This window comes from Salvelinus alpinus, chromosome 18 (assembly GCF_045679555.1).
Source record: "Salvelinus alpinus chromosome 18, SLU_Salpinus.1, whole genome shotgun sequence".
Classification (NCBI taxonomy): Eukaryota; Metazoa; Chordata; class Actinopteri; order Salmoniformes; family Salmonidae; genus Salvelinus; species Salvelinus alpinus.
The window spans coordinates 53,250,972-53,323,060 of NC_092103.1; the positions used below are offsets into that span (position 1 = coordinate 53,250,972).

The 72,089-nt window shown below is 42.1% G+C and overlaps 4 protein-coding genes across 6 annotated transcripts in view; 1 reads left to right on the plus strand and 3 right to left on the minus strand.

The window, feature by feature from the left end:
• Positions 1 to 5,138: 5,138 nt before the first annotated feature.
• Positions 5,139 to 6,346, minus strand: LOC139544679 (uncharacterized). Its single transcript, XM_071351976.1, has 4 exons — positions 6,252 to 6,346; positions 5,927 to 6,144; positions 5,628 to 5,801; positions 5,139 to 5,515 (listed from the first exon to the last, which is right to left on the minus strand). The coding sequence occupies exons 2-4, from the start codon at positions 6,138 to 6,140 to the stop codon at positions 5,277 to 5,279; spliced, it is 627 nt and encodes a 208-aa protein (XP_071208077.1). The 5' UTR covers positions 6,141 to 6,144; positions 6,252 to 6,346; the 3' UTR covers positions 5,139 to 5,276.
• Positions 6,347 to 25,983: 19,637 nt separating this feature from the next.
• Positions 25,984 to 27,366, plus strand: LOC139544459 (claudin-23-like). The gene has a single exon (XM_071351572.1). It carries the CDS (start codon positions 26,088 to 26,090, stop codon positions 26,886 to 26,888), a length of 801 nt encoding a protein of 266 aa, XP_071207673.1. The 5' UTR covers positions 25,984 to 26,087; the 3' UTR covers positions 26,889 to 27,366.
• Positions 27,367 to 30,715: 3,349 nt separating this feature from the next.
• On the minus strand, positions 30,716 to 38,423 carry LOC139544461 (fibropellin-1-like). 2 transcript variants are annotated; one of them, XM_071351577.1, is made up of 5 exons: positions 38,239 to 38,423; positions 35,686 to 35,789; positions 33,975 to 34,295; positions 33,794 to 33,858; positions 30,716 to 33,576 (listed from the first exon to the last, which is right to left on the minus strand). In XM_071351577.1, exons 3-4 carry the CDS (start codon positions 34,259 to 34,261, stop codon positions 33,810 to 33,812), a joined length of 336 nt encoding a protein of 111 aa, XP_071207678.1. In that variant the 5' UTR covers positions 34,262 to 34,295; positions 35,686 to 35,789; positions 38,239 to 38,423; the 3' UTR covers positions 30,716 to 33,576; positions 33,794 to 33,809. The 2 variants fall into 2 exon arrangements, with proteins under 2 accessions (XP_071207678.1, XP_071207677.1); XM_071351576.1 differs by having other exon boundaries at positions 35,686 to 35,792.
• A 10,329-nt stretch (positions 38,424 to 48,752) lies between these two features.
• Positions 48,753 to 72,089, minus strand: part of LOC139544460 (low-density lipoprotein receptor-related protein 1) — a 65,314-nt gene continuing 41,977 nt past the window's right edge. The window contains exons 29-36 of one of the 2 annotated variants that reach the window (XM_071351575.1): positions 65,058 to 65,291; positions 64,379 to 64,928; positions 64,023 to 64,145; positions 60,654 to 60,761; positions 60,051 to 60,293; positions 51,676 to 52,015; positions 49,007 to 49,121; positions 48,753 to 48,846 (exon numbers count right to left, since the gene is read on the minus strand). In XM_071351575.1, the coding sequence (XP_071207676.1) occupies positions 48,805 to 48,846; positions 49,007 to 49,121; positions 51,676 to 52,015; positions 60,051 to 60,293; positions 60,654 to 60,761; positions 64,023 to 64,145; positions 64,379 to 64,928; positions 65,058 to 65,291 (1,755 nt within the window). In that variant the 3' untranslated portion in view covers positions 48,753 to 48,804. Of the gene's footprint in view, positions 48,847 to 49,006; positions 49,125 to 51,675; positions 52,016 to 60,050; positions 60,294 to 60,653; positions 60,762 to 64,022; positions 64,146 to 64,378; positions 64,929 to 65,057; positions 65,292 to 72,089 lie in introns of both variants that reach the window. The other variant, XM_071351574.1, reaches the window with a different exon arrangement.

Consider the following 72,089-nt stretch of genomic DNA (forward strand, 5'->3'; position numbering starts at 1 on the left):
GGTATTCCTTAAAGAGGTGGGGTTTCAGGTGTCTCCGGAAGGTGGTGATTGACTCCGCTGACCTGGCGTCGTGAGGGAGTTTGTTCCACCATTGGGGTGCCAGAGCATTTAGGCATGCCTTTATAAAAAATCTACATTTTCTTCCACTTTGACATTAGAGTACACCATTTTGAGTTGCTTGTTGACCAAAAAAGATAAATGAAATCAATTTCAATCCAACATTGTAACACAATAAAATGTGGCGAATTCCAAGGGGTATGAATACGTTTGCAAGGTGCTTTATGTAGTTGAAATATTATATTTGAGAGGAGAAGGCACTTGACCAACGTCAGATTAGGTTTAACCAAAAAAATCATAAAACCCTTTTCAAAGGATTAGGTGCAACCCTTGCTCACAATTACATATTGAATGATTTATTATCCATTTCTGCTTAAAAACATGACATTCCTTATGTTTTCTTTCTTGTCTTACAGTGGCAAGAAATGGGACGATGACTGGATCAAGGCCGAGGACCGCGTTTCTCCAGTGTAACCTACTTTATGCACAAATGTATTCCTCACTCTCCCTTCACATGTATCACTGTCAATCATAAATGGTTGGCCAAATTCACCATGATTTACCATTGAAACATTCATGGAGCGTCACCATGCCAACCATTTGATCTCAATCAGTCTCATGAGAACATGCATTTAGATATTCTTCATATGAAGTGAGCTACAAACGTATTGCAACAGTGACACTTTTTTTGTTTTGGATCTGTACTCCAGAACTTTGTATTTGAAATTATACAATGACTATGAGGTTAAAGTGCAGACTATCAGCTTTAATTTGAGTGTATTTTCATCCATATCTGGTGAACCGTTTAGAAATTATATATATTATAATACAAAGGACTACAGGCTTGGCTATATATTATAATACATAGGCCTATAGACTAGGCTATATATTATAATACATAGGACTATAGGCTAGGCTATATATTATAACACATAGGACTATAGGCTAGGCTATATATTATAATACATAGGACTACAGGCTAGGCTATATATTATAATACATAGGACTACAGGCTTGGCTATATATTATAATACATAGGACTATAGGCTAGGCTATATATTATAACACATAGGACTATAGGCTAGGCTATATATTATAATACATAGGACTACAGGCTAGGCTATATATTATAATACATAGGACTATAGGCTAGGCTATATATTATAACACATAGGACTATAGGCTAGGCTATATATTATAATACATAGGACTACAGGCTAGGCTATATATTATAATACATAGGACTATAGGCTAGGCTATATATTATAATACATAGGACTATAGGCTAGGCTATATATTATAATACATAGGACTATAGGCTAGGCTATATATTATAATACATAGGACTATAGGCTAGGCTATATATTATAATACATAGGACTATAGGCTAGGCTATATATTATAACACATAGGACTATAGGCTAGGCTATATATTATAACACATAGGACTATAGGCTAGGCTATATATTATAATACATAGGACTATAGGCTAGGCTATATATTATAACACATAGGACTATAGGCTAGGCTATATATTATAATACATAGGACTATAGGCTAGGCTATATATTATAATACATAGGACTATAGGCTAGGCTATATATTATTACACATAGGACTATAGGCTAGGCTATATATTATAACACATAGGACTATAGGCTAGGCTATATATTATAATGCATAGGACTATAGGCTAGGCTATATATTATAATACATAGGACTATAGGCTAGGCTATATATTATAACACATAGGACTATAGGCTAGGCTATATATTATAATACATAGGCCTACGTGTAAATCAACATAGATTACATATATAAAGATAATATACAGTATATATAATGCTATTACATATATTACTTTACCTGCATTAAATATGTTGGATATAGGCCTACGCCCTAGTCATATTGGCATGCAGCATGTTCAGCGCATAGAGGCAGACCGTCTATCTGCTCGGTGTCTAGGCTAGTTGTCCACGGAAAATATTTAATGAAGGTGAAAGCCAAATAATTTCACAACTGCTTTTTTTGAATAGGCAGTGAGAATTAATTTTCATCATTGTTGCTTATCAGGAATATGATGTGCCGAGGACCATGGCAATAGAGGTGCGGTTATGCGGCCTTGTGGGTCATGGGTATAGGGGTTGAAAGGCCACATATAGACTGTTAAATGTCTATATGCGGCCATGTGGGTCATGGGTATAGGGGTTGAAAGGCCACGTATAGACTGTTGAATGTCTATATGCGGCCATGTGGGTCATGGGTATAGAGGTTGAAAGGCCACATATAGACTGTTGAATGTCTATTTCTGAACTTCTAGAAGCGTCAATATCGATGTAACAATGTTTATATAAGCATTTCTATACATACACTTGTTTTCTGCCATGAACCTTTATACACCCCTAGGAAACCTTGGGAAGAGTTCAACTCTCGTCATAGAGTCCCCCCCACATTTTTTTACATTGTTTTTGTAGTTTAGATTTATGGCTTGGCACAAATAATCCTATGCATGAATTAAACATAATTATGCAATCCCATACCCCTGGTGGCCATGGGGTGCTCAGTAGCGCCACCAACAGTTGACTTCTCCACAAAACTTTGATGATTTTTTTAATCAACAATAGATTAACATATCTGAACGTTATTTGACATGAAGGTTTAGTAAGGGGTCCTTATTAAATCAAAAATTATCACACATGTCAAACTTAAATAGTTATGACGAAAAACACATTTCAGAAAGTGCACTACTAGACATTGAATTGGCATGTGCTGATGAAGTACAGCGTTATGTATGTCCTAATGAATGTACAGATCATTCTACACATCAATTAGAATGATATTGGCGAAGATATTTATAAAAAACAAACCGGTTAGGGTTATAAAAAAAAACTACAAAATGGCGCCACATTTGTAGTTCAAACATTTCCGGTTTCTGTAACATAATTTCTGTTACATCAATTATTTAATAGAATCCGACCATGTTTACGACATTAAAATAAAATTAACATTGCGCAAGAATAATTTATGAATAGTTTAAAAATGTAATCAGAAAATTTACAAAACATGGTCTCTTACGTCACGGGCATTGCGACGCACATTACAAAAACAAACTCTGACCGAACGACCAAACCGAAGACGTGGCCAAACGCTGTGACAACACAGATATAAATACGTGCATGTTCACAATTCTCCCAGTATGTCAGACTTGCCTGCATAACTTTCATTTTTTTCATCTAATTTCAATGATAATACGGTGTTGATAATAGTAGCGTTAAGAGTACGTCACTTGCAACCGGCCTGTTCGGGATGGGACAACCCCTATTCAATAGGAACATTTCCAAGTTTGCAGCTTAACAGACAAGGGCTATGCATTATTGTTCCCCAAATATGTCATGAGTCATAATTGGGTCGGCATAATAAAATACAATAATCACTTCAATCATTCTGTGTCCATACTTTTGATGATTCATTGCGAGTGCCTGTAGATTCTAGGCAAAATTTTTCAACTAACCGGTTTCATCTGCAGCTGATGGGAGTCAGTTCTTGTACTGAAGTACAAGTAAAGCAGCCCTCTGGAAAACTCCTTGAGAGTAAAGACGTAACTGGTCAAAGTACTCACTACTAGTTAAGCATTTGTACATCTCATACATAAGGAATCGTTGACTTAAAAACCCATGACTAATGTAGCTCCATCAGGATGCAAACGATTACTTGAAGACAAGGATAACCCTTTTTAGTTTTTTTATTAACTAAACTAATAAGCACAGCACAGTTTAACAATGTTTAAATCGGAAATCACCAGGTGAAACAATAAATCGTTCTCCCCGCCAATGGTTCTGTAAAAAGCAGAGGGATGGGGCTGGAGAAATGTAACCATAGAGGGATGGGGCTGGAGAAATGTAACCATAGAGGGATGGGGCTGGAGAAATGTAACCATAGAGGGATGGGGCTGGAGAAATGTAACCATAGAGGGATGGGGCTGGAGAAATGGAACCATAGAGGGATGGGGCTGGAGAAATGGAACCATAGAGGGATGGGGCTGGAGAAATGTAACCATAGAGGGATGGGGCTGGAGAAATGGAACCATAGAGGGATGGGGCTGGAGAAATGTAACCATAGAGGGATGGGGCTGGAGAAATGGAACCATAGAGGGATGGGGCTGGAGAAATGTAACCATAGAGGGATGGGGCTGGAGAAATGTAACCATAGAGGGATGGGGCTGGAGAAATGGAACCATAGAGGGATGGGGCTGGAGAAATGGAACCATAGAGGGATGGGGCTGGAGAAATGGAACCATAGAGGGATGGGGCTGGAGAAATGGAACCATAGAGGGATGGGGCTGGAGAAATGTAACCATAGAGGGATGGGGCTGGTGAAATGGAACCATAGAGGGATGGGGCTGGAGAAATGGAACCATAGAGGGATGGGGCTGGAGAAATGGAACCATAGAGGGATGGGGCTGGAGAAATGGAACCATAGAGGGATGGGGCTGGAGAAATGGAACCATAGTTTAAACCATGTTGAGGCTATAGTCCAGTGGTGTCAATCTCATTCCATGGAGAGCCTAGTGTCTGCTGGTTTTTGTTTTTTCCCTTTCAATTAAGACCTAGACAACCAGGTGAGGGGAGTTCCTTACTGAGACCTAGACAACCAGGTGAGGGCAGTTCCTTACTGAGACCTAGACAACCAGGTGAGGAGAGTTCCTTACTGAGACCTGGACATCCAGGTGAGGGGAGTTCCTTACTAATTAATGACCTTAATTCATCAATTATGGGAGGAGCGAAAACCCGCAGACACTCAGCTCACCCGTGGAATGAGTTTGACACATGCTAGTGTGTGTTTACAGTTACTTTGTTTACAAACATTCGAGTAGAAAATAGTATTTATTTTGGGATCTGATGGGGTACGGCAGGTGAACTATATTTATGAGGCATTTATAAATGATATTCTTCAAGCATCCAAAAGTGGATGTAGCAACTGCAGCTTGGCCATTTAAAAGGGGTGCATCGGACCTGGTCATGTAACCGGGCAAAAGCAGTAATAGCGCACTTCTCAAATCTGTGCCACATGATCACATTGTCAACAAGGAAGAAACGAAAGTTTATTTTCCATAAAATGTTCAAACTATTTTTCCTTAGGAAGGCAGATAAAGCACATATGCAAAACAAATGGAATCACTTTTCACCCAGTGCAAACTGCACCCACCCAAGCGAACACCTTCAGTCTGTGATAGATTCCTTGTCATCAGAGCTGTAGTGGATGCTGTCATAGATGTCATCTAGGTCCTCTTCCAGGAGGTCATCTATGAAGTAATTTTCTAGGAGGGAGGTGTCTTGGCCCATAGCTTTGCTGTATATCAGTTTGACAGAGTCCTGGTCTCTTCTGAGGCTGCTGACTCTCCTCTGAAGCATGGAGAAGAGACCTCTGCTCCCAGCTTCCGACTGATTCAATTGCCAGCCTAACACCAACAATCGTAATGTGTAGGGTAAATACAATGATGAATTCCTTAAATACAATAGCAATTACAGGGTGCCAACATCAATTGTACATATTAATTAAAGTTCCCCTACTTTGCCTGCTTAGGTCAAGTGCCACATGTGAAGCAAGGTCTTGTACATTCTCATATTCCCTCTTTAGGCTTTCCCAGTGGTGCTTGACTTCCTTTAGGACAATTAACTCTTCCTCCTTCAGCTGTCTCAGGAGCATCACCCGGTCAAAGGCTATTTTCTTTGTGAGTAGGTCAGCTGTAAATTCATAAGAATGCAATGTGGATTTGTAACTTTGGCAGTGCTGTCTGTGTTTGTGCAACTGAACAAACACAGATAGCAAAACAGAAACATAGTTATTGTGACACAAATATACTACTTACTTTGTCCATGCAGCTCCCAAGGCCAGGCAGCTCCCAAGGCCAGGCAGCTCCCAAGGCCAGGCAGCTCCCAAGGCCAGGCATGAAGGTCTGCGGAAAGGATCTCATCTGCAGATGGTATTGCTGAATCTGGTACAAGGGTGTTGTACTCCTCTGTGGCAGCTGTCAATTTGGCCTTTTCTTCCAATATCTTTCTGCTCAGAGTCTTTTCTTGCATCCATCTGTCATCACAACAAAAGGAGAATGGAATTATTTGTTACATTTCATGGCTTTGAAATGAGAGAGAAATGAAGTGAGTGCAATTCAATATTCATGAAATGTAACAAACCTGTCTGGCGGTAGAGGTCCTATTTCCTTTGTTTGATGCTAAGAAACAGGACTTCAATTGTTCTCTGTAGTACCTGGAGACCATCCATGTTCTCATTTGTTTCCTCTGAAATACAATAAATCTATAAATTAACGTATCTCCAACGGTGAGTAGTTGCACTCACTTCCTGGAGGAATATAGGGCCTGTGAAGGTATCTGTAACAAATTATTTGTTATGTGGGGAGTGAGTGAGCCCCAACCTGGATAACCAGGGAATGTTCTGTCTGCCTCCTACCCTTCCACCTGTCCGGCTTGATTGCACCTGCGGTGGAATACACCCTCTAAGGGTTAGCTCTCAGGGTCATTGGAGTACGCAAGCCTCTCCACCACATCAAGGTGACAGTCCAGGAGAGTTACAATTAGGATTATTTATTTTTTGTATTCATTTATCTGTATTAGCCCATTGCTGAACTTCAGTTGTCCGGTCTCATCGCCTACACCCAAATCACTCTTAAACTTTGAGAGTCTGGGTCTCCTCCTGGATTTTTGCTGTTTTCTGAGAATTATGACAAAAACAAAACAGAATCTTTTTTTATTTTTTATAAATGAAATGCATAGATATAATACTTCTAAAATAAATGTATTGTTCCACACAATACACTTTCAAGTATCTTCTGGACAATACTCTGTGCAGGTTGTTCTTCTTCCTTCTGTTCCACCCCATGGCCTGGATGGTTAGCATGTCTGTTCTTCTTCCTTCTGTTCCACCCCATGGCCTGGATGGTTAGCATGTCTGTTCTTCTTCCTTCTGTTCCACCCCGCGGCCTGGATGGTTAGCATGTCTGTTCTTCTTCCTTCTGTTCCACCCCATGGCCTGGATGGTTAGCATGTCTGTTCTTCTTCCTTCTGTTCCACCCCGCGGCCTGGATGGTTAGCATGTCTGTTCTTCTTCCTTCTGTTCCACCCCATGGCCTGGATGGTTAGCATGTCTGTTCTTCTTCCTTCTGTTCCCCCCCATGGCCTGGATGGTTAGCATGTCTGTTCTTCTTCCTTCTGTTCCACCCCGCGGCCTGGATGGTTAGCATGTCTGTTCTTCTTCCTTCTGTTCCCCCACATGGCCTGGATGGTTAGCATGTCTGTTCTTCTTCCTTCTGTTCCACCCCGCGGCCTGGATGGTTAGCATGTCTGTTCTTCTTCCTTCTGTTCCACCCCATGGCCTGGATGGTTAGCATGTCTGTTCTTCTTCCTTCTGTTCCACCCCATGGCCTGGATGGTTAGCATGTCTGTTCTTCTTCCTTCTGTTCCCCCCCGCGGCCTGGATGGTTAGCATGTCTGTTCTTCTTCCTTCTGTTCCACCCCATGGCCTGGATGGTTAGCATGTCTGTTCCCCCCCCGCGGCCTGGATGGTTAGCATGTCTGTTCTTCTTCCTTCTGTTCCACCCCGCGGCCTGGATGGTTAGCATGTCTGTTCCACCCCGCGGCCTGGATGGTTAGCATGTCTGTTCCCCCCCGCGGCCTGGATGGTTAGCATGTCTGTTCCACCCCGCGGCCTGGATGGTTAGCATGTCTGTTCCCCCCCGCGGCCTGGATGGTTAGCATGTCTGTTCCACCCCGCGGCCTGGATGGTTAGCATGTCTGTTCTTCCTTCTGTTCCTCCCCATGGCCTGGATGGTTAGCATGTCTGTTCTTCTTCCTTCTGTTCCACCCCATGGCCTGGATGGTTAGCAAGTCTGTTCTTCTTCCTTCTGTTCCACCCCATGGCCTGGATGGTTAGCATGTCTGTTCCCCCCCCCGCGGCCTGGATGGTTAGCATGTCTGTTCCCCCCCGTTGCTTGGATGGTTAGCATGTCTGTTCTTCTTCCTTCTGTTCCCCCCCGCGGCCTGGATGGTTAGCATGTCTGTTCTTCCTTCTGTTCCCCCCCGCAGCCTGGATGGTTAGCATGTCTGTTCTTCCTTCTGTTCCCCCCCGCGGCCTGGATGGTTAGCATGTCTGTTCTTCTTCCTTCTGTTCCACCCCATGGCCTGGATGGTTAGCATGTCTGTTCTTCTTCCTTCTGTTCCACCCCGCGGCCTGGATGGTTAGCATGTCTGTTCCACCCCGCGGCCTGGATGGTTAGCATGTCTGTTCTTCTTCCTTCTGTTCCACCCCGCGGCCTGGATGGTTAGCATGTCTATTCTTCTTCCTTCTGTTCCCCCCCCCCCCGGCGGCCTGGATGGTTAACATGTCTGGTCCCCCCCGCGGCCTGGATGGTTAGCATGTCTGGTCCCCCCCGCGGCCTGGATGGTTAGCATGTCTGTTCCCCCCCCGCGGCCTGGATGGTTAGCATGTCTGGTCCCCCCCGCGGCCTGGATGGTTAGCATGTCTGTTCTTCTTCCTTCTGTTCCACCCCATGGCCTGGATGGTTAGCATGTCTGTTCCCCCCCCCCGCGGCCTGGATGGTTAGCATGTCTGTTCCCCGCCGCGGCCTGGATGGTTAGCATGTCTGTTCTTCTTCCTTCTGTTCCCCCCCGCGGCCTGGATGGTTAGCATGTCTGTTCTTCTTCCTTCTGTTCCCCCCCGCGACCTGGATGGTTAGCATGTCTGTTCCCCCCCGCGGCCTGGATGGTTAGCATGTCTGTTCCCCCCCCGCGGCCTGGATGGTTAGCATGTCTGTTCCCCCCCCCCGCGGCCTGGATGGTTAGCATGTCTGTTCCCCCCCGCGACCTGGATGGTTAGCATGTCTGTTCCCCCCCGCGGCCTGGATGGTTAGCATTTGTTCCCCCCCGCGGCCTGGATGGTTAGCATGTCTGTTCCCCCCCCCCCGCGACCTGGATGGTTAGCATGTCTGTTCCCCCCGCGGCCTGGATGGTTAGCATGTCTGTTCCCCCCCGCGGCCTGGATGGTTAGCATGTCTGTTCCCCCCCGCGGCCTGGATGGTTAGCATGTCTGTTCCCCCCCGCGGCCTGGATGGTTAGCATGTCTGTTCCCCCCCGCGGCCTGGATGGTTAGCATGTCTGTTCCCCCCCGCGGCCTGGATGGTTAGCATGTCTGTTCCCCCCCGCGGCCTGGATGGTTAGCATGTCTGTTCCCCCCCCCCGCGGCCTGGATGGTTAGCATGTCTGTTCCCCCCCGCGGCCTGGATGGTTAGCATTTGTTCCCCCCCGCGGCCTGGATGGTTAGCATGTCTGTCCCCCCCCCGCGGCCTGGATGGTTAGCATGTCTGTTTCCCCCCCGCGGCCTGGATGGTTAGCATTTCTGTTCCCCCCCGCGGCCTGGATGGTTAGCATGTCTGTTCCCCCCCCCGCGGCCTGGATGGTTAGCATTTCTGTTCCCCCCCGCGGCCTGGATGGTTAGCATGTCTGTTCCACCCCGCGGCCTGGATGGTTAGCATGTCTGTTCTTCTTCCTTCTGTTCCACCCTGCGGCCTGGATGGTTAGCATGTCTGTTCCCCCCCCCCGCGGCCTGGATGGTTAGCATGTCTGTTCCCCCCCTCGCGGCCTGGATGGTTAGCATGTCTGTTCTTGCTAGAAAAGCCAAATAAAACTCCTTATTCCAGATAAGTATTTAACATAACTGAATAGAACAACCTTAAACAAATTGTTTACCTCCTTTGGACATTTGCTTGGAACAGATTGAAGCTGTTCCCTTGTTCCACTACCTCCCCCAGAGTTGTGCCAGCTCCTTCCTGATTCCTCCCCACTTAATCTTAATTTAAAAAAATATTGACTTAATATTGCAATTATGTGAATAACAAACATCTAAATGGGAAGCCTTGTAATGGACTGAAGCTGGAAATTCTCTTTGAACAGTTTAATAAAGAAAAACTTACCTCGCATTTCAAACGATGTGCCTATGCATGCATGACGGAAAGAAGTGGCTTCATGTCTAGAAGAGTGGCGAGCTCTAGACAATGAAGGGCAACTTTGGACAATGAAGGGCAGAATGTTCAGATCACATCCGTACACATGAATTGTATGTTCCTGCTGCCAGACAATTCCTTCTGCAAGAACAGTGTTGTACGCAAATATCTCTCCACGCATCATGTTGAGGCTCCTTAGAAGTATTCCGTGGCGGCAGACGGCAACTTCGAGTCCCTCTTCATCAAGTTTGTCGTTTGTTTTCCTTGACGACTCTTTAGCTGCTGTCAACTGGGATGCTCCACCCCTTTTCTATAACCCTAGACAAGGGAGTAGAAGAGTATAGGTAGAACAAATGTTTTGGGGGGGAAGTGTTAACGGGACAGTGGTTAGGTTTTTAAAATCTAGCTGAGGGCGCTGAGCTACCCCCTGTGTTCACTACAATGAAGATCAGAAGGTGGAGATTGACTGTCAAAAAGAAGCACTTGTAAAGTGTGTTGCATTTCTGAACAGAGGGAAGTGGTGTAACGACCCTGGAATTGAAGAGAGGATTACCATCTCTCCAAAATTATATGTTTTTATTGGAATATTGTATAACGTGTCTGCCTTTGAGTCAAATGGCCCGAGGCCAGTCCTATTTCACGGATTAGAAGATACACAGGAAACGTACATGATTAGTCTTTGTATGGACATAGTTCTAAGTCAGATATCTTTGCAGATAAATACACCAAAGAATCCTTTGTCATCAGTCCTTGAAGGGATAGGTGAAATACATTAAATATATGACATAGCAATCAACCTCGGTAACTGGATTGTGAGACACTTGACAAGGTTGATAATTCATTTCATTACAAACTCAAAACATTTAAGCTAAAAATGACCTCAACTGCATTTGAAAACGTTCACACTGGACAATGAAAAGGCAAACCTTGTCTGGATTGTTTAAATGATATAGAGTACGGTGTTATTTGATAAATTATGAATAGTTTAACATACCTTTTTTGAATCGATACAGCTTCTTGTTCCCGTCCACTGACACTGCAGGCATGCTGGGTGTACAGGCTGGGCAGTCAATGTATATCACAGACCTGATCAATTTCAGAGCGGCAGTACGTCCACTCAAAGAAGCTTTTTTTGAAAAGTGTCCCCACAGATCATTCCGTTCTGGTAAGGGAAAAATACATATAGAAAATATGAAATAACTTACAACAATAGTATAAACAAAACATACTATAATTCACTATGGCTGACTGGATATTAGTTAAAGCAGGGCCAGTACATAGTGTTGACAGCAAAGCAGGTGAAAGCCAATGCAAAAGTAGGACGAGTACTTATGTTGTAAAGAGCAGGAAATATTGGATGCAAGAGCAGCACAGATAAGGTGCATGGCAGGACAGTGGTGCAGGAGGCTAACACGTACTGTAGCAAGAGACCTGCAGTTTTAACATAGTTATAGTACTGGAAATAAAGTTGATACACAAAGTGTTGTAACAAAATGTAACATAGTTAACCTGAAGTCATACATTGGTAAAGATGAGTATAATTGATTGTTACCCTGCCAAAGAAGTCAGTTCACTGCTCCTAAATCCACATAAACCCCAGACAGGACATTCCTGGGGCTGACACTTCCAGCTCCTCAAAAGAGCTGAACACATCTACCTGGTATATGGTGTCACAGTTGACAGTGGCAGGCTAGTACCCATTCTTTATCAGATCTACGAAGTTTGCTGTCCAGGTGCTAAGACAAGTTGTGCAGGTCAGCACAGGCACTGTGACATTGTAGCGACCTTGAGGACAAAACGTAGTCTGAATTAATGTTGTTTTACCATGCATTGCTACATCACTGTTTGTAGATATTGCACATACCATTTATTCCTACGAGGATGATATGTTTCCCAGGGCCAACATGGATGGTGCTTGTCAGGCAACCACATATCACCTCTGGTATGTCCAATGGTAAGAAACAATCTAGGGACAATATTTATATACAACAAGAAACAACAATACATTTTAACTTTGATATAATACATTCAGCCGCAAAAAAAATTCAAACACCCTGTTCATGAAGTGCATATGAGATATGGCTGTAGCTGGAGGAAGGGGAGTGTAGAGCCCCTCCATCACTGTAGAGAGATATGGCTGTAGTTGGAGGAAGGGGAGTGTAGAACCCCTCCATCACTGTGGAGAGATATGGCTGTAGTTGGAGGAAGGGGCGTGTAGAACCCCTCCATCACTGTGGAGAGATATGGCTGTAGCTGGAGGAAGGGGAGTGTAGAACACCTCCATCACTGTAGAGAGATATGGCTGTAGTTGGAGGAAGGGGAGTGTAGAGCCCCTCCATCACTGTGGAGAGATATGGCTGTAGTTGGAGGAAGGGGAGTGTAGAACCCCTCCATCACTGTGGAGAGATATGGCTGTAGTTGGAGGAAGGGGAGTGTAGAACCCCTCCATCACTGTGGAGAGATATGGCTGTAGCTGGAGGAAGGGGAGTGTAGAACCCCTCCATCACTGTGGAGAGATATGGCTGTAGCTGGAGGAAGGGGAGTGTAGAACCCCTCCATCACTGTAGAGAGATATGGCTGTAGATGGAGGAAGGGGAGTGTAGAACCCCTCCATCACTGTGGAGAGATATGGCTGTAGCTGGAGGAAGGGGAGTGTAGAACCCCTCCATCACTGTGGAGAGATATGGCTGTAGCTGGAGGAAGGGGAGTGTAGAACCCCTCCACCACTGTAGAGAGATATGGCTGTAGTTGGAGGAAGGGGAGTGTAGAGCCCCTCCATCACTGTGGAGAGATATGGCTGTAGCTGGAGGAAAGGGAGTGTAGAACCCCTCCATCACTGTGGAGAGATATGGCTGTAGCTGGAGGAAGGGGAGTGTAGAACCCCTCCATCACTGTGGAGAGATATGGCTGTAGCTGGAGGAAGGGGAGTGTAGAACCCCTCCATCACTGTGGAGAGATATGGCTGTAGCTGGAGGAAGGGGAGTGTAGAACCCCTCCATCACTGTGGAGAGATATGGCTGTAGCTGGAGGAAGGGGAGTGTAGAACCCCTCCATCACTGTGGAGAGATATGGCTGTAGTTGGAGGAAGGGGAGTGTAGAACCCCTCCATCACTGTGGAGAGATATGGCTGTAGCTGGAGGAAGGGGAGTGTAGAACCCCTCCATCACTGTAGAGAGATATGGCTGTAGTTGGAGGAAGGGGAGTGTAGAGCCCCTCCATCACTGTGGAGAGATATGGCTGTAGCTGGAGGAAAGGGAGTGTAGAACCCCTCCATCACTGTGGAGAGATATGGCTGTAGCTGGAGGAAGGGGAGTGTAGAACCCCTCCATCACTGTGGAGAGATATGGCTGTAGCTGGAGGAAGGGGAGTGTAGAACCCCTCCATCACTGTGGAGAGATATGGCTGTAGCTGGGGGAAGGGGAGTGTAGAACACCTCCATCACTGTGGAGAGATATGGCTGTAGATGGAGGAAGGGGAGTGTAGAACCCCTCCATCACTGTGGAGAGATATGGCTGTAGCTGGAGGAAGGGGAGTGTAGAACCCCTCCATCACTGTGGAGAGATATGGCTGTAGCTGGAGGAAGGGGAGTGTATAACCCCTCAATCATGGACTGTCTGTTGTGCAGGGGGAACTTTGCATGTGTAGAGACATTGCAGTCTTTGCAGTAAAGCTGTTTCGGCAGACAGTCTCTACATCGCAGAATAGCCCTTTTCACATTGCATGACTGACAGATCTTCTGAGAAGCATGCTCTGCAGCCGGTAGATAATCTACAATCTCAGGCCTGGACTCCCTCCACCTATCCTGTGAGAGTTCCTTCCTCACACTCCAACTGTGTGATGCACCAGGCACAGCAGGATTTGAACACTCAGGGTCTTCTAAGTCAGCTAGGAGGATGTTAATTTCTCTATGAAGTATTGCTTTTTTGAAAACACAAAAATGGGAAAAGGATTAAATTAAGAATATTATATAATTAATCTATTAAAACACACATGGGGCTGTAAGTAGGTGACAGCAAATATATCTCTGCACAATCTATGGTGTGACAAGCCAAAAAACATCAGCTTTGATTCTACAGTAAATTCAATTACAGGGCAGACCAAAATATTGAGTAAATTCTAAATTGGAATATCAAACAATAGAACTTGATCCAAATCGCCGAATAGAAATTCTGAATGTTCTTAAAACACCAAAAACACAGAGTACAAAACATTCTCTTTCCCTGACAAACTGACCAGGTGAAAGCTATGATCCCTTATTGATGTCACCTGTTAAATCCACTTCAGTGTAGATAAAGGAGACAGATTAACTTTTACAGCCTCAGAAACCCGGATCCGGGAGCACCCCCCACCCCCCACACACTGATTAGCATAGATAGCATAGCTTCAGAAGTAGATAGTAGCATCTAAATATCATTAAATCACAAGTCCAAGACACCAGATGAAAGATACAGATCTTGTGAATAAAGCCACCATTTCAGATTTTTAAAATGTTTTACAGGGAAGACAAAATATGTAAATCTATTAGCTAAACACGTTAGCAAAATACACCACTATTCTAACTCCATCAGTTTCTTACTCCTTCAGGTGCTATCACCAATTCGGCTCAACTAAGATATTGATAGCCAATAACCTATAAAAAAAACCATCAGATGACAGTCTGATAACATATTCATGGTATAGGATAGTTTTTGTTAGAAAAAAGTGCATATTTCAGGTAGAAATCACAGTTTACAATTGCACCGACCATCACAAATCCACTAGAATTACTAGATAGAGCAACGTGTATGACCAATTTACTCATCATAAAACATTTCATAAGAATAGACAAAGCATAGCAATGGAAAGACCCAGATCTTGTGATTCCAGACAATATTTCAGATTTTCTAAGCGTTTTACAGCGAAAACACAATAAATCGATAAGTTAGCATACCACATGTGAAAACGTTACCAGAGCATCGATTCCAGGCAAAGAGCGCTATAACGTAATCACCGCCAAAAGATATTAATTTTTTCACTAACCTTCTCAGAATTCTTCCGATGACACTCCTGTAACATCATTTTACAACATACATATACAGTTTGTTCGAAAAGGTGCATATTTAGCCATACAAAACCGTGGTTACACAATGAAAATACTAGGAAATCAAGCCTCAATATGTCTGACGTCATCTATCAGAGTGATCTAGTTTAATTAAAAGCTAATCATATACTTGACTAAAAAATACAGGGTTGACAGGAATCGAAAGACAAATTAGTTCTTAATGCAACCGCTGATTTACATTTTTAAAATTATCCTTACTTTTCAATACAGGGTTGGCCAAGTGAAGCTATACCAAACAAAATGGCGATGTATGCGTTTAAAATATTTCGACAGAAACACGGTTTATCATATTAAATATTGCTTACTTTGAGCTGATCTTCCATCATATTCTTGGGCAATGTATCCTTTCTATGTTATAAACGTCTTTTGGTCGATAGATGTCCTCTGTCCTTCGAAATGTCCATCACCAACGACCGACACCCTAAAGCGTGTCCAAACTTTCAGAGTGCACGACAAAGAAATTCCTCAAAATCGCACTAAACGGATATAAATTGATATAAAACGGTTAAAATTCACTACATTATGATGTTTTTAACAACTATAACGACTGAAAACATGACCGGAGAAATACTGCTGGTTAGAAAACGATTTGGAACGAGGCAGGTCCGATGGCCTTCACGCTTGAGGCGCACGTTGAGAAAGAGGGGTCTCTGTACATTTTTGTCATTTATAATGGCTGTGAACGTCCCATAGACTTCATTGAAAACGTGATGACGTACAGACACCCAGAGGAAGACGTAGGTAGTGTCGGTTTCTTCATAGCATTCACTGTGGCCTTATAAACAGACCCCAGATCAGAGGTAAAAATTTCTGAAATCTGAACCCTGTCATGAAAAGTGCTGTAGAAATTGTTCTGTACCACTCAGAGACAAAATTTCAACTCCTATAGAAACTATAGACTGTTTTCTATCCAATAATAACAATAATATGCATATTGTACGATCAAGAATTGAGTACGAGGCAGTTTAATTTGGAAATGTAAAAAAAAAAATAATGCTAACAGCTCCCCCTATTGACAAAAGGTTTTAAAGGAGGATGTTTAAGCCTAGAGACAATTGAGACATGGATTGTGTATGTGTGCCATTCAGAGGGTGACCAGGCAAGATAAAATATTTAAGTGCCTTTGAAAGGGGTATGGTAGTAGGTGCCAGGTCCAACAGTTTGTGTCAAGAACTGCAACGCTGCTGGGTTTTTCACGATCCACATTTACCAGTGTGTATCAAGAATGGTCCACCAGCCAAAGGACATCCAGCCAACTGTGGGAAGCATTTGAGTCAACATGGGCCCAGCATCCCTGTGGAACGCTTTCGACGCCTTGTAAGAGTCCATGCCCTGACGGATTGAGGCTGTTCTGAGGGCAAAAGGGAGTGCAACTCAATATTAGGAATATTTTGTACACTCAGTGTATTTTGACTACAGAGTACACTCTCCTCAAAGGCAAATGCTTCCAGCTTCCACAATTAGACAGTGGTTACAAAAAGGAACGACTCTAAACATTCCAATAGTGGATTTAAATGAATTCAACCAAGACTAACTCCATAATGTGGAATGGCAGATCGCTTCGTATTAAAGGAAATGTGGAGGAAAAAGCTCTGCCAGGATGTTGTTATTGCACTCCCCTACAGTAGTATTTGGATGTTGTTATTACACTCCCCTACAGTAGTATTTGGATGTTGTTATTACACTCCCCCACAGTAGTATTTGGATGTTGTTATTACACTCCCCCACAGTAGTATTTGGATGTTGTTATTACACTCCCCCACAGTAGTATTTGGATGTTGTTATTACACTCCCCCACAGTAGTATTTGGATGTTGTTATTACACTCCCCCACAGTAGTATTTGGATGTTGTTATTACACTCCCCTACAGTAGTATTTGGATGTTGTTATTACACTCCCCTACAGTAGTATTTGGATGTTGTTATTACACTCCCCTACAGTAGTATTTGGATGTTGTTATTACACTCCCCTACAGTAGTATTTGGATGTTGTTATTACACTCCCCTACAGTAGTATTTGGATGTTGTTATTGCACTCCCCTACAGTAGTATTTGGATGTTGTTATTGCACTCCCCTACAGTAGTATTTGGATGTTGTTATTGCACTCCCCTACAGTAGTATTTGGATGTTGTTATTGCACTCCCCTACAGTAGTATTTGGATGTTATTACACTCCCCTACAGTAGTATTTGGATGTTGTTATTACACTCCCCTAAGGTAGTATTTGGATGTTGTTATTACACTCCCCTACGGTAGTATTTGGATGTTGTTATTACACTCCCCTACAGTAGTATTTGGATGTTGTTATTACACTCCCCTACAGTAGTATTTGGATGTTGTTATTACACTCCCCTACAGTAGTATTTGGATGTTGTTATTACACTCCCCTACAGTAGTATTTGGATGTTGTTATTACACTCCCCTACAGTAGTATTTGGATGTTGTTATTACACTCCCCTACAGTAGTATTTGGATGTTGTTATTACACTCCCCTACAGTAGTATTTGGATGTTGTTATTACACTCCCCTACAGTAGTATTTGGATGTTGTTATTGCACTCCCCTACAGTAGTATTTGGATGTTGTTATTGCACTCCCCTACAGTAGTATTTGGATGTTGTTAATACACTCCCCTACAGTAGTATTTGGATGTTGTTATTACACTCCCCTACAGTAGTATTTGGATGTTGTTATTACACTCCCCTACAGTAGTATTTGGATGTTGTTATTACACTCCCCTACAGTAGTATTTGGATGTTGTTATTACACTCCCCTACAGTAGTATTTGGATGTTGTTATTACACTCCCCTACAGTAGTATTTGGATGTTGTTATTACACTCCCCTACAGTAGTATTTGGATGTTGTTATTACACTCCCCTACAGTAGTATTTGGATGTTGTTATTACACTCCCCTACAGTAGTATTTGGATGTTGTTATTACACTCCCCTACAGTAGTATTTGGATGTTGTTATTACACTCCCCTACAGTAGTATTTGGATGTTGTTATTACACTCCCCTACAGTAGTATTTGGATGTTGTTATTACACTCCCCTACAGTAGTATTTGGATGTTGTTATTACACTCCCCTACAGTAGTATTTGGATGTTGTTATTACACTCCCCTACAGTAGTATTTGGATGTTGTTATTACACTCCCCCACAGTAGTATTTGGATGTTGTTATTACACTCCCCTACAGTAGTATTTGGATGTTGTTATTACACTCCCCTACAGTAGTATTTGGATGTTGTTATTACACTCCCCTACAGTAGTATTTGGATGTTGTTATTACACTCCCCTACAGTAGTATTTGGATGTTGTTATTACACTCCCCTACAGTAGTATTTGGATGTTGTTATTGCACTCCCCTACAGTAGTATTTGGATGTTGTTATTGCACTCCCCTACAGTAGTATTTGGATGTTGTTATTGCACTCCCCTACAGTAGTATTTGGATGTTGTTATTGCACTCCCCTACAGTAGTATTTGGATGTTATTACACTCCCCTACAGTAGTATTTGGATGTTGTTATTACACTCCCCTAAGGTAGTATTTGGATGTTGTTATTACACTCCCCTACGGTAGTATTTGGATGTTGTTATTACACTCCCCTACGGTAGTATTTGGATGTTGTTATTACACTCCCCTACGGTAGTATTTGGATGTTGTTATTACACTCCCCTACAGTAGTATTTGGATGTTGTTATTACACTCCCCTACAGTAGTATTTGGATGTTGTTATTACACTCCCCTACAGTAGTATTTGGATGTTGTTATTACACTCCCCTACAGTAGTATTTGGATGTTGTTATTACACTCCCCTACAGTAGTATTTGGATGTTGTTATTACACTCCCCTACAGTAGTATTTGGATGTTGTTATTGCACTCCCCTACAGTAGTATTTGGATGTTGTTAATACACTCCCCTACAGTAGTATTTGGATGTTGTTATTACACTCCCCTACAGTAGTATTTGGATGTTGTTATTACACTCCCCTACAGTAGTATTTGGATGTTGTTATTACACTCCCCTACAGTAGTATTTGGATGTTGTTATTACACTCCCCTACAGTAGTATTTGGATGTTGTTATTACACTCCCCTACAGTAGTATTTGGATGTTGTTATTACACTCCCCTACAGTAGTATTTGGATGTTGTTATTACACTCCCCTACAGTAGTATTTGGATGTTGTTATTACACTCCCCTACAGTAGTATTTGGATGTTGTTATTACACTCCCCTACAGTAGTATTTGGATGTTGTTATTACACTCCCCTACAGTAGTATTTGGATGTTGTTATTACACTCCCCTACAGTAGTATTTGGATGTTGTTATTACACTCCCCTACAGTAGTATTTGGATGTTGTTATTACACTCCCCTACAGTAGTATTTGGATGTTGTTATTACACTCCCCTACAGTAGTATTTGGATGTTGTTATTACACTCCCCTACAGTAGTATTTGGATGTTGTTATTACACTCCCCTACAGTAGTATTTGGATGTTGTTATTACACTCCCCTACAGTAGTATTTGGATGTTGTTATTACACTCCCCTACAGTAGTATTTGGATGTTGTTATTACACTCCCCTACAGTAGTATTTGGATGTTGTTATTACACTCCCCTACAGTAGTATTTGGATGTTGTTATTGCACTCCCCTACAGTAGTATTTGGATGTTGTTATTGCACTCCCCTACAGTAGTATTTGGATGTTGTTATTGCACTCCCCTACAGTAGTATTTGGATGTTGTTATTGCACTCCCCTACAGTAGTATTTGGATGTTGTTATTACACTCCCCTACAGTAGTATTTGGATGTTGTTATTACACTCCCCTACAGTAGTATTTGGATGTTGTTATTACACTCCCCTACAGTAGTATTTGGATGTTGTTATTACACTCCCCTACAGTAGTATTTGGATGTTGTTATTACACTCCCCTACAGTAGTATTTGGATGTTGTTATTGCACTCCCCTACAGTAGTATTTGGATGTTGTTATTACACTCCCCTACAGTAGTATTTGGATGTTGTTATTACACTCCCCTACAGTAGCATTTGGATGTTGTTATTACACTCCCCTACAGTAGCATTTGGATGTTGTTATTACACTCCCCTACAGTAGCATTTGGATGTTGTTATTACACTCCCCTACAGTAGTATTTGGATGTTGTTATTACACTCCCCTACAGTAGCATTTGGATGTTGTTATTACACTCCCCTACAGTAGTATTTGGATGTTGTTATTACACTCCCCTACAGTAGTATTTGGATGTTGTTATTACACTCCCCTACAGTAGCATTTGGATGTTGTTATTACACTCCCCTACAGTAGCATTTGGATGTTGTTATTACACTCCCCTACAGTAGTATTTGGATGTTGTTATTACACTCCCCTACAGTAGTATTTGGATGTTGTTATTACACTCCCCTACAGTAGCATTTGGATGTTGTTATTACACTCCCCTACAGTAGCATTTGGATGTTGTTATTACACTCCCCTACAGTAGCATTTGGATGTTGTTATTACACTCCCCTACAGTAGTATTTGGATGTTGTTATTGCACTCCCCTACAGTAGTATTTGGATGTTGTTATTACACTCCCCTACAGTAGTATTTGGATGTTGTTATTACACTCCCCCACAGTAGTATTTGGATGTTGTTATTACACTCCCCCACAGTAGTATTTGGATGTTGTTATTACACTCCCCCACAGTAGTATTTGGATGTTGTTATTACACTCCCCCACAGTAGTATTTGGATGTTGTTATTACACTCCCCCACAGTAGTATTTGGATGTTGTTATTACACTCCCCTACAGTAGTATTTGGATGTTGTTATTACACTCCCCTACAGTAGTATTTGGATGTTGTTATTACACTCCCCTACAGTAGTATTTGGATGTTGTTATTACACTCCCCTACAGTAGTATTTGGATGTTGTTATTACACTCCCCTACAGTAGTATTTGGATGTTGTTATTGCACTCCCCTACAGTAGTATTTGGATGTTGTTATTGCACTCCCCTACAGTAGTATTTGGATGTTGTTATTACACTCCCCTACAGTAGTATTTGGATGTTGTTATTGCACTCCCCTACAGTAGTATTTGGATGTTGTTATTGCACTCCCCTACAGTAGTATTTGGATGTTATTACACTCCCCTACAGTAGTATTTGGATGTTGTTATTACACTCCCCTAAGGTAGTATTTGGATGTTGTTATTACACTCCCCTACAGTAGTATTTGGATGTTGTTATTACACTCCCCTACAGTAGTATTTGGATGTTGTTATTACACTCCCCTACAGTAGTATTTGGATGTTGTTATTACACTCCCCTACAGTAGTATTTGGATGTTGTTATTACACTCCCCTACAGTAGTATTTGGATGTTGTTATTACACTCCCCTACAGTAGTATTTGGATGTTGTTATTACACTCCCCTACAGTAGTATTTGGATGTTGTTATTACACTCCCCTACAGTAGTATTTGGATGTTGTTATTACACTCCCCTACAGTAGTATTTGGATGTTGTTATTACACTCCCCTACAGTAGTATTTGGATGTTGTTATTGCACTCCCCTACAGTAGTATTTGGATGTTGTTATTACACTCCCCTACAGTAGTATTTGGATGTTGTTATTACACTCCCCTACAGTAGTATTTGGATGTTGTTATTACACTCCCCTACAGTAGTATTTGGATGTTGTTATTACACTCCCCTACAGTAGTATTTGGATGTTGTTATTACACTCCCCTACAGTAGTATTTGGATGTTGTTATTACACTCCCCTACAGTAGTATTTGGATGTTGTTATTACACTCCCCTACAGTAGTATTTGGATGTTGTTATTACACTCCCCTACAGTAGTATTTGGATGTTGTTATTACACTCCCCTACAGTAGTATTTGGATGTTGTTATTACACTCCCCTACAGTAGTATTTGGATGTTGTTATTACACTCCCCTACAGTAGTATTTGGATGTTGTTATTACACTCCCCTACAGTAGTATTTGGATGTTGTTATTACACTCCCCTACAGTAGTATTTGGATGTTGTTATTACACTCCCCTACAGTAGTATTTGGATGTTGTTATTACACTCCCCTACAGTAGTATTTGGATGTTGTTATTACACTCCCCTACAGTAGTATTTGGATGTTGTTATTACACTCCCCTACAGTAGTATTTGGATGTTGTTATTACACTCCCCTACAGTAGTATTTGGATGTTGTTATTACACTCCCCTACAGTAGTATTTGGATGTTGTTATTACACTCCCCTACAGTAGTATTTGGATGTTGTTATTGCACTCCCCTACAGTAGTATTTGGATGTTGTTATTGCACTCCCCTACAGTAGTATTTGGATGTTGTTATTGCACTCCCCTACAGTAGTATTTGGATGTTGTTATTACACTCCCCTACAGTAGTATTTGGATGTTGTTATTACACTCCCCTACAGTAGTATTTGGATGTTGTTATTACACTCCCCTACAGTAGTATTTGGATGTTGTTATTACACTCCCCTACAGTAGTATTTGGATGTTGTTATTACACTCCCCTACAGTAGTATTTGGATGTTGTTATTGCACTCCCCTACAGTAGTATTTGGATGTTGTTATTACACTCCCCTACAGTAGTATTTGGATGTTGTTATTACACTCCCCTACAGTAGTATTTGGATGTTGTTATTACACTCCCCTACAGTAGCATTTGGATGTTGTTATTACACTCCCCTACAGTAGCATTTGGATGTTGTTATTACACTCCCCTACAGTAGTATTTGGATGTTGTTATTACACTCCCCTACAGTAGCATTTGGATGTTGTTATTACACTCCCCTACAGTAGTATTTGGATGTTGTTATTACACTCCCCTACAGTAGTATTTGGATGTTGTTATTACACTCCCCTACAGTAGCATTTGGATGTTGTTATTACACTCCCCTACAGTAGCATTTGGATGTTGTTATTACACTCCCCTACAGTAGTATTTGGATGTTGTTATTACACTCCCCTACAGTAGTATTTGGATGTTGTTATTACACTCCCCTACAGTAGTATTTGGATGTTGTTATTACACTCCCCTACAGTAGCATTTGGATGTTGTTATTACACTCCCCTACAGTAGCATTTGGATGTTGTTATTACACTCCCCTACAGTAGTATTTGGATGTTGTTATTGCACTCCCCTACAGTAGTATTTGGATGTTGTTATTACACTCCCCTACAGTAGTATTTGGATGTTGTTATTGCACTCCCCTACAGTAGTATTTGGATGTTGTTATTACACTCCCCTACAGTAGTATTTGGATGTTGTTATTACTACCCTACAGTAGTATTTGGATGTTGTTATTACACTCCCCTACAGTAGCATTTGGATGTTGTTATTACACTCCCCTACAGTAGCATTTGGATGTTGTTATTACACTCCCCTACAGTAGTATTTGGATGTTGTTATTACACTCCCCTACAGTAGTATTTGGATGTTATTACACTCCCCTACAGTAGTATTTGGATGTTGTTATTACACTCCCCTACAGTAGCATTTGGATGTTGTTATTGCACTCCCCTACAGTAGTATTTGGATGTTGTTATTGCACTCCCCTACAGTAGTATTTGGATGTTGTTATTGCACTCCCCTACAGTAGTATTTGGATGTTGTTATTGCACTCCCCTACAGTAGTATTTGGATGTTGTTATTGCACTCCCCTACAGTAGTATTTGGATGTTGTTATTGCACTCCCCTACAGTAGTATTTGGATGTTGTTATTACACTCCCCTACAGTAGTATTTGGACAGTGATGCTAAAATGTTGAATTTGTCTCTACACTCCAGCATTTTCAATTGCTTTGTCGAGAAGCTCCCTGCAAGTAAGCATTTCATTGGATAGTGTTACCATCAGTATCCTGTACATACGACGAATACAACTTGCAACTAGACATATAAAGTGCTTTCATTTCAAAACGGTAAATCAGAAAAGTCTGAAAATACCCTGAAATAAAAGATGACATTCTGTACTGTAACCACATATCAAACATTTGATCTCAAATCCGAAATTCTGGAGACTTGAGACACATTTAAAAATGTTGCATCACTGTCAAAATAAAGATATAGTGCAGTATAATTCAGTAACACCAAGATGACTCCAATTTTGAAAGTTAAACCATTTAAACATACCTATTTCTTCATCAATGTTTAAAACTGGAGTGGATTCCAATCCACTGGTCCTTGTCAATTGTTTTTCTGAGGTCTTGGCTGATTTCTCTTGATTTTCCCATGATGTCAAGCAAAGATACAATGAGTTTGAAGATAGGCCTTGAAATACATCCACAAGTACACCTCCAACTGACTCAAATTAGCCTATCAGAAGCTTCTAAAGCCATGACATAATTTTCTGGAAAGGCACAGTCAACTTAGTGTATGTAAACTTCTGACCCACTGGAATTGTGATAGTGAATTATAAGTGAAATAATCTGTCTGTAAAAAATTACTGGAAAATTTACTTGTGTCATGCACAAGTAGATGTCCTAACCGACTTGCCAAAACTATAGTTAGTTAACAAGAAATGTGTGGAGTGGTTGAAAAACGAGTTAATGACTACAACCTAAGTGTATGTAAACTTCCGACTTCAACTGTATATTGGTTTCTCTGACATCTGGACCTTTTATGGAATATTATGTTATTCTTTTTGAGATTGACTGTCAGGGCCCAGGTTTGACAGACTGTTGAAGATTATCTACTTGTCCCCTGTTCTGTGGGGGCAGCGGTACCAGGTCATCTAGAGAGTGTTTCTCAGCGGTACCAGGTCATCGGACTACAGGAGACAGTTGATTTCTGTGTCATTAAGATTGAGACCAGACCGTGAGCTGTTGACGGCTCAAATTTTTTGGACAATTAATTTAGTTCATTTCATTCACAAAGTTCAGGTATGGAAAGCTCTTAGAGACAAATTTAGAAAGTAATCCCAGGTGAATGTAACATGTTTTGACTCATGGGGTTGAAGATTTATACAATCAAGATTATTAGTGTTATTTTTCATATATTTTTTTACCAATGTTAGAATTTTTCTTCCACTTCGACATTCATATTTTGTGTAGACTGTTGACAAAAAAGGATTAAATCCATTTGAATCACACTTAACAAGAAAATGTGGGGGAATAAGTAAAGGGGTGTGACTACTTTCTGAAGGCACTGAGACCAGCTCACCCTATTAAAAGAAAGATGGTCCAGCCCAATTTGCCCATGCAGACAGGTATACTATACTGTATGAAATACTAATAATTAAGTTAAACATTTTGAGTGTAGGACCAAACGTTTAATTCTCTCTGCATCAATTGACTGTTTCATGTCATCACCACCACGACAGGCCAGTTCCTGTTGAGCCACATTCCAGAACATTCTCAGTTGAGGAAGTATTCTGATGACCACATTCCCAGTCAGGCTGTCAGCTTCGAGGAAGCCATATCATAAAACGTATTGATATTACAGTCAGTTAAATGCATCATCGTGATTGGTTCCTTTCTTATTAGGCTAAACTCCCAATGTTATAACATAAGGAGATTGATACGAAAATGAAGTCGGTAATATATATTTGTTTAATATAATGTGCGTGTATTTTGAAATAGCATTAACTAGGCGGATGTAGCATACTGAAGCCCAACATTTAGATACACATATTAAGTTAGTCGTATAATAGCCTATATCAAATTGGACGAGATTAGAAGCTGTCTAAAGCAGATGCAACAGGTGCTCTTTCAAAGTGAAACCACACCCAACTTATTATCACCGTACCGCCCCCCTCAGTTTCAGTCGGACAAGTTTTTAAGTCAACGCTCCAGACTGTCAACTTTAGTTTCCTTAGACTGACTAGTGCTGCTGTATCACCTTAACAAGTTAGTAACAGCAGTCCAGAAGCCATGCCGAGCCAAGCGGAGCAGTGGATCCGCACTTCGATGCGCACTCCGGGCATTTTTATCTTCGGAATGGTCCTTGCCCCTTGCGGCTGGATCCTAAACCTCACAGCGACAGTGGCTCCTAACTGGAGAACCATCAACACTATCGCCTTACTGCCGGTTGATACGTTCCTACAACAAGGCATCTGGGACATATGCAAGGTGTCCGACACATCCCGAGGAAACCAATGTAGCCAAAAGGACGAAGCGTACTTCAACAACCAGATTATAGTGGTCGCCCAGGGCTTGATGGTAGCGTCTCTGATATTGACTCTGATCGGGCTGGCCACGGCAACCCCCGGGGTAAGGTGCTGGAGAGACCGCCCGAACTGGACAGTAGCCGGGCTGGGGGGAATGCTAATCTTTCTGTCTGGAGTCTTGACGATCATCCCTATTGCATGGTACACTCATATCCTCAAGGACATCGCCGCATCCAGCACCGACATTCGCGTCGGCTACTGTATTATTTTGGGATACATCGGGGGAATCTTCGAGCTACTGGCCGGCTTGGTCATGTTCATTGGGATATGTCGTTGCTGTGGCGGTAAGAACCGCGGAGAGACGCGAGTCTCGGAGACCACAGCACACTTCAGAAACACCAAACCCCCAACGCGCCGCATCGAGATGCCGAGCATAGCCCGAACCCGGAGTAGCGCTAGCAGCGTTCCCTACTCTAAAGACTCTATGGAAGACGAGGCGGACTTCCCCCGGGCAAAGAGCACCTCGTACGGAGGAAGACGACCTGCTTATGACGTTGATCTGTGAGGACATTATGGTGAAGAGGGTCAGTTGCCATTGATAGGTGTGACATGTGTTCTATAGCACTACATAGTAACGTTACATATCTACCAATGAAGGACATTTACCTCTACATGTAGGCATGTCGTTTTAACCATAAAACTAGACCTAATCTTGTTTGGGTGAATATGATAGTAATATAAATTCATTCACACTTTTGGGAATATGCCTATGATGTGGCCTATGGCATGTTAGTATTTGAAGATGTAACATTATTTACAAATGACAATGCCAGCTCCATAGAACATGGAATATAGTGCCTTCGGAAAGTATTCAGACCCCTTGACTTTTTCTACATTTTGTTAGGTTACAACCCTATTATCAAATTGATTAAATTGTTTTTTCCCCATCAATCTACACACACTACCCTGTAATGGCAATGCAAAAACAGACTTTTAGAAATGTTTGCTAATTTATAAAAAATAAAATCACATTTACGTAAGTATTCAGACCCTTGACTCAGTTCTTTGTTGAAGCACCTTTGGCAGAAATTACAGCCTTGAGTCTTGGTATAACGCTACAAGCTTGGTACACCTATATTTGGGGAGTTTCTCCCATTTTTCTCTGCAGATCCTCTCAAGTTCTGTCAGGTTGGATGGGGAGCGTTGCTGCACAGCTATTTTCAGGTCTCTCCAGAGATGTTCCATCGGGTTCAAGTCCGAGCTCTGGCTGAGCCACTCAAGGACATTGAGACTTGTCCCGAAGCCACTCCTGCGTTGTCTTGGCTGTGTGCTTAGGGTTGTTGTCCTGTTGGAAGGTGAACCTTCGCCCCAGTCTGAGGTCCTGAGTGCTTTGGAGCAGGTTTTCATCAAGGATCTCTGTACTTTGCTCCGTTCATTTTTCCCTCGATCCCAACTAGTCTCCCAGCCCCTGCTGCTGAAAAACATCCCCACAGCATGATGCTGCCAACACCATGCTTCACCGTAGGGATGGTGCCAGGTTTCCTCCCAACGTGACGCTTGGCATTCAGGCTAAAGATTTTAATCTTGGTTTCATCAGACCAGAGAATCTCGTTTCACATGGTCTGAGTCCTTTAGGTGCCTTTTGGCAAACTCCAAGTGGGCTGTCATGTGCCTTTTACTGAGGAGTGGCTTCCGTCCGGCCCCTCAACCATAAAGGCCTGTCTGGTGGCGTGCTGCAGAGATGAGTGTCCTTCTGGAAGGTTCTCCATCTCCACAGAGGAACTCCAGAGCTCTGTCAGAGTGACCATCAGGTTCTGGTCACCTCCCTGACAAAGGCCCTTCTACCCCGATTGCCCATTATGGCTCGGCAGCCAGTGTTGGTGGTTCCAAACTTATTCCATTTAAGAATGAGGCCACTGTTCTTGGGGACCTTCAATGCTGCAGAAATGTTTTGGTACCCTTCCCCAAATCTGTGCCTCAACACAATCCTGTCTCGGAGCTCTACGGACAATTTATTCGACCTAATGGCTTGGTTTTTGCTCTGACAATGCACTGTCAAATGTGACAGGTGTGTGCCTTTCCAAATCATGTCCAATCAATTTAATTGACCACAGGTGGACTCCAATCAAGTTGTAGCCATTGAGTGGCTGCTGCCAACATACTGCCTCATCTCTAGCCACTTTAATAATGAAAAATGGATGTAATAAATATATCACTAGCCACTTTAAATAATGTTTACATACCCTACATTACTCATCTCATATGTATATACTGCACTCTATACCATCTACTGCATCTTGTCTATGCCGTTCAGCCATCACTCATTCATATATCTTTATGTACATATTCTTATTCATTCCTTTACACTTGTGTATAAGGTAGTTGTGAAATTGCTTGGTTAGATCACTTGTTCGATATTACTGCATAGTTGGAACTTGAAGCACAAGCATTTCTCTACTCACATTAACATCTGCTAACCATGTGTATGTGACAAATAACATTTGATTGAGAAACATTTAAAGGATTATCAATGGAAACAGGATGCACCTGAGCTCAATTTCGAGCCTCATAGAAAAGGGTCAGAATACTAGAAAAATTCTAAGAACCTGTTTTCGCTTTGTCATTATGGTGTATTGTGTGGGGATCTGAAGAATTGCCTTTATTTAATCCATTTTATAATAAGACTAATATAACAGAATGTGTTAAGTCAAGGGTTCTGAATACTATATACACACACACATACACCCTTAAATATTCAATGGGTCGGGATCTGTGTGCTCAAATCATTGTCTACTTAATTGTCTAAATGCACTTTAAATTCTATTCCGGGAGGATAGGATGCTCAGACTACATGTTACTTCCTACTGGAAATCATTTTATTAAGGGCTGTTTGTCCTACAAGTTATCCTACTGTTAGGATACATGTTATGATCCTACTGCAAGTGATTTTATTTAGGGCTGTTAGGATACATGTTATGATCCTACTGCAAGTGATTTTATTTAGTGCGTTTAGGATATATGTTATCTTACTGTAGGATACAAGGGGTTTTATTAATTAAAATATTTATAGTAGTGTTTTTCTTTTTAATACATTCTATTAATTCCTACTGAGGGTTGACATGTTGAATTAACAGTTTAACGACAGTAGTTTGACTCTACAGACTGAGGTTAAGATACAAGACAGAATAGTGAAACAGAAGTCACAGGTGTCCCATTGATCCATACTATTCCGGAACAGAACCGTTATTTTAAAAGCATGGGAACCAGTTAATAACGTTATTTTACATTCCAAGCATTTGTTTCTAATCCCACAAAAATAAAAATAAAGCTCCTATGCAAAGCCCTCACTGTCACTCAAACGTATTCCAGTGTCTGCCTGAAAATCTTTGACTGAGCATGTTTAGGCTACGTGCCGCTACCCCTTCTGAAGCAGAGGCTACTGTACTGCCAGTACAAGCTTTTTTATTTATTTCACCTTTTTTTAACCTGGTAGGCCTGTTGAGAACAAGTTCTCATTTACAACTGCGACTTGGCCAAGAAAGCAAAGCAGTACGACACAAACAACAGAGTTACACATGGGATAAACAAATGTAGTCAATAACAAAATAGAAAAATCGATACAGTGTGTGCAAATGTAGTAAGATTAGGGAGGTAAGGCAATAAATAAGCCATACAATTTAGCAATTAAACACTGGAGTGATAGATGTGCAGAATATGAATGTGCAAGTAGAGATACTGGGGTGCAAAAGCAAAATAGGGTAAGTAATAATATGGGGATGTGGTAGTTGGGTGTGCTATTTAGCAGAGAACTGGAAGGAAAGGCGACCAAAGGAGGAGTTGGCTTTGGGGGTGACCAGTGAGATATACGTGCTGGAGCACGTGCTACGGGTAGGTGCTGCTATGGTGACCAGTGAGCAGAGAAGGCGGGGTACAGTACAAGCTTGATTCAGAAGATATGGAGATACATATTTAATTAGCTAGAAGAGAATGGATTCACTTTTTCACTAGTTAAAGATACTATAGGCCTAGTTATCACGTTTCATGTTGGATTTATTAACTACAGAAAGGTAATACTTGTTTTATGCTGGTGCTCTTCTGGTATACTTGTCTGTCCATCACATATAAACTAGATTAACTGCTCTATCCGCACTGATTGGTTTAGTCATTTAATACGTTCAATGTTTTAAAAAGTTGATTTGAAAGGTTATAAAAAGGAACAATATACACCGGTAATTTTTTTGTTGTTGCTTCAAACCAGTTCAGAACTTTATTTTGCTTGTCAGAAGAGTGGAACGGTGGCCTAGTGATCTACAGGTTAGTTCTACAAAGTGTGATGGGTTCGACAAATGTGATAAACAATCCGTTTCAAAGGATAGCACTAGGAGACATTGATCACACAGAAGCAAACAGTGTTTTAATGTGAATGTGCCTAGGTTTAAGCATATCCAAAATTCAGATACAAGAACAAAGCTTAAAAAAATACAATGGATAAAATATTTTGTTTGCAATGCGACTACAATAATTATTCAAGAACATGGCATTTTATCTACATGGAATTAACAAGGCGGTTGGTTGTATGATCCAAAAGTCCTTGACTGGACAGGCTTCCTTTATGTTCTCACCAACCTCCAGAGGGAGAGGCTGGAGCAGCTTGAAATTAAGACAAACTCACTTGAGTTTACAGTTACAAGAGAAAATTATATCAGCGAGGGGACCAGACTTGTATACATATATATTTTCAAACCTTTGTGGCCAATGAAAAGCTCCGTTGGTATTCCTGTCATGTTTCGGATAAACTGAATGTTGCCATTGCTTAGGTGTGCCTATTAGTCACTCATGAGTCAGAGATAACACTAAGTCAGGCAACACAAAATCAGTCAAACAAACCACAAGCAACACAACCACAAGCAACACAAACCAATCAGGCAACACAAACCAATCAGGCAACAGAATGCATCACCATATAAAGCAGACAGGCCAGGATCAGTGTGAGAAAAGCTGCTGCTCGCCGAGGCTTTGGTTTCCCAGAAAAAATGAATAAAGTTAGTCAGTATAAAGACGTAACCAAAAGAACAGTCCTTTATACGAGTAGTCCGACCATATATGGATTTATATTAGTACCACAGCATAGTAGTTTATATAAGTAGTCCTATGGTATAGTAGTTAACACTAGTAGTAATAGCGCATGTAGTTTATATGAATAGTACTACAGTATATAGTTGGTAATATAAATAGCACTAAAGTATTTAGTTGCTCGTATTAAAAGTACTACAGTATATAGTTGTTTATATGAATAGTACTTCAGTATACTGTAGTCGTGTATATAAGGTAATCATACATTTAGTTGTTTATATGAATAGTACTACAATATATAGTTTACATGAAGAGTACTTAAGTATATAGTTGTTTATATGAAGAGTACTACAGTATATAGTTATTTATACATGTACCAGAGATGGAGCCAATGAAAAGGCCAAGCTCTGATGTTGGACAGTAAACTTCACTTTGATCTAAGGCACTCAGCAGCACAATAGGGATAGTCATGCAATCCTGAGTATGCAAGACGAAACCTGTTTTCAAGAACACTACAGCCTGTATAGAACAGTGTTTATTTTCAAACCTCAATCCCCAGCGGATGCTTTCTGTTGCCAATGAAAAACACTGTTGGACTGACTGGTTTACCAGCGTTGAAATTCCTGTCATGTTTTGGAGAAAATGTGTAAAATGTTTCCACTCCTTAGGTGTGCCTTTCAATCACTTGTCCTGAGTCAGATAACACTAACAGTCAGGTCAGGATCAAACAGAGGTAAATCAGTCAGGCCCGGATCAAACGGAAGGAAATTGTTGAGAAATGTAATTTTTATGTAACCTTTAATTTTGTGGTTTAACTAGGCAAGTCAGTTGAGAACAAATTCTTATTTACAATGACGGCCTACCCCGGCAAAACCCTAACCCGGACGACCCTGGGCCAATTGTGCGCCGCCCTATGGGACTCCTAATCACGGTCGGTTGTGATACAGCCTGGAATCGAACCAGGGTCTGTAGTGACACCTTTAGCACTGAGATGCAGTGTTTTAGACCGCTGCGCAACTCAGAAGTAACGACTTTTCAAATAAGTCACATTACGTTCGCTGACAGTTTGTTAGCAATGCTAGCCTTACAAACTGCATAGCATATCATTACAGCAGTTGCTTGTAGGTACCGCATGTTAGCTAGCTACTAATACAAACTTGCCAGTATATTAACTATATGCTATCTAACTACACAACATTTATTGACTTGATTATTCTTTGCTTAGCTAAGTGGTATAGTCGTTGTGGGTTCTCAATGAAGTCGTAAAATGTTTATCTAGTAATTTGTTAGCTATGCTAACAAGAAGTTGCAACAGCATCAACTACCGATAGACAGGCGAAGCGCTAGTACAATCAACTGAAAGGATACCGGTCATTTACAGTATACTAAAAATCAACAAACAGTATATAGTATGTAATATATACTTATTAAGTATGTAGTATACAGTTCGTTAGTATTTGAACACAGCTATAGCCAAAAAACAGTCCTTACTCTATACGAGTAGTCCCACAATATATGGATTTCTATTAGCACCACAGCATAGTAGTTTATATAAGTAGTCCTATGGTATAGTAAACACTAGCGTATGTAGTTCATATGAAGAGTACTACAGTATATAGTTGCTTATATAAATAGTACTACAGTATATGGTTGTTTATATAAATAGTACTACAGTATATAGTTGTTTATATAAATAGTACTACAGTATATAGTTGCTTATATAAATAGTACTACAGTATATAGTTGTTTATATAAATAGTACTACAGTATATAGTTGTTTATATAAATAGTACTACAGTATATAGTTGTTTATATAAATAGTACTACAGTATATAGTTGCTTATATAAATAGTACTACAGTATATAGTTGTTTATATAAATAGTACTACAGTATATAGTTGTTTATATAAATAGTACTACAGTATATAGTTGCTTATATAAATAGTACTACAGTATATAGTTGCTTATATAAATAGTACTACAGTATATAGTTGTTTATATAAATAGTACTACAGTAAATAGTTGTTTATATAAATAGTACTACAGTAAATAGTTGTTTATATAAATAGTACTACAGTAAATAGTTGTTTATATAAATAGTACTACAGTATACAATTGTTTATTCCGGGGATAAAGCCTGATGAAGGGGATGTGCTCTGATGTTGGACCGTCAACCAAACCTACAAGAAGTGTGACAATGTCATTAAAATCACAGAGAACAGACATTCACAGTTCACTAGACATGTTAAACATTTCATAAACATTCATACAAATTCTTTTAACTACTGTAAATAACATCGTACCAGTTTTTTTCTTAACATGAAATTCATGTTTGTGGCATGAGTTATGGTTCAGTTATTGCTAATTATTGTGTGAGAACATGGTTGAATGTCCTACCTTGAGTATGGTGGTGCTACAGAATGTCTTTCTCTAAACCATTAGAATCCTTGGCTGCAGCTTTCCTATGACGACACACACAACATTAGCACAAGGGTTCCAAGTACAGGAGGACCGTTTCACCATACGTTCAGTTGGCTGAATTTATATTTAATTATATGAATAATTCTATAGTTACCACCTTTTGACCTTGACCCTCTGCCTGATGAAAGCAATGATGAAGGAGAGGATGAGGATGCCAACGATAAAGGCCAATACCCCCAGGGTGAGAGGAACACTGATTGCCTCATTGACACTCTCATGGCAGAACTCTCCTCTGTACCCCAGGATACACTCACAGGTGGTGGCCTGTCCCTGAGCCACACAGTGACCATGTCCTTTACACAGCTGGGCAGCACAGGACTGCAGGTCCAGACCACGCACCACACCATCGTCCAGGTGGAGGGTTACGGTGGGAGAGATAGCCATGACGTCGGCTGAGCCTCAGGTCACACCAGGGTAGCTGAGGATGGAGCAAGATCTAAAGCCTTAACATACATTATGTATGTACCATCTATACCATGTGTTCTAATGTAATACATACAGTATGTATGTACCATCTATACCATGTGTTCTAATGTAATACATACAGTATGTATAGTACCATCTATACCATGTGTTCTAATGTAATACATACAGTATGTATAGTACCATCTATACCATGTGTTCTAATGTAATACATACAGTATGTATAGTACCATCTATACCATGTGTTCTAATGTAATCATACATTATGTATGTACCATCTATACCATGTGTTCTAATGTAATACATACAGTATGTATAGTACCATCTATACCATGTGTTCTAATGTAATACATACAGTATGTATAGTACCATCTATACCATGTGTTCAATGTAATACATACAGTATGTATAGTACCATCTATACTATGTGTTCAATGTAATACATACAGTATGTATAGTACCATCTATACCATGTGTTCTAATGTACTACATACAGTATGTATGTACCATCTATACCATGTGTTCAATGTAATACATACAGTATGTATAGTACCATCTATACCATGTGTTCTAATGTAAAACTAATGTATGTACCATCTATACCATGTGTTCAATGTAATACATACAGTATGTATAGGACCATCTATACCATGTGTTCTAATGTAATCATACAGTATGTATAGGACCATCTATACCATGTGTTATAAAATGTCTAAAATCCTGTTTTCGCTTTGTCATTTGAGTAGTGTGTGTAGATAAAAATGTATTCAATTTTAGAATAAGGCTGTAACTTAACAAAATGTGGAAAAAGGGTCTGAATACTTTTCGAACACAATGTATCCGCGTTATGGCTGAGCAGACAGCTAGACTAGAAGACATTAATGTAGTTATGGCTGAGCAGACAACTAGACTAGAAGACATTAATGTAGTTATGGCTGAGCAGACAGCTAGACTAGAAGACATTAATGTAGTTATGGCTGAGCAGACAGCTAGACTAGAAGACATTAATGTAGTTATGGCTGAGCAGACAACTACATTAGAAGACATTAATGTAGTTATGGCTGAGCAGACAGCTAGACTAGAAGACATTAATGTAGTTATGGCTGAGCAGACAACTACATTAGAAGACAGGTGTGCTTATGGCTGAGCAGAAAGCTAGATATGAATACAGATATATGTAGCAGAGCAGACAGCAAGACTAAGACAGATGTAGCTATGGCTGATCAGACATCTGTAATGCTGGAGCAGCTTGGAAGCACCCAGTCAATCAGGTTCAACAGGATCACAGACCTTAAACAATGGCTCCAGGTGAGAAACTGAAAACACCCACGGCAGGAATGGTGGAGAACATTACATACCAACACATCTCTAAAAGGTGTACTTACTAGTATCAGAGTGTAGAGAAGACTAACCAATCAGGGAGTAGAGAATGCTTCTTTAAAAGAGGATTCCTTGGTTTAATCTGGGACATGCATCTGAATGTAAACTGCTGCTGTAGAGGTGTTCAGAGACAGAAAAACTTTTCTTAAGAAAATAAAATCAGGAACAGGAAGGAGACGAGCCCTAACCCAAGCTCTGTGAATACCTGAAAACAGGAACTATCAGCTCAGCTAGAGCTAACTACCCCTCCCTGGTGGGAGGCAGTCAAACTCGCTGAACTGCTGCAGAGAAAACAGGCTGCCTGTGTAAAGACAGTCTAATTCCGATCTTTATATCACTAAATTGGTATTTTGACCAATCAGATAAGCTCTGAAAAATATCTGATGTGATTTGTCAAAAGACCAATTAGTGGAGAAAAAAAAATATGACTGCCTATGTAAAGGCAGCCACAGGAACAAACTCATGCAAATTTATGCTGAATTTATTTTGTTTAAATTAGGTGCAAATGGGCAGTTGAGAGCTAGAGCTTTCAATGGTCAATCAGCTTCAGGGCAGTTCCTTCTACTGGTCCTCCATACTGCTCTGTTTTGGCCATTGTGTAGAGAGACTAGAACGTGTTGCATGACCTGATATTGCTGTCTAAGGGTCTTATGTTGTCTGATTAATCAGGCTGTAAAACAACTCAGCAGTGGTGTAAAGCACCCAGTTGTCATACTGGAGTAAAGATACCTTAATAGTAAATGACTCAAGTAAAAGTCACCCAGAAAAATACTACTTGAGTAAAAGTCTAAAAGTATTTGGTGTTAAATATACTTAAATATCAAAAGTAAATGTAATTGCTAAAATATACTTATTAACTATCAAAAGTATTAATAATTTCAAATTCCTTATAATAAGCAAACAGCACCATCTTTCGTATTATATATATTTAGCCAGGAGCGCACTCTGAAAATGTAACGAGTACTTTTGGGTGTCAGCGAAAATGTATGGAGTAGAAAGTACATTATTTTCTTTAGGAATGTAGTGAAGTACAAGTTGTCAAAAATAGAAACAGTAAAGTACAGATACCCCAAAAAACTACTTCACACCAGTGCAATTCATTGGTTTCATACAGCCTGACCCATCGGAGTGCAAAATCCTGTAAATGTTCCTTTCAAGCCAGAATGTTGAATACATTTAATTTAAAACGTACTCAACTGGTTGTCTGTGTGGTTGGTCCTTCAGCTGCTTGAAATTAGATACAAAAATCCACAGAATAGTATTGTTAACCAGACTTTTTAGAGAGATGGTATGTTTGGCATTGCCAGCTGAATGCGAGGAAACCGCTAATTCGAAATGTTCAGTCTGTGGTTCAGTTACTTTCTGCTACTGTTTACAAAGTGTTTTAGTCATGTGTGCCAGAATGAAAACACACCGGAAATATAAGCTGACCGAACTATATACTTAAAGGCTCTAAAAGAAATAGGTGAACAATACTTTCCTGTGAATGCTCACATTTCGAGCAGCTGAAGGACAAACCGCACAGACAACAGGTAGAGTAAATTGATATGAAATTGTATTCAACATTCTGTCTTGTATGGAACATTTACACAATTTTGCACTTCAAGGTTTCAGACCGTGTACAGTATACCAATTCATTGTGCATTACAGCCTGATTAATCATTTTGCACTCCAATTGTCTATTGAAGTTATCAGGAATGCAGTACTAGGCCTTAACTGGTCTGTAACCGGATTTAAAATGAGCATCTTTTTCTAGGTTTCCATCCAAAAAGGTGACAGATTTGTATTAAAATATTATAAAACCCACAAAGAAAATATGCACATTTTCTTAATAGTGGTGGATCCAAACTGACTTGATAAATCTGTGCATTATGTAGTGCACACAAAGTAAATATTCACTTAAGTTTATCTACCGAATAAAAAGAAATCATAAATTGAATGCGTTTGCATCACATTCAACTCTACGGGTAGATTTGTACCAACTGTTGCGTTAAAAAGCCAATGTGCCTACACTGGTCTTGACACGTGCAGTTTAGCCAACAGGTAGCAGATACAGTATGGGTAGGCTGTGCGGGTTGTATAGTCTACATGAGATTATTATGGATAAGAGAGAGAATATTTGTATTTGTCAAACGGCAGTCAAGCATCGATCATCATGTCAGCAGAAGACCCTCGATATTCATTGTAAAGGAGCATCAAGATGCACTTTCACCACCCTGTTAAATTCATAACAATTGTTTTCATCTGTTGCCTAATAAACTGCATGGTTTCCTGAGTTGTAGTGGGAGGGCCACACACCATATCAAGTTACTCCAAGTTTACTTCGATATGGAGGCATTTCCACCGTCATTTCTCGCATAATTAATTTGACCAACAAAAAAGATCACGCAATGTCGAACAAGAAAATTCTGTCGGCATTTTATAAATTGTACCGAAACTTCCTTTTTCCATCACAGCGTTTTTTTTAATACTGTATGACTTTACTCGTATAACTGTGGTTGACGTGAGAAATCAGGACCGTGTATTATATACATGTGCTCAGGAGATCGCAAACTTACCGAGTTCTTGAACACTTGGTTGTTGACAAAATAAATATGCACAATATAAAAACATTTTTTTTAAAGCTACTAGTTTAGAAGACAGCCATAACTAGGCAACATCTACCCCTAATTAAAGACGATAACGAACACAAAGAAACAAGCAAAGGCTGAAAGGCTTCTGGCCTCGTCTCTCTCCCAGACTGCCAACCAATCCTGAGTGCTCACACCTGAGTAATTATCAAGACTTCCTGGAAGAGAACATCACCTAAACTGGTTTCTGCTGCCCCCCTGGGGATTTTTATTTACTTGATTTAACCTTTATTTAATGAGGCATGGTAGTGTATGTTGTCTGTACAAAACCCTCGGTCTCATACCCTCTCTCAGGCCTGGGAGTTAGAGACAAACTAATGTTAGGTTTCATTGATAGACTTAATTCATCTCTGGTATAGGCTCATTTTACTATGAGACTTTATGCTTATACATGACTCATTCAATATGGCAGCCTTCGCCTCTAGGTTAGAAAAGCAGGCCAGCAACTGGAGGTTTGCCTGTTTGAATCCCAGTGCTGACAGAGGAAAAAAATCTGTCAGGAAGTGAGCCTGCAACCGTAGGGTTGTTGGCATCGATATCTCAGGTGCCACCTACTGCCTATGTTCCATTTAGCAAGGAACTTAAAACAAACTGCTCATTGGGTGCTGCAATGTGGCTGCCCTCTGCTCCAGCCACTCTAACCTAATGTGTGTATTACAGGGGGGTTGGATAAAAGCCTAAAACAAATTCCTGGCATGGAATTATAATCTGCTAGTAATTCATGCCCTGTACTAGCCATATTACCGACATTGTTTAATCTGCCATTTGGCATAGTTTACATGTTCAGGCCATGTGGTACCCATTACTTGCAGCCGGCCTATTGCGTATCACATTCACCCAAGATGGCCGGCCTAAGTCATCATGTCTAGCCCTCTACCAATATCCCTGCTTGTTTAATTCTTAGAATGCTACCACTAGCTATTAGCCTTACTTGCCAGTCACTATGGCATTTATACCATAAAGCAATTCAAAGCTCCTAGCATGCTAGGATTCATTATATATATATATATACACACAACTTATACCCTGCATACCTGTGTAGAGCATGTTGGTAGAGCATGGCGTTTGCAATGCCAGAGTTCTGGGTTTGATTCCCAAGGGGAACCAGTATGAAAATGTATGGACTTCACATTTACCTCTTTCTCCATAATTGGTAGTTACAGTCTTGTCGCATCGCTGCAACTCCCCTACGGAATCGGGGGAGGCGAAGGTCGAGAGCCATGCGTCCTCTGAAACACGACCCTGCTTAACCCAGAATCCAGCCGCACCAATGTGTTGGAGGAAACACCGTCCAACTGGCGACCGAAGTCAGCTTGTAGGCGACTGGCCTGCCACAAGGAGTCGCTAGAGTGCGATGAAACAAGGAAATCCTGGCCAGCCAAACCCTCACCAAACCCGGACAACGCTGCGCCAATTGTGCTGGGCCAATTGTGCACTGCCTCATGCGTCTCCCGGTCACGGCCAGCTGCAAGACAGCCTGGGATCGAACCCGGGTCTGTAGTGACACCAAGCACTGCGCTAGTGCTTTAGACCACTGCACCACTCCGGAGGCCTTGGCTATCCCTTCTAATGTATGCTATTGACTAGTCTGGAAGTACTACGGCGCCGGAGGGGAAGGCTGCCGTCTTATCGGCTCTTAACCAACCATGCTATTTTGTTTGTTTTTTCGCGTTGTTCGTAACTTATTTTGTACATAATGTTTCTGCTACCGTCTCGCATGACCGAAAAGAGCTTCTGGTCATCAGAACAGCGATTGCTCACCTAAAACTGGACGAAGAGTTCTTCTTCAATGAGGCGGACGGGAGGGATATAATACAGACACCGGACCAGGCCCAGATCCCTGTTATTCGCTGGAGAAGGATACACAGACTTTGTGGAAAAAGATCAGGGTGCCTTGCAAGGATCAGGCGACGAGTGGCTAATCTGCCCTTGCCTTCTGTCCTGCTAGCTAACGTTCAATCGCTGGAAAATAAATGGGACGAGCTGAAAGCATATATAACCTATCAATGGGACATTAAAAACTGTAATATCTCATGTTTCACCGAGTCGTGGCTGAACGATGACATTAAGAACATACAGCTGGCGGGATATACACGCCATCGGCAGGACAGAACAGCAGCCTCTGGTAAGACACGGTGCAGGGGACTATGCATAAATGTCAACAAAAGCTGGTGCACGATATCTAAGGAAGTCTCAAGGTTTTGCTCACCTGGTAGAATATCTCATGATAAGCTGTAGACCACACTATCTTTATTTTTCGTAGCGGTCTACATACCACCACAGACCGATGCTGGCACTAACAACAAGCTCAAAGAGCTTTATACCGCAAAAAGCAAACAGGAAAATGCTCATCGAGGTGGCGCTCCTAGTGCCCGGGGACTTTAATGCAGGGAAACTGAATTAAGTTTTACCTCATTTCTATCAGCATGTTAAATGTGCAACCAGAGGAAAAATAATTCTAGACCACCTTTAATCCACACAGACGCGTACAAAGCTCTCCCTCAACCTCCATTTTGCAAGTCTGACCATTAGTCTATCCTCCCGATTCCTGCTTACAAGCAAAAATTAAAGCAGGACATATTACCGACTAACCTGTGCCCCCGCACATTGACTCTGGACCGACACCCCTTGTATATTTTATTGACATAATTTTACTTAACCAACAATGCAGTTAAAAAATAAGTTAAGGGCCTGTAAGTAAGCATTTCACTAAGGTCTACACCGGTTGTATTCGGCGCATGTGACAAATACAATTTGATTACCAGACACACCACCTCTTCTATTAACAGACATTGTTATTTTGTATTTAGATTTATTTGACTTATTGATTATTGAACTGAAATTGAGGGAGCAGATACAATTATCTTTGAACACAGCGTTTAAACAGTCAGAACACAACGTTCAAATAACAATGTCATGACGTTGGACTGATTTTTTAACCCCCATAAATATCTTTCCCCTTATCCTCTCTATTCTACCGATGTGACTCGTAAAGCCTTTAACATTTAGAGTCTGGGAACATCAAAAGATGGGAAACGGAACCATATTTCGGTAATCCAAGCAGTTGAAAATATGCGATGGGACTTAATAAATATGATGTCAGTTCAGTTGGCGTCTTAGACATGATTACTGATAGGACGACAAACTGCATCTTGGAAAGTCTACACATTCAAGTTATCAGATTCGCATGAAATTGTTGTGAAATTGAAATGTTTACATGTGAAACTATTTGTGAAAAGATTAAAGTAATTTTAGCTCCTAAATGAGAGAATTGGTTTTCATGAGTGAACTATGCTCAACTCAGTGGCCCCGCCCATGAGAACAGACACTGGTTGTAAACTATGAAACACGGCCCTCTCCCAATCCTATATAAGCGCCTTGACGAAAATGTAACTTTCTGTTCCAAGGACGTGAGGGCTTACCATGGACAAAGACCACCTACAGAACTAAGCCAACCTCAGCAAGAACCTAACAAAATTAGCATCGAATTTCAATGTGAAGGCGATGACCTACACACCAGAAGGATGAATTTTGACTATACCAGCCAGAATATAGCATGAGATTAAATTATGGCAACTTGGTATGAACTTTGAACTCTTATTCACTAAAGAAGTGATACCTCCTAGCCATTGCGTTATCCCACGTCTCCAGTTGCTGCGCTAAGAGAGGAATGACAGAGTATCTGTTCTACCACACGACGACGGTAATACCAAGTATCCATTCTACCACCAGACATTCTTCAAAGGACAACCCGGCCTCCCATCTACGACCAACCGATCGAAGTGCAGCTCAGAGAAAATATTTATTGCATTTTCCTTTTCCAAATGGGCGGTTATTTAAAATGCATAAGATTCTGTATTTACGATAGAGTAGCTGCCTCCGGTCCGATAGAGACATAGCTTATCCCTTTGTTCCTCAGTCTTCCTGCTCTCTCATTCAAAACCGTCCCCCTTTCTTTGTGTAACCAGCTGTCATATCTGTTCAGTCCGCTAGGGACGTTTTCCTTTATGACATAATTTGTAATCAATGTATGATTCATTCTGTGTATATGTAATTCTGTGTGATTATTTAGGTATTTATTAAATAAAAACACCAAATTTTGTATTGCTGATTCAACTTGTTAGCCAGGGTTCGTGAAGATAACCAAGAATTTACAACTTTCAGATGACTAAATAAGGTGCCGATTAAATATTGACTGCTCTTCATGTAAAAGATTACTAGGTCTTAAGAGTTTATTCGGGAGATAACAGCTCTATAAACATTCTTTCGTGGTGCCCTGACTTTCTAGTTAATTATTTACCTGATTAGCTTAATCAGGTAATATTAATTACAGGGAAATTATTTTTTATTTAATTTTTATCCCTGAAGGGGGTTCTGGTTCAAAAGTGTAAAAATAGCAGATCCAAACCACATTGGGTGAGACGGTTTGCAGGAGAGTATTTTCAGTCTGTAGATGGAAAATGTGACTAAAAATAATACAAATATATACAAGGGACGAGAGAAGACAATCAAAACGAAATCCGAGCAAGGGTTGCCTTCCAGAGAGACATATTGTAACGTTCTTTGTTTCATGGAAACATGGCTCACGTCAGAGTCGGTACAGCCACCCGGCTTCTTCACGCATCACGCCGACAGAAACAAACATCTCTGGTAAAAAGGCGGGGGTGTATGCCTTATGATTAACGAGACATGGTGTGTTCATAACAACATACAGGAACTCAAGTCCTTTTGGTCACCTGGAAGAAAAAGAAACACACCTATTTAGGCGAGGTGCTGGCTAGCGGACTAGAAAACTTGAAAATAAAGGAGAGCCGCACACTCTAGGAGCTCAGATGCAATAATTTAATATCCAACGTTTCGACAGCCAAGCGGTCTTCATCAGGGTTTAATCACAAACACTGCGGGATGACTTGTTTATATATAGTGTCAAAAGACACACAGGTGTCTGTAATCATGGCCAAGTGTGGCTTAATATCATTGGTTAATTCTCAAATATAAAAATAGCATACAAAGTACAGCATACAAAAAAACAAATGGATAGCATACGATCATAGATTCATTTTAGACTACACAAGCTTACAAACAATTACAATGGCAAAGTCACAACAATCACAAGAATGGCTTCAGATCAAAGTCTACGTTGAGACCGAAGGGAGCAAGGGTTTTTAACTTAAAGATCCAGGCAGCCTCTCGTTTTAACAATAAATCATCAAGGTCACCCCCTCTCCTAGGGAGGGTGACATGTTCGATGCCAATATAACGCAGAGACGAAATCGAGTGGCCTGCCTCCAAAAAGTGGACCCCAACTGGTTAAGTCAAGTTTTTGCACCTAATGGTGCTACGATACTCTGAGATACGTACTTTTAATTCACGCTTTGTTTTACCCACATGATTTTTTACCACAAGGACACGTTATAAGATAAATAACTGCCTTAATGGGGCACGTAATAACACCTTTGATTGGGATCGATTTCCCTGTTTGTGGGTGTTTGAAGGATCTACATTTATAAGTGCCATTGCATTGAGCACAGCCATTACACTTGTAATTTCCATCCAGTAGGGATGCAAATAGACGTTGTTCAGGAATATCTGGGGTGGTAAATCAAAGTGTACCAATTGATCTCAGATTTCTGCCAAGCGAGAATAAGACCAAGGGAAGGTCCGAAAAAACATTACCGAGACTATCAGGGATCCCATAGCAGTACCCTTCGTCTGAATAAAGAAATAATTTAGAAACATGAAATAGTTATGAGTACTATTTCAGCCAATGTTATAATGCAGGCACTGGAAGGTAGTTCATTAGGGTCATGTTGCAGAATAAAATGTTCCATAGCTTCAATACCGCCCTCGTGTGGAATATTAGTGTAAAACGACTCAACATCAAAAGTAACTAACAAGGTATTCTCAGGGAGAGGATCAAGAGATTCTATGATAGAGACCATACTGCTGGAGTCCTTTAGGAGGGGAGCTGTTCTGAGACCATACTGCTGGTGTCCTTTACAAAGGAGGGGAGCTGTTCTGAGACCATACTGCTGGTGTCCTTTAGGAGGGGAGCTGTTCTGAGATCATACTGCTGGTGTCCTTTAGGAGGGGAGCTGTTCTGAGACCATACTGCTGGTGTCCTTTAGGAGGGGAGCTGTTCTGAGATCATACTGCTGGTGTCCTTTACAAAGGAGGAGAGCTGTTCTGAGACCATACTGCTGGTGTCCTTTACAAAGGAGGGGAGCTGTTCTGAGACCATACTGCTGGTGTCCTTTAGGAGGGGAGCTGTTCTGAGATCATACTGCTGGTGTCCTTTAGGAGGGGAGCTGTTCTGAGATCATACTGCTGGTGTCCTTTAGGAGGGGAGCTGTTCTGAGATCATACTGCTGGTGTCCTTTACAAAGTAGGGGAGCTGTTCTGAGATCATACTGCTGGTGTCCTTTAGGAGGGGTGCTGTTCTGAGACCACACTGCTGGTGTCCTTTACAAAGGAGGAGAGCTGTTCTGAGACCATACTGCTGGTGTCCTTTAGGAGGGGAGCTGTTCTGAGACCATACTGCTGGTGTCCTTTAGGAGGGGAGCTGTTCTGAGACCATACTGCTGGTGTCCTTTAGGAGGGGAGCTGTTCTGAGATCATACTGCTGGTGTCCTTTAGGAGGGGAGCTGTTCTGAGATCATACTGCTGGTGTCCTTTAGGAGGGGAGCTGTTCTGAGATCATACTGCTGGTGTCCTTTAGGAGGGGTGCTGTTCTGAGACCATACTGCTGGTGTCCTTTAGGAGGGGAGCTGTTCTGAGATCATACTGCTGGTGTCCTTTAGGAGGGGAGCTGTTCTGAGATCATACTGCTGGTGTCCTTTAGGAGGGGAGCTGTTCTGAGACCATACTGCTGGTGTCCTTTACAAAGGAGGAGAGCTGTTCTGCGAGTGGTCTAATAAAAAAGTCAACAAAAGTAGATAGAGGGGCTGTTACTGCATCAATGCCCGCTACAATAGGGCGCCCTGGAGGTTTTGTAACATTGTGTAATTTCAGCAAAGTATAGAAAGTGGCAATTTTAGGGTGTTGAATAGCCAAAAGTAATGTTCTTTTTTGGTTATCTGACCAGAACTTAAATACCCATCTAGAACAGTAAAGATGGTATTCTGAAATTCACAGAAAACATCTGCGCGCTGTCCCAATGATGGTTATTTTTGCCAACTGAGTCCCCGTGGAATAATGCCTTGACTCATATTATCACTAAGAGTGACTATATGTAGATGCCTTCTCATCTGGCGCTTAGATAAATGTAACAGTTCTTTCGAGAGGTCAGAATTACCTCCCGGCATGTCAAAAATGGACTCCGAAACATTTATCTTATCACGCTCCCTTTGACTATATTCAAAGTAATCTTGTATGGGTCTATGACCAGTGTCAGGAAAATAACTATCATTCGGCATCATTTTAGAGCTTTTGGTCACTTGACCTAGAATTCCTTACAATCAAATGCAGACCGCATTATCTACCAAGAGAATTTTCTTCGATCATAATCACAGTTGTGTATATCCCGCCCCAATCAGACAGACGGCCCTGAAAGAACTTAATTTGATTCTATGTAAACTGGAAACCACATATCCTGAGGCTGCATTTATTTTATCTGGGGATTTTAACAAGGCTAATCTGAAAACAAGGCTCCCTAAATTATCAGCATATCAAATGCGCGACCCGGGCTGGCAAAACCCTGGACCATTGTTATTCTAACTTCCACAACGCATATAAAGCCCTCACCCGCCCTCCTTTCGGAAAATCTGACCACGACTCCATTTTGTTGCTCCCAGCCTATAGACAGAAACTAAAACAGGACGCGCCCGTGCTCAGGTCTGTTCAACGCTGGTCCGAACAATCGGATTCCACGCTTCAAGATTGCTTCGATCACGTGGACTGGGATATGTTCCACATAGCATTGGACAATAACATTGATGAATACGCTGATTCCGTGAGCAAGTTTTTTTAGGAAGTGCATCGGTGATGTTGTACCCACAGCGTCTATTAAAACATTCCCCAAAAAGAAACTGTGGATTGATGGCAGCTTTAGTGCAAAACAAAGCGCGAACCACTGCTTTTAAATAAGGGCAAGGTGTCCGGAAACATAACCGAATAGAAAGTGTAGCTATTCCCTCTGCAAGGCAATCAAACAAGCTAAGCGTCAGTAGAGAGACAAAGTAGAGTCACAATTCAACGGCTCAGACACGAGAGGTATGTGGCAGGGTCTACAGTCAATCACGAACTACAAAAGGAAAACCAGGCCCGTCTCGGACCACCATGTCTTGCTCCCAGACTAACTAAACTTCTTTGCTCGCTTTGAAGATAGTGTCACTGACACAGCCCGCTATCAAAACCTGTGGGCTCTCCTTCACTGCAGCCAAAGTGAGTAAAACATTTAAACTTGTTAGCCCTCGCAAGGCTGCCGGCCCAGACGGCATCCCCAGCCGCGTCAGAGCATGCGCAGACCAGCTGGCTGGTGTGTTTACGGACCCCACAAGGGTGCGTTCTCAGCCCTCTCCTGTACTCCTTGTTCACCCATGACTGCGTGGCCATGCACGCCTCCAACTCAATCATCAAGTTTGCAGACAACACTACAGTGGTAGGCTTGATTACCAACAACGACGAGACGGCCTACAGGGAGGTGGTGAGGGCCCTCGGAGTGTGATGTCAAAGTAAAACAAGCATGATTGTCCAAAAAAGGGTTTGAGAACAACTTTCATCAGGTTGGATAAATTATGTAACAGTTGCTGCTAGGCTATCTGAAAGATGCCTGTATGATAGTGGCACATAAAGATGCATAGCCATGTCAGGAAAATAACCTCACACTCAACGTCAACAAAAAAGATGATCGTGGACTTCAGGAAACAGTAGAGGGAGCAGCCCCCTATCCACATCGACGGGACAGTAGTGGAGAAGGTGGGAAGTTAAGTTCCTTGGCGTACACAGACAACCTGAAATGGTCCACCCACACAGACAGCATGGTGAAGGCGCAGCAGCGCCTCTTCAACCTCAGGAGGCTTTAGAAATTCGTCTTGTCACCAAAAACAAACTTTTACAGATGCACAATCGATAGCATCCTGTCGGGCTGTATCACCGCCTGGTACGGCAACTGCTCCGCCCACAACCGTAAGGCTCTCCAGAGGGTATTGAGGTCTGCACAACGCATCACCGGGGGAAAACTAGCTGCCCTCCAGGACATCTACACCACCCGATGTCACAGGAAGGCCATAAAGATCATCAAGGACAACAACCACCCGAGCCACTGCCTGTTCACCCCGCTATCATCCAGAAGGCGAGGTCAGTACAGGTGCATCAAAGCGGGGACCGAGAGACTGAAAAACAGCTTCTATCTGAAGGCCAACAGACTGTTAAACCGCCATCACTAACATTGAGTGGCTGCTGCCAACATATGGACTCATCTCTAGCCACTTTAATAATGAAAAATTGATGTAATAAATGTATCACTAGCCACTTTAAAAAAATGCCACTTTATATGTTTACATACCCTACATTTCTCATATGTATATACTGTACTCTATACCATCTACTGTATCTTGCCTATGCCGTTCGGCCATCGCTCATTCATATATTTTTATGTACATATTCTTATTAATTCCTTTACACTTGTGTGTATAAGGTAGTTGTGAAATTGTTAGGTTAGATATTACTGCATGGTCGGAACTAGAAGCACAAGCATTTCGCAAAACTCACATTAGCACATGCTAACCATGTGTTTGTGACAAATAACATTTGATTTGAAAACAGACAACCCACTGCTACGCCATCTTGGAATTCAATTCCCACCGATTATTACTTGGTTTCCATTGGGCTGTTGATTATTGTTTTTATGTCCGTTGGTGCACTGGAAAGGAAGTAGAGGGGGTATCGACGGCTCTTCAACAGCCCACCACACCTGCTTCTCCGAATGGAGCCGCTTCTGGTACTGGTCCTCCTTTGTCATGCTGCTAAAAAGCTCACAAACCCACCACATCTTGGCAGTGGTTAGGAGCATTCCCTGAACAGTCCATGATCTTCCTCTGGACACAGCCCTTAGTCATTATCATGACTAAGCCTAGTTACATGCTGTATTGCTATTAGCCTTCACTGAGAACAGAAACGGAAATATTAGACATTACTTCCTTTTTCAATACCGTGTGTGTGTGCCTGTCTGTGGTAATGAACTTGAACGGTACATCTGTCTCCTGCTGGTCATTCTACGTTCACTAATCGGGGGTGCCCGGACAGTAGTACCTATATTTAAACCGTCCCCTTTTGAGACCTACCAGTTGGTGGCGCTGTTTCATTGTCCATCTGCCTCACACTAAACTAACCTCCATAACAGGTTTATGACCACAACTTTTCATAATGCGGCCAGGAAACGGGTCTACAGGGCTGTGATATTCAGCTACATGTGATGTCTGAGAAAATAAAACACCATGAGGTTTAACATAGACTACTATTCTTTATTTCAGAGCAGAAGAGGAAAGGCAACATTTACAGATGTTGAGATGTCCCATCAGCAGACGAATTCAATTCCTGAAGAAAAAAAGAAATACATTTTTATTGAAAATATTCTATCATATTCATGGTGGGGGAACAAAGCATGGCAATACTGTGGCAGACCAAAACGCTCTGGTTTTAAAGCTCTTAGCTAAACCCTAACCTATAAAAGACCTTTACACTAACTCCAAGGTACCTGGTCAGGATCATACAGATCGTTGTTGAAAGACACAGCATAGACTGTCCCTTCATCCATATCGGTCATCAGAGTCTCCTTCTCTGTGGACTGGCCCCGAGCTGCAGCTCTTGCTCTGCTAAACACAGAGTAGGGTATATATGTTTATGGTAGTATGATATACAGGTATATAATAGGGTATACAAAGTAGGTATAGAGCAGCAGGGTAAACAGTAGTAGGGTACACAGCCGTAGAGTATATAGTAGTAGGGTTAGTGTCAGTAGTAGGGAATACAGTAGTAGAGTTAGGGTTACCAGTAGGGTACAGTAGTACGATATACAGGGTCAGTAAAAGGGTATACATAAATCATTTATACAGCAGTCATGGTTATAGTAGTAATAAAATAGTAGAGTATAGAGGGCTTACAGTAGTAGGGTAGAGCAGTAGGGTATATAAGGAATACAGTAGGGTATATAGTATACAGCAGTAGGGTATACAGGTATGTAGTAGGGTATGTAGATACAGTAATGGTATATAGCAGTAGGGAATACAGTAGTAGGGTGTATAGTATACAGCAGTAGGATAAATAGTAGTGTATACAGTAGTATGGTATATAGTAGTTGGGTATACAGTAGTTAGGAAAGGGATAGTCATTGGGTTAGGGACAGCAGTTGAGGAATACAGCAGTACGGTATAGAGGTACAGTACCAGTCAAGAGTTTGGACATCTACTTTTTCTAGGTTTCTATATTTTTCCTAGTTTCTACATTGTAGAATAACAGTGACGACATCAACATTATGAAATAACACATGGAATCATGTAGTAACCAAAAGTGTTAAATCAAAATATATTTGAGATTCTTCAAAGTAGCCACCCTTTGCCTTGACAGCTTTGCACACTCCTGGCATTCTCTCAACCAGTTTCATGAGGTAGTCACCTGGAATGCATTTCAATTAACAGGTGTGCCTTAAATGTATTTGTGGAATTTCTTCTTAATGTGTTTGAGCCAATCAGTTGTGTTGTGACAAGGTAGGAGCTCTCATGAGGACCGCCACAGGAATGAAGACCCAGAGTTACCTCTGCTGCAAAGGATAAGTTCATTTGCGTTACCAGCCTCAGAAATTGCAGCCCAAATAAATGCTGAACAGAGATCAATAGCACCCCCTCACCATTACCACCGTAAAGCATGGAGGAGGTGTTAATACACATGCGGAGATCCGTTCACCCACACAGCGTCTCACAAAGACACAGCGGTTGGAACCAAAAATCTCAAATTTTGACTCCATACCAAAGGACAAATTCCCACCGGTCTAATATCCATTGCTCGTGTTTCTTGGCCCAAGCAAGTGTCTTCTTATTGGTGTCTTTCAGTAGTGGTTTCTTTGCAGCAATTCGGCCATGAAGGCCTGATTCAGTCTCCTCTGAACAGTGGATGTTGAGATGTGTCTGTTACTTGAACTAAGCATTTATTTGGGCTGCAATTTCTGAGGCTGGAAACTAATGAACTTATCCTCTGTAGCAGAGCTAACTCTGGGTCTTCCACTCCTGTGGTGGTCCTCATGGGTTAGGGTTAGCACTTGAGGGTTTTTGCGACTGCACTTGAAGAAATGTTCAAAGTTCGACAGTTTCCATACTGACTGACCTTCATGTCTTAAAGTAAATGGACTATGGTTTTACTTATTGGAGCTGTTGGGTTCTGAGAATGAAATGTTACTTATTCATGTCACTGAAGGAGTGCTAAGGTTGAGGGTCTACAACAGAAGTTAAGGGTTATAGGAGGAAGGTATATAGTGGGGGCAACTAAGCTTGGAATGTGTTGAGTGCAGGGAAGTGATTACATGTGGCAGGCATTGATAAGGGGAGACGGGTGGAGATCTTAGAAACTAACAATGTCACTGAGGGAGAAAGGGTCATGTATAACGTTTACATTATGTCAGGAATGTGTTATTGTTAGCCATCAGGGATCCTCTGGGAGAAGAGACAGTCTGGTACCAGTCACCATGACAGCCTTGAGTTGGGGAGGAGTGAGCACTTTGGGGCAGAGGTCAGATGAAGTGAGGAAGAACAGATACCACTAAGGTTCTGTCTAGCAACATGCATGCATTGGCTATTCGGTTGTGGAGGAGGAGACTCAGCCTAGGAGAAAGGGTTAAATATCAGTGCTTGTGTGAAATGTTTTTGTCTGAATTACAGCTGTAATGACCCTTTGGGAAGAATTAAGCTTCTCTAGTCTCCGTGACTTATTCACTCTGAGAAATACGACCCTAACAGAGCCGTTCTTGCCATATGGACTTGGTCTTTTACCAAATAGGGATTTCTTGAATTTGAATCACTTGGAGCTGATTTGTGTTTTTACAGTATAAAGAAATACAAAAAGAAAATCTAATTATCTATATATTATTTTTTCTAGAAGACTTGGGGGGCCAAATAAAACCATCCGTAGGCCAAATCCGACCGTGGGTCACCAGTTGGGGAACCCTGGTCTACAGGTTATATGAATGGTATGCAGTTGGCCAACAGATTAAAGAGGTGGACTGTAGAAGACTAGGTTCTCATTCAAGTCCTAGGTATGACAGAGCTTAACCAGAATACATCTACTGACATTGGGGCCTTGAGAAAGACACTTCATGCCACTAGTGTATCTCAGGGGTTGGAAAATACTGAACACATTGATTTTATTTGAGACTACCTCTTCCTGATGATGACGGCAGCGATGAGGACTCCACCAATGAGGCTGAGGATGCCCAAAGTGAGGGGGGCATTACTGACCCCTGGACCCTCACCCTCCTCACAGAACACACCCTGGTATCCCAGAACACACTGGCAGGTGGTTTCTCCACCCCTTGTCACACATTTCCCATGTCCATTACACTGCTGGACATCACATGACTCCGAGTCCAGCTTCTGCACCTCGACCCCCCCGGGGGTGGTACTCCCAGACCAGTCCTGGCCAGGGGGGACGGTGTTTCCAGCATGCCCACGGGAAGGTTTACTATTGCTGACATCTTGGGGTTTCACTCCAGACCCACCTGGAGGTTACAGAGAAATCCTCGGTTATAATAAGAGAACAGGGTGTTAGAGAACCAGTGTTACACTGTTTTCACATTGGATTTACGGTAATTTCCTAATTAAAAAAATTGGGAAATGATTATACAACTCTTACAAACAAGCCCATTTTTGCATAAATTTTCTAGCACGCTGGGGATGAATTGTAGTAGCGGTCTGCAGATGTAAGTGGGCGGCCATTTTAAAATCCATTGATAACACACCATCAAAAATAAATCCATTATTCATGAATTTAGGCAGGTCCTAAGGAACTACGATGAATCAAATATATTTTCAAAAGAAAGGAATAGCATATTGAGTTTAATTAGGCCTATTTTACAGGTCAGTGCAGTCATGGCTGTGCCATGTCACTGCAACAACGTCGCTAGACCAACTGTAAACCAGCCTTGAGCCGTAGGCAGAACTTTACCGAAATTAGGTCGTAAGGTGGAAATAAAGGCTTACATAACGGCATTATCATCCAGATAAAGAAAAGCAAAAAAGTTGCAGAAAAACATCTTTGTATGAAAGGGATGTCAGTAATAATCACAACCTCAATTAAAATCTGTCTAAAAGTACAGCAAACATGCACTAATCAACCAGTAGTTTGTTTCTGTATACTAGGTTACCAGTGAACATTTCCTACACTGGACAACTTGTTACAGTTGTTAAGTCACTGATAATAAAACATTTTCCCCCATGTCATTACATTAAGATTTAAGGGGGAATTCATAGCAATTTTCTATACAATTCACCAGTTGATTTAAAACCTGTTTAAACCTTTATCATGGTTTGTCCAAAATCTTATGACTAAACTTTGTCTTTGCATTTATGGCAGTGTAAGAGTAGTCATATCATATAGTCAGGGTTGGTGAGTAACGGATTACATGTAATCCCTTACATGTAATCCGTTACATGTAAGGGATTACATGTAATCCGTTACATGTAAGGGATTACATGTAATCCGTTACATGTAAGGGATTACAAAAAAACAGTAACTAATCCATTACCATCCAAAATATTGTAATCAGATTAGATACTTTTGAAACACTGGAATTCGAATCTTTAACACTTGTCTTCTCAATGACATTCAAATCAGCATTGAAAAAGTCCCACCTGAGTGAGTCTGACCACTATGATGACACCAAATGTCTAATAGATCGCGGGAAAAGTGCAGGAATAGGCTTTTGTTGGCTACAATCCAAGGCGGTTCATCCAATGGTGCGACTGCTGTCGGCATCCAAAGATTATCCAACTTGAATAAATGCTTGGAAGTAAGGATGACAGCAGTGGTGTAGTCTACAGCAATACGGATTTCACTATTTTGATTTCTACAGAGCGCATTGATGTGAATCATACTGTTGCTCTCATTTAGCTATTTGCGCCTTGTTGTTGTGGACGGCTGTTCACATCTAAACGTATTTGAACCATTCAATGGTTGAATTCAAGGAGTTTAAGATGCCTATCAATCATGGTTTTTGAAACCAGTGGACAGCTGCATAGTAACAGCTGCATAGTGCAGATCCCAGCCTATTATGGAATAAAAGTAGGGTTTTTATTGCTCAACCTAATTCATGCTGATAAAATAAATATAACATTTTATTTATTCTTTGTTTAACTAGGTAAGTCAGTTATGAACAAATTCAGTGGGTTAACTGCCTTGTTCAGGAGCAGAAGGACAGATTTTCACCTAGTCAGCTTGGGGATTCGATCTAGCAACCTTTCGGCTACAGGTTTTAAATCAACTGGTGAATTTTATAGAAAATTGCTATGAATCCCCCTTAAATCTCTAACCACTAGGCTACCTGCCGCACAGGCCAAATGGCCAAATGCTCAAACTCACAGTTTTGATAGACTTAAAGGGGCAATCTGTAGTTGCCACACATCTCCATTGATTCTTGAAGAATACAACGTATACATGCCTCATGAGCTTAGTTCAACTGTCACTCCGTGAGAACACAAAAAAGCTTGCTTTCCTAATGTTTGTAAACAAACACTGTTTAGACTCATATCATGGTTAAAACAATAATTCTGATATCATGAATGTTCAGTCCTTGCATCCACACCTCTATTAATTGAATAGTCCCCGCGATATGCAACTGTTCAGGGAAGTCAGGAACCAATACACAGTCAGGAAAGCAAAGGCTTTTTCAAACAGAAATTTGCATCCTGTAGCTCTAACTCCAAAAGGTTTTGGGACACTAAAGTCCATGGAGAACAAGAGCACCTCCTCCCAGCTGCCCACTGCACTGAGGCTAGGCGACACGGTCACCACCGAGAAATCCATGATAATCGAAAATTTCAATAAGCATCTCTACGGCTGGCCATGCTTTCCTCCAGGCCACCCCAAACAGCTCTGCACCCCCCACAGCTACTTGCCCGAGCCTCCGCAGCTTCTCCTTCGCCCTAATCCTATTCGCAGATGTTCGGAAAGAGCTGCAAAATCTGGACCCGTACAAATCAGCTGGGCTAGACAACCTGGACCCGTACAAATCAGCTGGGCTAGACAACCTGGACCCGTACAAATCAGCTGGGCTAGACAACCTGGACCCGTACAAATCAGCTGGGCTAGACAACCTGGACCCGTACAAATCAGCTGGGCTAGACAACCTGGACCTGTACAAATCAGCTGGGCTAGACAACCTGGACCCTCTTTTGGAATTATCCATTGTTGCAACCCTTATTACCAGTCTGTTCAACATCTTTCGTTTCGTCCGAGATCCCTAAAGATTGGAAAGCTGCTGCGGTCATCCCCCTCTTCAAAGGGGGTGACACTAGACCCAAACTGTTACAGACCTATATCCATCCTGCCCTGCCTTTCTAAAGTCTTTGAAAGCCAAGTTAATAAACAGATCACTGACCATTTCGAATCCCACTGTACCTTCTCCGCTGTGCAATCCGGTTTCCAAGCTGGTCATGATGCACCTCAGCCACGCTCAAGGTACTAAACGATATCACAACCACCATTGATAAAAGACAGTACTGTGCAGCCATCTTCATCGACCTGGCCAAGGCTTTTCTGTCAATCACCGTATTCCTATCGGCAGACTCAATAGCATTGGTTTCTCAAATGACTGCCTCGCCTGGTTCACCAACTACTTCGTAAAATCGGGGGGCCTGTTGTCCAGACCTCTGGCAGTCTCTATGAGGGTACCACAGGGTTCAATTCTCAGGCCGACTCTTCTCTGTATATATCAACGATGTCCCTCTTGCTGCGGGGGATTCCCTGATTCACCTCTACGCAGACACCATTCTGTATACATCAGGCCCTTCTTTGGACACTGTGTAAACTAACCTCCAAACGAGCTTCAATGCCATACAACAACTCCTTCGGTGGCCTCCAACTGCTCTTAAACGCTAGCAAAACCAAATGCATGCTTTTCAACCGTTCGCTGCCCGCATCCTCCTGTCCGACTAGCATCACTACTCTGGACAGTTCGGACCTAGAATACGTGGACAACTACAAATACCTAGGTGTCTGGCTAGACTTTAAACTCCTCCAGACTCATAAACATATCCAATCCAAAATCAAATCTAGAATCGGCTTTCTATTCCGCAACAAAGCCTCCTTCACTCATGCCACCAAACTTACCCAGTAAGACTGACTATCCTACCGATCCTCGACTTCGGCGATGTCATCTACAAAATAGCTTCCAATACTCAACTCAGCAAATTGGATGTAGTCTATCACAGCGCAATCCGTTTTGTTACCCAAGCACCACTGCGACCTGTATGCTCTAGTCAGCTGGCCCTCGCTACATATTCGTCGCCAGACCCACTGGCTCCAGGTCATCTATCAGTCTATGCTAGGTAAAGCTTTGCCTTCTCAGCTCACTGGTCACAATAACACCCACCCGTAGCACACGCTCCAGCAGGTATATCTCACTGGTCATCCCCAGTGCCAACACCTCTTTGGCCGCCTTTCCTTCCAGTTCTCTGCTGCCAGTGACTGGAATAAATTGCTGAAGCTGGAGACTTACTTTTCCCTCACTAACTTTAAACATCTGCTATCTGAGCAGCTAACCGATCGCTGCAGCTGTACATAGTCCATCTGTAAATAGCCCACCCAATCTACCTACCTCATCCCCATATTGTTTTTATTTACTTTGCTGCTCTTTTGCACACCAGTATCACTACTTACACACCATCATCTGCACATCTATCACTCCAGTGTTAATCTGCTAAATTGTAATTACTTTGCTACTATGGCCTATTTATTGCCATACCTCATGCCATTTGCACACACTGTATATAGACTCTTTTTTTTCTCTATTGTGTTGACTGTACGCTAGTTTATGCCATGTAACTGTCGCACTGCTTTGCTTTATATTGGCCAGGTCGCAGTTGTAAATGAGAACTTGCTCTCAACTTTCTTGAAATAAAGGTGAAATAAAATAAGAAATTAATCATAGTGTAGTTACATGTCTCCAGCCCCATCCCTCAGCTTTTTACCAAAACAGAGGTGGGGGTGTCCATTTTGTTACTGTTTCAGCTGTGGATTTGTCCTTAAAACAGCTGCATATTATCAAGCTATCAAAGGGTCACCAACAAAAAGGTAAACAATAAGCCTATTGCAAATGCAGCATATGGAATTCATCTTTCAGCTCAAAGCCATTTCATGGGTGCAGCATTTATTTTTCAACTCGAATCAAATGAGCCCAATCAGTCCTCCATGACAACAAAATCATAAACAGAGCAGGGCTGGCTAATACATCCTTAGTTTTGGGGTTATGCTCAGAACTATTTGGCTAATCTATACTTCCATATTTCAAAGTCCTATTCTTGAAGATCAAGGTGTATAAGAATTACTGGAATTCTGACAGACTTTGGTTTTTAATGTAAAGATATAATTTTATCATTTATTATTATATGTACTAGAAAGCGATAGGTTAGAACCCTACATAACCAACCCATAAAGTAAAATGTAACGTCCAGCTATGTAAACTAACATTGATTTATCCTGCAATAGATGGCATACATTTGTCTTCTAATGCCTCTTAAGAAGAAAGTATCGAAAACTAACGAATCAGATTACGTTACTGAGTTTTGGTAATCGAAAAGTTACATGACTGATTATAATTTGGGACAGGTACCTAGTAACTAACGGATTACGTTACATGACTGATTATAATGGGACAGGTACCTAGTAACTAACGGATTACGTTGAGAAAGCAACCTACCCATCCCTGCATATAGTATCTATCATAGTTGTCATTTTTATTTTAACAGGTAAAATAAATAATAATAATAAATGAACACATTAATTTACAGCGACCTGGGGAATTGTTACAGGGGAGAGGGGGGGGGGGGGGGGTGACCCTGCAGGTCATCTATGAACATTGGAACATCTTGGCCATGTTCTGTTTTAATCTCCACCCAGCACAGCCAGAAGAGGACTGGCCACCCGTCATAGCCTGGTTCCTCTCTAGGTTTCTTCCTAGGTTCTGGCCTTTCTAGGGAGTTATCCTAGCCACCGTGCTTCTACACCTGCATTGCTTGCTGTTTGGGGTTTTAGGCTGGGTTTCTGTACAGCACTTTGAAATATCAGCTGATGTAAGAAGGGCTTTATAAATACATTTGATTGATTAATGAATGAGCCAATTGTAGGCTGGGAATGATTAGGTGACCGTGACTAGGAATTTAGCCAGGACACCGGGGTTAACGCCCTTACTCTTACGGTAAGTGCCATGGGATCTTTATTGACCAGAGTCAGGACACCCGTTTACTGTCCCACCCGAAGACGGCACTGGGGATTTGGGTTATTTTCTTTTAGACCAGAGAAAAGGGTGCTTCCTACTGGCCAGGACCAACCCTGCTTAGCTTCAGAAGCAAGCCAGCAGTGGGATGCAGGGTGGTATGCTGCTGGCATTTATGAACCATTTATAAATTAAATTAGTATTCTAGTTGTCAGAGTTTTTGTATGTGTTCAGAATTCAGTGTAACTACGTAACATTTTGTCTCATGTGTTGAAAACCGTTTATGGGCACAAATCCCAAATAACGAGATTAAAAACGTAAAACCTAAATGATACCGTCATTAACGTGGTTCTTTAATAATGATGCATAATACTTGTTGATGTGCATTTGCTGTTTAAGTGCTGGAAAAAAGTTCTGCAAGGAATGTCCAGAATGTTTTGGTGCATCATTCATTACACAGGTGTGCCTGGATCCACTTTGGATCGATTTGTGGCCTGCTGGAGGTAATTTTGCAGGGCTCTGGCAGTGCACCTCCTTGCACAAAGGCGGAGGTAGCGGTCCTGCTGCTGGGTTGTTGCCCTCCTACGGCCTCCTCCACGTCTCCTGATGTATTGGCCTGTCTCCTGGTAGCGCCTCCATGCTCTGGACACTACGCTGACAGACACAGCAAACCTTTTTACCACAGCTCGCATTGATGTGCCATCCTGGATGAACTGCACTACCTGAGCCACTTGTGTGGGTTGTAGACTCCGTCTCATGCTACCACTAGAGTGAAAGCACCGGCAGCATTCAAAAGTGACAAACATCAGCCAGGAAGCATAGGAACTGAGAAGTGGTCTGTGGTCACCACCTGCAGAACCATTCCTTTATTGGGGGTGTCTTGCTAATTGCCTATAATTTCCACCTGTTGTCTATTCAATTTGCACAACAGCATGTGACATTTATTGTCAATCAGTGTTGCTTCCTAAGTGGACAGTTTGATTTCACAGAAGTGTGATTGACTTGGAGTTACATTGTGTTGTTTAAGTGTTCCCTTTATTTTTTTGAGCAGTGTATTTCTGTATTTAATTTCCAATAAATTTGCAAACATTTCTAAAAACATGTTTTCACTTTATCATTATGGAGTATTGTGAAAGATGAGAACATTTAATCAATCTTGAATTCAGGCTGTAAAATGTGGAATAAGTCAAGGGGTATGAATACTTTAAGGCTCTGTCCATGCAGAAAAAAAGCTTTAAATTGATGTTGAAAGTAAGAAAGTGTTGTATTGTTCACGTAATTACAAAGCAGCAAACCAGAGCTGTAATTCTAACCAAACACGTTGTCATGTAGTGGTGTAGTCTCATTCCTGTTGACCTGCTAATACGGAACGGAGCTCACACACTGTTAACCTGCTAATACGGAACGGAGCTCACACACTGTTAACCTGCTAATACGGAACGGAGCTCACACACTGTTAACCTGCTAATACGGAACGGAGCTCACACACTGTTAACCTGCTAATACGGAACGGAGCTCACACACTGTTAACCTGCAGATACGGAACAACGGCGCTCACACACTGTTAACCTGCTGATACGGAACAACGGAGCTCACACACTGTTAACCTGTTGATACGGAACAACGGAGCTCACACACTGTTAACCTGTTGATACGGAACAACGGAGCTCACACTGTTAACCTGTTGATACGGAACAACGGAGCTCACACTGTTAACCTGTTGATACGGAACAACGGAGCTCACACACTGTTAACCTGCTAATACGGAACAACGGAGCTCACACACTGTTAACCTGCTAATACGGAACACAACGGAGCTCACACACTGTTAACCTGTTGATACGGAACAACGGAGCTCACACAGACGATATGGGTGATTAATAGAACTGCTCCATTATTATGAAGGCATAATGAGATCTCTTAAATACATTGTTACAATTGTTGGTTAGCTATCTATAATTTGTTTCGCCATATTAGCATAGAAAGGACCAGAAAACAGCAATAAATAAAATGCAATGAGCAGCTTCTTGTCATTGTTACTAGCTATATGAACCCATACCGCACACCTTCTGGCCACATCGATTCCAACATCATTTTTGGCCAACCTGTCCACAGTCTATTCACTGTATTTCTATGTGAGGCAGGGGTATAATCTGTTCACTGTATTTCTATGGGTGAGTTAGGTGTACAGTCTATTCAGTGTATTTCTGTGTGAGTCAGGGGTATAGTCTATTCACTGTAATTCTATGGGTGAGTCAGGGGTATAGTCTATTCATTGTAATTCTATGGGTGAGGCAGGGCAGACGGGGTTGGGGTTACTCACATTTGATCTCGTCTGAATGGTCGAGGCAGTCTGTTTGGTGGTTACAGAACTTTGAGAGGGGGAGGCACCTGCTGCCGTCACTACAGGCCCTGCTGCCCTCTGGACACTGGAGGGAGGGGAAGGGGCTACACGTTTTGGTGTCGATAGGCTGGTAACCACGTCCACATCGGCAGCTACGCCCCCCTGGGTAGGCCAGGCACAGCTGACTGCAGCCTCCGTTCCACGCTGAGCAGCTGTTAGTTCCTGGGACAGAGAGGACAGAGTAGAGTTGATTAGACCATTGGCAGAGCTAGATGTGACACTTTACTTACCTCCGAAAACACTACACGCAGAGGAAGTGTGCTGGTTCAGTGTCTCTGCAGTGACACCTAACTGCACAGTGACACCGTTATACCATCACCTAACTGCACAGTGACACCGTTATACCGTCACCTAACTGCACAGTGACACCGTTATACCGTCACCTAACTGCACAGTGACACCGTTATACCGTCACCTAACTGCACAGTGACACCGTTATACCGTCACCTAACTGCACAGTGACACCGTTATACCGTCACCTAACTGCACAGTTACATTCACTGAGCCGTGGTGGACACTCACCTTTCTGACTGGTCTTGCTGTAAACCCTCAGTGCCACTACATTGGTATTGACCTCAAACCACAGCTGCTTGGGCTGAAATCCATCACTGAACCAGAGTCTAGTCACATCTACAACAGAGAGCCAGAGGGTGTTATTTAATGGAAGCCTCTAATATAATCCAGATAGAATCAGGCATTCCCCAGTGTAGCCGTCTAGGCCCTTTACTTTTTTCATTGCTTCAGTCACCGCTGTTCCATAAGGTGTATTATTATCTGTAATTTTTTTGTTTGATTCTACTGCTTTCATCAGTTACCTGATGTGGAATAGAGTTCCATGTAGTCTTGGCTCTATGTAGTACTGTGCGCCTCCCATAGCCTGTTCTGGACTTGGGGATTGTGAAGAGACCACTGGTGGCATGTCTTGTGAGGTATGCATGGGTGTTTGAGCTGTGTGCCAGTAGTTTAGACAGCTCGGTGCATTCAGTATGTCAACACCGCTCACAGAAACAATTAGTGATGAAGTCAATCTCTCCTCCACTGAGCCAGGTTAGATTTACATGCAGATTATTAATGTTAGCTCTGTGTACATCCAAGGGCCAGCCATACTGTTCTGAGCCAATTGTAATTTTCCTACGGCCCCATTTGTGGCACCTGACCACACGACTGAACAGTATTCCAGGTGCGACAAAACACGGGCCTGTAGGACCTGCCTTGTTGACAGTGCTGTTAAGGCAGCAGAGCAACACTTTATTATGGACAGATTTCTTTACTCAAAGCCAGTGGCATTTCGTTAGTATAGATTGAAAAAGTAAGCTGCCTAGACCGCTGCCCTGGGGAATTCCTGATTCTACCTGGATTATCTTGGAGGCTTCCATTAATGAACACCCTCTGTTCGGTTAGAAAGGTAACTCTTTATCCACAATATAGCAGGGCATAACACATAGTGACAAGAGAATGTAAACTATTTGGAAATACCTGGATTTCTGCATAAATTGGTCATAAAATTTGATCTGAAATTCATCTAGGTCAACACAATATGCTAAAACAAACATTTGTTTTTATTGGACAATGAAAACATTCACATTGCAGCGTGGAAAAAGAATGTGACCCCTTGGATGTAATAACTGGTTGACCCTCTTTTGGCAGCAATAACCTCAAACGTTTTCTGTAGTTGCAGATCAGACCTGCACAACGGTCAGGAGGTATTTTGGACCATTCCTCTTTACAAAACTGTTTCAGTTCAGCAATATTCTTGGGATGTCTGGGATTTCCGTCGATGATAGCAAGTTGTCCAGGCCCTGAGGCAGCAAAGCAGCCCCAAACCATGATGCTCCCTCCACCAAAATTTACAGTTGGGATGAGGTTGATGTTGGTGTGCTGTGCCTTTTTTCTCCACAGTGTGTGTTCCTTCCAAACAACTCAACTGTAGTTTCATCTGTCCACAATATTTTGCCAGTAGCACTGTGGAACATCCAGGTGCACTTTTGCAAACTTCAGACAGCTGTGTCTTCTTCCGTGGTGTCCTCCCATGAACACCATTCTTGTTGAGTGTTTTACGTATCGTAGACTCGTCAGATTTTAGCATGTTCCAGAGATTTCTGTAAGTCTTTAGCTGACGCTATAGGATTCTTCTTAACCTCATTGAGCGTTCTGCGCTGTGCTCTTGCAGTCATCCTTGCAGGACGGCCACTCCTAGGGAGTGTAGCACAGAGATGAACTTTCTCCATTTATAGACAATTTGTCTTACCGTGGACTGATGAACATCAAGGCTTTTAGAGATACTTTTGCAACCCTTTCCAGCTTTATGCAAGTCTACAATTCTTAATCTTAGGTCTTCTGAGATCTCTTTTGTTCGAGGCATGGTTCACATCAGGTAATGCTTCCTGTGAATAGCAAACTCAAATTTTGTGATCGTTTTTTATAGGGCAAGGAAGCTCTAACCAACATCTGCAATCTTGTCTCATTGATTGGACTCCAGGTTAGCTGACATACTTTTCCAACCTACACTGAATGTTTAAATTATGTATTCCAATAGACAAGAAAAATACAATAATGTGTGTTAGTTTAAGCACTATATTTGTCTATTGTTATTTAAATGAGTATCATATCAATTTATGCAGACATCTTGGGAATTTCAAAGGGTTCACATACTTTTCCTTGTCACTGTACATTTTTCCAGCAACAGACCATGATCGATAGATGTCAAAGCCGCACTGAAGTCTAACAAAACAGCCCCCCCCACCAATCTTTTAATCATCATTTTCTATCAGCCAATCAGTCACAGTAGTGCTGTGCTGGTTGAACGTCCTTCCCTATAAGCGTGCTGAAATTCTGTTGTCAACTTGTTTACTGTAAAATAGCATTATATCTGATCAAACATTTTATCCCAAAAGTTTACTAAGGGTTGGTAACAGTCTGATTGGTCGGCTATTTGGGCCAGTAAAAGGGGCTTTAACTATTCTTAGGTAGCGGAATGACTTTAGCTTCCCTCCAGGCCTGAGGGTACATACTCTCGTAGGCTTAAATTGAAGATGTGGCAAATATGAGTGGCAATATCATCCGCTATTTCTCAGTAATTTTCCATCCAAGTTGTCAGACCCCAGTGGCTTGTCATTGTTTTCACCTCTTCCAAATGAAGGGTGGGGCTGTGTCTTTCAGCGGTTTGGGCTAGGGGCTGTACTGTTCAGGGGTTAGGGTTAAGGGTGTGAGGTGTGGAATGTAGGGTGCGGTGTGAGAGGCTGTACTGTGGTCAGGATGAGGGGTGGGACTGTACTGTTGTCAAGGTTATGGGTGTTGGATTGTACCATTGTCAAGTTTAGAATTAGTGGTGCCAGGTAGGTTACGCACAGTTCAGACTTCACACTTATGGCGAGTCGAATTGAAATTAAGAGCTTTGCTTGATGTACCGATTGGATTCATACAACCGCTCAGACTTCCTCGTTGGTTTTGGGTGGAATTCAAGCATAACAGCGATCTTTCCTACATCTGCGAATACGAGACCATGATTGCGCCTCCGTGGTGGGTGGTAGAGAAGAAACCTTTATTTGCATCAATTAACATATATGAATATAAATGACCATTCCTCCCGACAGTGGAAGTGCTCTGGCACACAGCCTGAAAGAGTGCTTCATCAGCACCGCGTTGACAGAGCGGCAGAGGCTGTCCAACCAGCCGCAACTAATGGTTTCAGACCGCACTATATCCCCCTCTTCCAAAGAATAAGTGAGGTGTTTTTTTCCGGTGCAGCGATAGAGCTGTGTTTGATCAAGGGCTTAGGGGTGTACGGTGTGGATTAGTGAGGTGTAGAGCTGTATACGGTGTGGATTAGTGAGGTGTAGAGCTGTGTTTGATCTAGGGGGGTGTCCGGTGTGGATTAGTGGTGTACCATACCTTTGTCCAGGCTGCTCCACAGGAGGACGTTCTCAGCCAGTGTGAAGGACATGAGGCCGGGATCTGCTTTAAACTGTTTATATCCAGAACCATCCAGAAGAATGGAGTCGATCACTCCAGCACCTGCAACAAGAGACATGTTTTCACTGAGGACAGCAGGCCTGGGGAAATCAATTCATCCCAATGAGGTATTCCACATTGCTTGTAAAGTGCCACAATAATCTAGGTCGGCCCAGTCAGTACAGTTTATAATATCGCACCTAGGTCAGCCCATTACAGGTTACAATCTTAGACATAAATCAGCCCAGTACAGGTTACAATCTCACCCATGTCGGCCCAGTACAGGTTAGTCTCACCTATGTCAGCCCAATACAGCTGAGTGCCCTTGTTGGAGAACAGAAGGGAGGTTGGCATCACAGCTTTCCTCCAGAGCAGCTTCTGACTACGTCCGTCCATGAAGGCACAGTACACCTGTGGCAGGCTCCTCACATCCACCTGGCCCAAGGCTGTGAAGCACAGGCGTCCTGAGGGGGGGTGCAGGGCGATGGAGGTGGTTCCCTGAAGGCCTAGTTGGAGTAGAGGTGCAGTGTGCTGCCCCTTGGTGGTGGTGACATGTAGGTCAGGCTGCTTCCTGCTGCTCCAGTACAGGTTGAGTGTGACCCAGTCCACAGCCAGAGCCATCACTGTATCGTCCTGGAGATTCAGGACTCTACTGCCTGGTGTCAGGCCTGAGCTACTCAGTTTCAGAAGATCCACTGAGCCCTGGGCAGCATCAGCCAGGTATAATTTCCTCTCCCGTACAGCAAAATCCAGCCCTGAGGCCTGGTGCATCCCCGGCAGAGACCATATATGGTGCTCAGGCAACCGCTTCAACCCCACACCATTATGGATGGTGCTAAGGTATATCTGAACAGAAAGACAAGAGTAGAAACAATAATCTAGAGTCATCTATAGGTGGAGGCTGTCTGACCAACAGTCATATATAGGTTCACTATACTGTCCTACATAACTGACTGCAGTTGGAGAGTCACATACCTGTGTAACTGCAGTAGGAGAGAGGAGCAAGAGGAAGGTGGTGTCTACAAGGGTGGAGCAGGTGAGGCCGTCCCCAGCCAGGAGTAGCCCTGCTGCACATCTACACACAGCTTTGGGTCCCGTAGACCCAGCCCTGGGGCCTGAAGACAGCCCTGGAGCCAAGAGACAGATGTGGGAACACTGGAGCTTCTCACAGGGGCTAGACACATTGGTCTGCTGGAGGGGGTGCATCATCTACACAGAGACAGCACGAGAGAGAGACACTTTTTACTGACCATTATAAATACGGGAACATAAGCAACTTCATTATTTTTTGAGCACCTTTATTTTACCAGGTGGCCAGTTGAGAACAAGTTCTCATTTACAACTGCGACCTGGCCAAGATAAAGCAAAGCAGTGCGACAAAAAACAGTTACAAACATACAGTAAATAACACAATAGAGAAATGTTCAGTGTGCAAATTTAGAAGAGTAGGGAGGTAGGCAATAAATAGGCCATCGAGGCGAAATATAAACTATTTAGCATTAACACTGGAGTGATGGATGTGCAGATGATGTGCAAGTAGAGATACTGGGGTGCAAACGCACAAGAGGGTAAGGTAGTTGGGTGTGCTATTTACAGATTGGCTATGACAGGTACAGTGATCGGTAAACTGCTGACAGCTGATGCTTAAAGTTATAAAGGGAGATGACTCCAGCTTCAGTGATTTTTGCAATTCATTCGTCATTGGCAGCAGAGCACTGGAAGGAAAACAAGTGTTGGCTTTGGGGGTGACCAGTGAAATGTACATGCTGGAGCATGTGCTACGGGTGGGTGTTGCTATGGTGACCAGTGAGCTGAGATAAGGCGGGGCTTTACCTAGCAAAGACTAATAGATGACCTGGAACCAGTGGGTTTGGCGACGAATATGTAGTGAGGGCCAGCCAACGAGAGTGTACAGGTCGCAGTGGTGGGTAGTATATGGGGCTTTAGTAACAAAACGGATGACACTGAGACTACATCCAATTTGCTGAGTAGTGTTGGAGGCTCTTTTGTAAATGACATCGAAGTCAAGGATCAGTAGGATAATCCGTTTTACGAGGTATGTTTGGCAGCACGAGTGAAGGAGGCTTTGTTGTGAAATAGAAAGCTGATTCTAGATTTAATTTGGGATTGGAGATGCTTAATGTGAGTCTGGAAGGAGAGTTTAGTCTCAGACACCTAGGTTTTAGTTGTCCACATATTCTAAGTCAGAACCGTCCAGAGTAGTGATGCTAGTCGGGCGGGAGGGTGCGGGCAGCAATCAGTTGAAGAGCATGCACTTAGTTTTACTTGCATTTACAAGCAGTTGGAGGCCTCGGAAGGACTGTTGTATGGCATTGAATCTCGTTTGGAGGTTTGTTCGCACAGTGTCGAAAGGGCCAGATGTATACAGAATGGTGTCGTCTGCTTAGAGTTGGATTAGAGAATCACCAGCAGCAAGAGCGACATTGATATTTAGAGAAAAAAGTCGGCACGAGAATTGAACCGTGGCACCCCCATAGAAACTGCCAGAGGTCCAGACAACAGGCCTTCCGATTTGACACACTGAACTATCTGAGAAGTAGTTGGTAAACCAGGCGAGGCAGTCATTTGAGAAACCAAGACTGTTGAGTCTGCCGATAAGAGTGTGGTGATTGACAGAGTCGAAAGCCTTGGCCAGGTCAATGAAGACTACTGCACAGTACTCACTTTTATCGATGGCGGTTATGACATCGTTTAGGACCTTGAGCGTGGCTAAGGTGCACCCATGACCAGCTCGGAAACAAGGTTGCATAGCGGAGAAGGTATGGTGGGATTCGAAATGGTCGGTGATCTGTTTGTTAACATGACTTGACGATTTTAGAAACGCAGGGCAGGATGGATATAGGTCTAACAGTTTGGGTCTAGAGTGTCTCCCCCTTTGAAGAGGGGATGACCGCAGCAGTTTTCCAATCTGCGGGTATCTAGGACGATACAAAAGAGATTGAACAGGCTAGTAATAGGGGTTGCAACAATTTTGGCTGATTATTTTAGAAAGAGGGTCCAGATTGTCTAGCCCAGCTGATTTGTACAGGTCCAGCAGCTCTTTCAGAACATCTGCTATTTGGGTAGAGGAGAAGCTGGGGAGGCTTGGGCAAGTAGCTGCGGGGGGTGCGGAGCTGTTGGCCGGGGTTGGGGTAGCCGGGAGGAAAGCATGGCCAGCCATAGAGAAATGCTTATTGAAATTCTCGGTTATTGTGGATTTATCGGTGATGACAGTGTTACCTAGCCTCAGTGCAGTAGGCAGCTGGGAGGAGGCGCTCGTTTTCCATGGACTTGTCCCAAAACCTTTGAGTTAGCGCTACAGGATGCAAATTTCTGCTTGAAAAAGTTAGCCTTTGCTTTCCTGACTGCGTCTATTGGTTCCTGACTTCCCTGAACAGTTGCACATCGCAGGGACTATTCAATGCTATTGCAGTCTGCCACAGGATGTTTTTGTGCTGGTCGAGGGCAGTCAGGTATGGAGTGATCCAAGGGCTATAACTGTTCTCAGTTGTACATTTTTTGAAAGGGGCATGCTTATTTAAGATGTTGAGGAATTAAGGAACGACCAGTCATCCTCGACTGACGGGATGAGGTCAATATCCTTCCAGGATACCCAGACCAGGTCGATTAGAAAAGCCTGCTCGCAGAAGTGTTTTAGGGAGCGTTTGACAGTGATGAGGGGTGGTCATTTGACCGCGGACCCATAGCGGATGCAGACAGTGAGGCAGTGATCGCTGAGATCCTGATTGAAAACAGCAGAGGTGTATTTGGAGGGCAAGTTGGTCAGGATAATATCTATGAGGGTGCCCATGTTTACCGATTTAGGGTTGTACCTGGTAGGTTCCTTGATAAGTTGTGTGTTATTGAGGGCATCTAGTTTAGATTGTAGGACTGCCGGTGTGTTAAGCATATCCCAGTTTAGGTCATCTAACAGAACGAACTCTGAAGATAGATGAGGGGCAATCAATTCACATATGGTGTCCAGGGCACAGCTGGGAGCTGAGGCGTGTCTAACAGGTGGCAACAGTGAGACTTATTTCTGGAGAGATTAATTTTAAAAATTAGAATCTCGAACTGTTTGGGCATAGACCTGGAAAGTATGACAGAACTGCAAGCCATCTCTGCAGTAGACTGCAACTCCTCCCCTTTGGCAGTTCTATCTTGAAGGAAAATGTAGTTGATGGAAATCTCAGAATGTTTGGTGGCGTTCCTAAACCAGGATTTAGACATGGCTTAAGGACAACAAAGTCAAGGTGTTGGAGTGGCCATCACAAAGCCCTGACCTCAATCCTATAGAACATTTGTGGGCAGAACTGAAAAAGCGTGTGGAGCAAGGAGGCCTACAAACCTGACTCAGTTACACCAGCTCTCTCAGGAGCAATGGGCCAACATTCACCCAACTTATTGTGAGAAGCTTGTGGAAGGCTACCCAAAACGTTTGACTGAAGTTAAACAATTTCAAGGCAATGCTATAATACTAATTGAGTGTGTAAACTTCTGACCCACTGGGAATGTGATTTAAGAAATAAAAGCTGAAATAATTCTCTACTATTATTCTGACATTTCACATTCTGTAATAAAGTGGTGATAAAGTGGGCTTAATAAACTGACCTAAAACAGTTTTTACTAGGATTAAATGTCTGGAATAGTGAAAAACTGAGTTTAAATGTATTACACACATAGTGCTGGGAAAAGGTATTTGCCCCATTCCCAATTTATTATATTTTTCACATTTGTCATACTTAAACATTTCATATCAAACAAATTTAAATATTACACAAAGAACCCAAGTAAACAAAAGTATCACTATTAAAACTGCATTTTGTATTTATTAAAAAAAGCTATCTGAACCTTCATGGCCTTGTGAAAAGTAATGCCCCCTTGTTAAATCATGAATTTACTATAGTTAATCAAGTTTTTTGGAAAGCTGAGTTCAATTTTACTAGCCACACCCAGGCCTGATTACTGCAAGACCTGTTGAATCAAGAAATCACTTAAATAGAACCTGTCTGACAAAGTGAAGTAGGACAAAATAGCTCAAAAAGCAAGACATCATGCTGCGATCCAAAGAAATTCAGGAACAGATGAGAAACAAAGTAATTGACATTTATCAGTCTGGAAAGGGGTTACAAAGCCATTTCAAAAGCTTTGGGACTCCAGCAAACCACAGTGAGAGACATTATCCACAAATGCAGAAAATTTGGAACAGTGGTGAACCTTCCCTGGAGTGGCCGGCCTACCAAAATTAAATCAAGAGCGCAGCGACGACTCATCTAAGAACCCACAACATCTAAAGAAATGCAGGCCTCACTTGCCTCAGTTAAGGTCAATGTTCATGACCATAAGAGACTGGACAAAAATGAAATCCTTGGCAGAGTTCCAAGGAGAAAACCACGCTGACCAAAAAGAACAAAGGCTAGTCTCACTTTTGGCTAAAAACATCTTGATGATCCCCAAGACTTTTGGGAAAATATTCTGTGAGCTGACGGGACAAAAGTTTAACTTTTTGGAAGGTGTGCGTCCTTTTACATCTGGCGTAGAAGTAACACAGCATTTCAGAAAACAAACATAATACCAACAGTCAAATATGGTGGTGGTAGTGTGATGGTCTGGGGCTGCTTTGCCGCTTCAGGACCTGGATGACTTGCTGTGATTGATGGAACCATGAATTCTGCTTTCTACCAAAAAATCCTTTGGGAGAATGTCCGGCCATCAGTTCGGGACCTCAAGCGCACTTGTGTTCTGCAGCAGGACAATGATCCAAAACACACCAGCAAATCCACCTCTGAATGGCTTAAAAAAAACTTTTTTTTTTTTTTTTTTAGTGTAGTAGTCAAAGTCCGGACTTGAATCCGCTTGAGATGCTGTGGCGTGACCTTAAAGGCAGTTCATGCTCTAAAACCCTCCAATGTGGCTGAATTAAAACAATTCTGCAAAGGAGAGTGGGCCAAAATTCCTCCACAGCGATGTGAAAGACTCATGGCCAGTTATCGCAAATGCTTGATTGCAGTTGTTGCTGCTGAGGTTGGCACAACCAGTTATTAGGTTTAGGGGGCAATTACTTTTTCACATAGGGCCATAGGTTCAGATACTTTTATTTATTAAAGGAAAAAAACTATCACTTAACTGCATTGTGTGTTTACTTGGGTCATCTTTGCGTAATATTTAAATTTGTTTGATGATCTGAAACATTTAAGTGTGACAAATGTGCAAAAAATAAGAAATCAGGAAGGGGCAAATATTTTCACAGCACCCCATATAACGTCTCCCCCATATAACGTCTCCCCCATATAACGTCTCCCCCATATAACGTCTCCCCCATATAACGTCTCCCCCATATAACGTCTACTTTAATGTCAATAAATTGGTGATGGCACTAGAACAGTCTGCAACACTCGGCCTCACCCTACTAGAATCTGAAGTCAAAATGTCTACTTTTTGCTGATGATCTGATGCTTCTGTCCCCAACCAAGGAGGGCCTACAGCAGCACCTAGATCTTCTGCACAGATTGTCAGACCTGGGCCCTGACAGTAAATCTCAGTAAGACAAAAATAATGGTGTTCCAAGGAAGGTCCAGTTCCCAGACCACGAGTACAAATGATATCAAAACACCGTTGCCCTAGAGCACAAAACTACACCTACCTCGGCCTAAACATCAGCGTTATAGGTAACTTACACAAAGCTGTGAACGATCTAAGACACAAGGCAAGAAGGGCCTTTGCCATCAAAAGAACATTAAATTCAACAAATTAGGATCTAGCAAAAAATACTTTAATCAGTTGTAGAACCCATTGCCCTTTACAGTTGAGAACTAGGGGTCCACTCACCAACCAAGAAATAAAAAAAATTGACCAATCACCAAATTGAGAAACTGCATGCAGAATTCTGCAAAAATATCCTCTATTATTTGGAAAACACCAAATAATGCATGCAGAGCAGAATTAGGCCGATACCGCCAATGATCAAAATCCAGAAAATAACCTTTAAATTCTACAACCACCAAAAAAGGAAGCAATTCCCAAACCTTCCACAAAGTCATCACCTACAGAGAGATAAACCTGGAGAAGAGTCGCCTAAGCAAGCTGGTCCTGGGGCTCAGTTCAAACAGACCACACAGAGCCCTAGGACAGCAACACAATTAGACCCAACCAAATCATGAGACAACAAAAATAAATTCTTGACACACTGGAAAGAAATAAAAAACCGCAAACTAGAATGCTTTTTGGCCTTAAAACAGAGAGTAGTGTCAGAATACCTGACCACTGACTGACCCAAAATTAAGGAAATCTTGTACAGACTCAGTGAGCATAGCTTTACGATTGAGAAAGGCCGCCGAAGGCAGACCTGGCTCAAGAGAAGACAGGCTATGTGCACACCCTAACCCAAAATGAGGAGTAAACTGAGCTGCACTTCCTAACCTGCTGCCAAATGTATGACCACGTTAGTGTCACATTTCCCTCAGACTACACAGATCCGCAAAGAATTCGAAAACAAATCCAATTTTGATAAACTCCCATCTATCCCTCACTACATATATAGTGAAATACCGGTGTGCAATCACAGAAGCCACAAGGGCAACCAGTGAAGAACAAAGACCATTGCACATATGACACTTGACAGGTCACTTTTCTTGGAGCTTTTGTGATTAATGTTCACTGTAAATTAGTATCGTTTATTATCTACATATGTTTCCCATGCCAATAAAGCCCTTAAATTGAATTGAGAGAGCGATAGAGACCACGAGACACTTCGAGACAGAGAAGGGCAGTGACAAGGTCAACATCATGACCACTACCACTGATTATAAGGGTTGATTATAAGGGTTGAACCCATGTCCTTAAAACCTTTTGTCAATAGGGGGGCGCTATTTTCACTTTGTAAAAAATCGTGCCCAAATTAAACTGCCTCGTACTCAATTATTGCTCGTACAATATGCATATTATTATTACTATTGGATAGAAAACACTAGTTTCTAAAACCGTTTGAATTATATCTGTGAGTATAAC

Bases quoted from the DNA above. Each gene is read 5' to 3' on its own strand.
- LOC139544679 (XM_071351976.1), bottom strand. From the start codon at position 6,140: ATGCAAGAAAAGACTCTGAGCAGAAAGATATTGGAAGAAAAGGCCAAA. The intron at 5,802-5,926 runs GTAAGTAGTATA...ATGAATTTACAG, and splicing joins TTGGGAGCTGCATGGACAAA to CTGACCTACTCACAAAGAAA. The intron at 5,516-5,627 runs GTAGGGGAACTT...TGTTGGTGTTAG, and splicing joins ACTTGACCTAAGCAGGCAAA to GCTGGCAATTGAATCAGTCG.
- LOC139544461 (XM_071351577.1), bottom strand. From the start codon at position 34,261: ATGGCTATCTCTCCCACCGTAACCCTCCACCTGGACGATGGTGTGGTG. The intron at 33,859-33,974 runs GTGGTAACTATA...GTGTCGTCATAG, and splicing joins CAGAGGGTCAAGGTCAAAAG to GAAAGCTGCAGCCAAGGATT.
- LOC139544459 (XM_071351572.1), top strand. From the start codon at position 26,088: ATGCCGAGCCAAGCGGAGCAGTGGATCCGCACTTCGATGCGCACTCCG.